At 50.4% G+C, this 52436-nt stretch overlaps 4 protein-coding genes across 4 annotated transcripts; 3 read left to right on the top strand and 1 right to left on the bottom strand.

Annotated features, from left to right (window-relative positions):
* The first annotated feature begins 2903 nt into the window (after positions 1 to 2903).
* Positions 2904 to 4511, top strand: LOC149744642 (metallothionein-1E-like). Its single transcript, XM_089902498.1, has 3 exons — positions 2904 to 2952; positions 3528 to 3593; positions 4305 to 4511. The coding sequence occupies exons 1-3, from the start codon at positions 2925 to 2927 to the stop codon at positions 4394 to 4396; spliced, it is 186 nt and encodes a 61-aa protein (XP_089758624.1). The 5' UTR covers positions 2904 to 2924; the 3' UTR covers positions 4397 to 4511.
* A 3740-nt stretch (positions 4512 to 8251) lies between these two features.
* Positions 8252 to 9859, top strand: LOC149744641 (metallothionein-1E-like). Its single transcript, XM_089902497.1, has 3 exons — positions 8252 to 8300; positions 8876 to 8941; positions 9653 to 9859. Exons 1-3 carry the CDS (start codon positions 8273 to 8275, stop codon positions 9742 to 9744), a joined length of 186 nt encoding a protein of 61 aa, XP_089758623.1. The 5' UTR covers positions 8252 to 8272; the 3' UTR covers positions 9745 to 9859.
* Positions 9860 to 13568: 3709 nt separating this feature from the next.
* On the top strand, positions 13569 to 15207 carry LOC149744640 (metallothionein-1E-like). Its single transcript, XM_089902496.1, has 3 exons — positions 13569 to 13648; positions 14224 to 14289; positions 15001 to 15207. The coding sequence occupies exons 1-3, from the start codon at positions 13621 to 13623 to the stop codon at positions 15090 to 15092; spliced, it is 186 nt and encodes a 61-aa protein (XP_089758622.1). The 5' UTR covers positions 13569 to 13620; the 3' UTR covers positions 15093 to 15207.
* Positions 15208 to 18539: 3332 nt separating this feature from the next.
* CES1 (carboxylesterase 1) lies at positions 18540 to 51345 on the bottom strand. The gene is made up of 15 exons (XM_089902474.1): positions 51319 to 51345; positions 50978 to 51134; positions 50127 to 50334; positions 39484 to 39628; positions 37037 to 37170; positions 34908 to 35061; positions 33322 to 33426; positions 31354 to 31458; positions 28655 to 28693; positions 28189 to 28329; positions 26010 to 26090; positions 25159 to 25306; positions 20847 to 20978; positions 19832 to 19904; positions 18540 to 19554 (listed from the first exon to the last, which is right to left on the bottom strand). The coding sequence occupies exons 1-15, from the start codon at positions 51343 to 51345 to the stop codon at positions 19371 to 19373; spliced, it is 1833 nt and encodes a 610-aa protein (XP_089758600.1). The 3' UTR covers positions 18540 to 19370.
* Between the last annotated feature and the right edge of the window lie 1091 nt (positions 51346 to 52436).

Genomic DNA, 52436 nt, shown 5'->3' with positions numbered 1-52436 from the left:
TCAGGCTGACATCTTCCCTTCCCTCAAAGTCCAGCCCGTGGCTACCCGACACCCCGAAGGAAAGTGATTTGGATTTGGTGGGAATTTCCCAGCTGTTTCCCTGAGACTTGGTTGCAGAAGAAGGACTCCATGTGTTCCTCGGCAGACTGATGGTGGTGCTGCAGTGCGGGGGGCCTGGTGGGGTTTATGAGCAACAAGTGTGTGCTGAGGGAACAGGTAGTGTATTTCAGGAGTTGCGCCCCCTGGCGGTCTGGGGAGGGAACTGCTATTTGATGGGCGCTCTGAGAGAAAGAGGAGACACGTGGCTCAGAAGCCAGGACCAAGATCGGCCACAGGTGCCCCGAGTGCAGAGGGCATTTCGGGAGCCGGCCCGTGCTGCGTGCGTGGGCGTTGGTGTCAGGCACTCAGGTTCACAGCCACCATGCCACTTCCTGACCTGGCAAGTCACCGCTACTCTCTGAGATCTCATTTCCTCCTTTCGATACAAAAGATTAATTTCAAGGAGGGGGAATAAGCGAGATAGTGGCCTGGCTCCTAGCTCGGGCTTCCCGAACGGTGTCCTGTATGATCGCTCTCTCCACACTGACATTTGCGCACAGAGAATCCTTGAGCTCCCCACAAGCTCCTGGAGAAAGGCTCCCTGGTGTGCAAGCAAGCCCATGGTGAGGGCAGAGGTGGATAGGAACCTTGCTTATCCAGTGCCAGAGGGCGTGGGGATGTCCTCCAACAAGCCCCGTGGAACGAGTCACCGCCACAGCATTTGGACAGACTCGGTGAACCTGCGTGGTCTGGAGCGATGGTGCCAATTCCACAGAGGTTAAGCAACCTACCCAAGGGCACACAGCCTATACTCAGAGGACTAAACCTACCCTGCAGCTGTCTCACCTCCCGGCCACAGGGTGCCGGTTATGACATCACTGGAGGCTGAATCCGGCCTCTCCTTTCTCAGGGCTGCAAGGGTCTTCGGAGGCAGTCCAGCTGCGCTCCTGGCTGCAGAGGTGGGCGGCTGAAGCCCAGAGAGGTCACAGAGCTGTGCGGAGGGTTCTGACTGCCGGCTCAGGGCTTTCCCACTGCTGCCTCTGTGCCAGGTGTTCAGTGTCCTCACCCTTCATGGGATGACGTGGTGTCCGGTTGGGCGCGGGGCTGCAGTCAGCCTGCAGGAGGGCCAGTCCCATCTGTGTCACATATAGCCATGTGACATAACCTGTCTGTGGCTCAGTCTCCTGGGCCCTAAAGGGCAAAATAATAGTGTCTGGCTCTCGGGATTAAAGAACTGAATACATGCAAAGAAGGTCAGAGTATACTGGGCACTCAGTGAGTAATCTACCACATCACCCATTCATTCATTTATCTATTTATTTATTTGCTATCATCAGCCTAGGAGACATTGTTCTCCTTCCAGACACGCAAGCAAGGACGGCGTGTTTAGCTCTGTGCTCTGGGCCGTCCCCATCCACCCTGTGAGCGTGGGACCAGTTCCCCCGACGGGGTTACCCTGCCTTCACGCAAAGAGCCGTTGACACTACAGATAGAAAGCCGTGAGGAACACAGTCCGTGCCCTCCTCACAGACACAGAAGGATCCTGCCATTTCTGCTGTCACCTGCATCAGGATTTCCTTACCATTTTCTTTTCAGTGATTTTCTGAAACACGTTATACCAAAAGAAACCTCTTGAGCACTACTGAAGGAGAGAGTCAGAAGGCAGCCACAGAATCATAAATACACTCCTACTGTGTCACCTTGGTCGCCCCCAGGACTGAGCTGGACATGGTGGAGACGGGCTGAGGACGCAGCTCTGGGCCAAAGGGGAGCTTTCTCACTGACTCCCTCTTTCAGCTGCGAAGCGACAAAAGCACAGAAGCAGGGCACCACTCCCCAGCACTGTGTGCCTGCCTCAGTAGCCTCCTTGTACTGTAGGTACTTTGGCCTTTGGGAAACGGGCTCCTGGCTGCTGTCTCCCTTCCCGGTTGGTGTGACAAGTCAAAGAGCAAAAGTGACTAACAAGGCTTGGCATGGACTCCACGGTGAGTAACTGTCAGGACCGCTCAAAGGGAACTATCCACTTGTCTCGCTTTGTTATTTAACGCCAGGTCTGCCCATCACCTACAACGATGCCGTCCCTGGGGAAGCGTCCCATGATTAGGGAACCTCCACCCTGGCGTGGGGGTGGACCGGCTACAGTGACGAGCGCCCCTGGAAAGTTTAGGCAAAGAAGCCCCCGGAGAAATGAGCCACGATCCCTCCAGGAAAGGAAAACACAAGTGGCGACTCGCGGCTGAAGCCAATGTTCACCGCGCTGCGGTTACAGGAGGCGGTACCGGAAAAATGCTTCCAAAGGACCGTGGTGGGGACCGGGGCTGGCAACGCCTGGGGACACATGGATGGGGTCGGCGAAACGGTGGTGAGGGTCACACCCGCCTGCGCTCTCTGACACCGCTCCCCGGCTCCAGCCAAGCCAGGGGACACGAGCGGGAGGCGGGGGCTGTTCTCAGGCTGCAGGAAACGGCGACCCGGAGGCCGGCGGCGCGGGGCCTGGGGCGGGGAAGGCCGGAGGACGCGGGAGCCGGATTCCTGCACAGCCCGCCAACACGGTGGCTGCTCCCGTCGGGCACATTGGGAAGGGGCGGCCAGGGGGCTGGGACAGCGCTTACCGCACGGCACCCGGTTCCTCCGCTCCAGCCGGCACCGAAGGGGAATCGTGCGCTCGGCCCCGCCTGTTGCTCACAGCCCGGCCCAGGGCGCGGCGGGCGGCGCGGGCGCCGATCCGCGGGGCGGGTGCAAGGCGGGGGCGGGGCCTCTGCGCCCGGGCCGCCTCCTCGGCCTATAACCGAGACCCCGGGCTCCTCGCTCCCACACGGCCCCCACCGGACCCGTGAAGCGGCTTCGCCCCTTGCTTTGGACCTCGGGCCTCACTTCTCCTCCAGATGGACCCCAAGTGCTCCTGCCCCACTGGTAAGGGAGCCCTGGCTTTGAGCCTTAGGATGCCCCCTTCCCAGGCACAGGACGAGAAGGGAGGGCTTTGAGTTTGAGCTCGGGAGGACTCCTGTCACGGGTCCAGGGCTTTCTTGGTAGCCAGGCTCCTGAGGGCACGTCAGTCTCCCTTTGCCTCTCTGTTGACACTGAGGGCACGGAGGCTCCAGGCTGTCCTTCTTGAGGTCACCCAGCAGGTCAGGGGATTGCTAGGCCGGGACCCAGTGTTTGCAGGAGGCCTCGGAGCTGCCAGGACTTGATGGGAGGAGCGGACGCTGCCTCTTTGGGGTTCAGGCCGTGGGCCCCGGCCCCCAGCCCCAGTCGGCCTGGGCTGGGTCTGGAGCCCGGGACCTTCCCTGTGGAGTCCCATCAGGAGGGGACCTACTCTCCTCGGACCAGAAGAGAGGAGCTGGGGCTTCTCTATCCGCCTGAGTGGACACGAGCTCCCAGGGCTGGGTCCTGACAGAGGAGGAGGGCTCAGGGAGGCATCGCTGACCGTCTGCTGTAGCTCCTGCATCCCTGTCCCTGCTCACTGCTGGCCTTTCCCTTCCCGGCAGGCGGCTCCTGCGGCTGCGCTGGCTCCTGCACCTGCAAAGCCTGCAGATGCACCTCCTGCAAGAAGAGTGAGTGTGCGGGGCCTTCTCTGGGAATGCGGGGTCTGGGCTGAGTGCGAGGAGGGAGCCCAGAGCTCAGCAGGCAGGCAGGAGCAGGACAGTGACCAAACTTCCCGGCGCCCCCCTCACCAGGAAGGGATTCACAATCAGAGCTGGAATCACCTTCGGCGTGACCGAGACCCAGGCGCGCACTAGAGAACAGGGAGGCTGAGGCCCAGACGGGTCACCAACAAACAACCTCAGACCTGTCACTAGAACTAGTCCTCCTGCCTCCTGAGTCACGCTTCTGAATCCTCTCAGGGACTGAAGCACTTTAGGGACATGAACCAGCGGCCGTGCGTGGCTTCTCGGGCCTTGGTGCAGCCCCTTCCTGTCGAAGCAGCCCAGAGCTTCCCTATCCCGAGCGGGAGCTGCTCTGTGAGGGCTTTGCCTCCGCTTTGATCCTGAGGACTTGGCTCACATCACCGGCGGTGCTGGGGGCTGGCTTTCTCTTGTCCCCAGAGGCCCTGCTCACTGTCTCCCCAAGGCGCTGTGCCCTGTCCTGGGCACAGATGGGCCGGGCAACCTGAACCTAGTGTCTGAGAGCAATTATCTCAGGACAGAGGACACCACCGTAAACCCAGGGTCTGGGCCTGAGGGCGGCTGGGGCCAGGCCTGCTGCTGGGAAGGGTGGTTCCGGACAACGCGTGGTCCGACTGCACGCTGCCCTTGCCTCCCCAGGCTGCTGCTCCTGCTGCCCCGTGGGCTGCGCCAAGTGTGCCCAGGCCTGCGTCTGCAAAGGGGCCTCGGACAAGTGCAGCTGCTGTGCCTGATGTCGCGGAGAGCCTGCCCCGGGTGTCAACGGAGCAAGCAGGACACACCTGCATGTTACCGTTTTTCACACAACCGGACCTGACGCTACATTCCTTTTTCTATGAAATATGTGAGTTGTAATAAAAGCTGTTGACTTTATTCTGGCTCTGTCTTCCTTGGTCTGTCTTGGACAGAGAGACTCCGTGCCCATCAGGGCTGGCGTGGGGAACTGGGCTGGACGTGCAGAGACCTCGGCTCTGGACCAAAGAGTACCCCCCCACACACACCCCACACCCCACACCCACAACACTCACACACACTGAGCGTCTTAGCCGCTTAGGTTAATTTGAGCTTCCGTGTCTCAGCTCCAAAGGATACCCTCGCCAGATGACATAGGGCATTGGACACACAGAGGACACACTCCCTCTACTGCCCTTAGGAGTATGGATTGCAGAGAAAGTTGTCCATTTCTCATTTTCCTTCTCTGGGGGCCCCTGCCAAACTCAGTCCTCGGTGATGAGAGCCTGGAAAGTACCCAGAGGGGATGGAATCCCACACCCCTCTTGTGTGACTTCTGCACGGGGCTTGCGTCTAAAACACCCTGGAGAGACCTCTTTGTATCTTCTGCCACAACTTTTAACCCTGGTCAGTAAAAAGGATCGCTAAGAAAACGTGTCAAAGGACACGATATGTGACACCCAGTTCTCCCTTCAACACGTAAACCCACCTTCACACGTGGAGGAGCAATTCTGAAAATCGGACGCTCTCCTATGTTGCACATACATTGAAAGTGTGCCCGAGTCCTGGGAACACCTCACAGATGCCCCACTGTGTGGACCACACACGCCTGGAGCAGCTCTGCCCCCTGCCTCCCCACAGGGAACATCAGCCTTGGCTTGCCCAGGGCTACGGACAGGACACTCGCCACCCGTGACAGCTCCCTGCGGGGGCTTGGCTCTGAATCTTCGCAAGTTCCTCCCTAGGTCAGGCTGACATCTTCCCTTCCCTCAAAGTCCAGCCCGTGGCTACCCGACACCCCGAAGGAAAGTGATTTGGATTTGGTGGGAATTTCCCAGCTGTTTCCCTGAGACTTGGTTGCAGAAGAAGGACTCCATGTGTTCCTCGGCAGACTGATGGTGGTGCTGCAGTGCGGGGGGCCTGGTGGGGTTTATGAGCAACAAGTGTGTGCTGAGGGAACAGGTAGTGTATTTCAGGAGTTGCGCCCCCTGGCGGTCTGGGGAGGGAACTGCTATTTGATGGGCGCTCTGAGAGAAAGAGGAGACACGTGGCTCAGAAGCCAGGACCAAGATCGGCCACAGGTGCCCCGAGTGCAGAGGGCATTTCGGGAGCCGGCCCGTGCTGCGTGCGTGGGCGTTGGTGTCAGGCACTCAGGTTCACAGCCACCATGCCACTTCCTGACCTGGCAAGTCACCGCTACTCTCTGAGATCTCATTTCCTCCTTTCGATACAAAAGATTAATTTCAAGGAGGGGGAATAAGCGAGATAGTGGCCTGGCTCCTAGCTCGGGCTTCCCGAACGGTGTCCTGTATGATCGCTCTCTCCACACTGACATTTGCGCACAGAGAATCCTTGAGCTCCCCACAAGCTCCTGGAGAAAGGCTCCCTGGTGTGCAAGCAAGCCCATGGTGAGGGCAGAGGTGGATAGGAACCTTGCTTATCCAGTGCCAGAGGGCGTGGGGATGTCCTCCAACAAGCCCCGTGGAACGAGTCACCGCCACAGCATTTGGACAGACTCGGTGAACCTGCGTGGTCTGGAGCGATGGTGCCAATTCCACAGAGGTTAAGCAACCTACCCAAGGGCACACAGCCTATACTCAGAGGACTAAACCTACCCTGCAGCTGTCTCACCTCCCGGCCACAGGGTGCCGGTTATGACATCACTGGAGGCTGAATCCGGCCTCTCCTTTCTCAGGGCTGCAAGGGTCTTCGGAGGCAGTCCAGCTGCGCTCCTGGCTGCAGAGGTGGGCGGCTGAAGCCCAGAGAGGTCACAGAGCTGTGCGGAGGGTTCTGACTGCCGGCTCAGGGCTTTCCCACTGCTGCCTCTGTGCCAGGTGTTCAGTGTCCTCACCCTTCATGGGATGACGTGGTGTCCGGTTGGGCGCGGGGCTGCAGTCAGCCTGCAGGAGGGCCAGTCCCATCTGTGTCACATATAGCCATGTGACATAACCTGTCTGTGGCTCAGTCTCCTGGGCCCTAAAGGGCAAAATAATAGTGTCTGGCTCTCGGGATTAAAGAACTGAATACATGCAAAGAAGGTCAGAGTATACTGGGCACTCAGTGAGTAATCTACCACATCACCCATTCATTCATTTATCTATTTATTTATTTGCTATCATCAGCCTAGGAGACATTGTTCTCCTTCCAGACACGCAAGCAAGGACGGCGTGTTTAGCTCTGTGCTCTGGGCCGTCCCCATCCACCCTGTGAGCGTGGGACCAGTTCCCCCGACGGGGTTACCCTGCCTTCACGCAAAGAGCCGTTGACACTACAGATAGAAAGCCGTGAGGAACACAGTCCGTGCCCTCCTCACAGACACAGAAGGATCCTGCCATTTCTGCTGTCACCTGCATCAGGATTTCCTTACCATTTTCTTTTCAGTGATTTTCTGAAACACGTTATACCAAAAGAAACCTCTTGAGCACTACTGAAGGAGAGAGTCAGAAGGCAGCCACAGAATCATAAATACACTCCTACTGTGTCACCTTGGTCGCCCCCAGGACTGAGCTGGACATGGTGGAGACGGGCTGAGGACGCAGCTCTGGGCCAAAGGGGAGCTTTCTCACTGACTCCCTCTTTCAGCTGCGAAGCGACAAAAGCACAGAAGCAGGGCACCACTCCCCAGCACTGTGTGCCTGCCTCAGTAGCCTCCTTGTACTGTAGGTACTTTGGCCTTTGGGAAACGGGCTCCTGGCTGCTGTCTCCCTTCCCGGTTGGTGTGACAAGTCAAAGAGCAAAAGTGACTAACAAGGCTTGGCATGGACTCCACGGTGAGTAACTGTCAGGACCGCTCAAAGGGAACTATCCACTTGTCTCGCTTTGTTATTTAACGCCAGGTCTGCCCATCACCTACAACGATGCCGTCCCTGGGGAAGCGTCCCATGATTAGGGAACCTCCACCCTGGCGTGGGGGTGGACCGGCTACAGTGACGAGCGCCCCTGGAAAGTTTAGGCAAAGAAGCCCCCGGAGAAATGAGCCACGATCCCTCCAGGAAAGGAAAACACAAGTGGCGACTCGCGGCTGAAGCCAATGTTCACCGCGCTGCGGTTACAGGAGGCGGTACCGGAAAAATGCTTCCGAAGGACCGTGGTGGGGACCGGGGCTGGCAACGCCTGGGGACACATGGATGGGGTCGGCGAAACGGTGGTGAGGGTCACACCCGCCTGCGCTCTCTGACACCGCTCCCCGGCTCCAGCCAAGCCAGGGGACACGAGCGGGAGGCGGGGGCTGTTCTCAGGCTGCAGGAAACGGCGACCCGGAGGCCGGCGGCGCGGGGAAGGCCGGAGGACGCGGGAGCCGGATTCCTGCACAGCCCGCCAACACGGTGGCTGCTCCCGTCGGGCACATTGGGAAGGGGCGGCCAGGGGGCTGGGACAGCGCTTACCGCACGGCACCCGGTTCCTCCGCTCCAGCCGGCACCGAAGGGGAATCGTGCGCTCGGCCCCGCCTGTTGCTCACAGCCCGGCCCAGGGCGCGGCGGGCGGCGCGGGCGCCGATCCGCGGGGCGGGTGCAAGGCGGGGGCGGGGCCTCTGCGCCCGGGCCGCCTCCTCGGCCTATAACCGAGACCCCGGGCTCCTCGCTCCCACACGGCCCCCACCGGACCCGTGAAGCGGCTTCGCCCCTTGCTTTGGACCTCGGGCCTCACTTCTCCTCCAGATGGACCCCAAGTGCTCCTGCCCCACTGGTAAGGGAGCCCTGGCTTTGAGCCTTAGGATGCCCCCTTCCCAGGCACAGGACGAGAAGGGAGGGCTTTGAGTTTGAGCTCGGGAGGACTCCTGTCACGGGTCCAGGGCTTTCTTGGTAGCCAGGCTCCTGAGGGCACGTCAGTCTCCCTTTGCCTCTCTGTTGACACTGAGGGCACGGAGGCTCCAGGCTGTCCTTCTTGAGGTCACCCAGCAGGTCAGGGGATTGCTAGGCCGGGACCCAGTGTTTGCAGGAGGCCTCGGAGCTGCCAGGACTTGATGGGAGGAGCGGACGCTGCCTCTTTGGGGTTCAGGCCGTGGGCCCCGGCCCCCAGCCCCAGTCGGCCTGGGCTGGGTCTGGAGCCCGGGACCTTCCCTGTGGAGTCCCATCAGGAGGGGACCTACTCTCCTCGGACCAGAAGAGAGGAGCTGGGGCTTCTCTATCCGCCTGAGTGGACACGAGCTCCCAGGGCTGGGTCCTGACAGAGGAGGAGGGCTCAGGGAGGCATCGCTGACCGTCTGCTGTAGCTCCTGCATCCCTGTCCCTGCTCACTGCTGGCCTTTCCCTTCCCGGCAGGCGGCTCCTGCGGCTGCGCTGGCTCCTGCACCTGCAAAGCCTGCAGATGCACCTCCTGCAAGAAGAGTGAGTGTGCGGGGCCTTCTCTGGGAATGCGGGGTCTGGGCTGAGTGCGAGGAGGGAGCCCAGAGCTCAGCAGGCAGGCAGGAGCAGGACAGTGACCAAACTTCCCGGCGCCCCCCTCACCAGGAAGGGATTCACAATCAGAGCTGGAATCACCTTCGGCGTGACCGAGACCCAGGCGCGCACTAGAGAACAGGGAGGCTGAGGCCCAGACGGGTCACCAACAAACAACCTCAGACCTGTCACTAGAACTAGTCCTCCTGCCTCCTGAGTCACGCTTCTGAATCCTCTCAGGGACTGAAGCACTTTAGGGACATGAACCAGCGGCCGTGCGTGGCTTCTCGGGCCTTGGTGCAGCCCCTTCCTGTCGAAGCAGCCCAGAGCTTCCCTATCCCGAGCGGGAGCTGCTCTGTGAGGGCTTTGCCTCCGCTTTGATCCTGAGGACTTGGCTCACATCACCGGCGGTGCTGGGGGCTGGCTTTCTCTTGTCCCCAGAGGCCCTGCTCACTGTCTCCCCAAGGCGCTGTGCCCTGTCCTGGGCACAGATGGGCCGGGCAACCTGAACCTAGTGTCTGAGAGCAATTATCTCAGGACAGAGGACACCACCGTAAACCCAGGGTCTGGGCCTGAGGGCGGCTGGGGCCAGGCCTGCTGCTGGGAAGGGTGGTTCCGGACAACGCGTGGTCCGACTGCACGCTGCCCTTGCCTCCCCAGGCTGCTGCTCCTGCTGCCCCGTGGGCTGCGCCAAGTGTGCCCAGGCCTGCGTCTGCAAAGGGGCCTCGGACAAGTGCAGCTGCTGTGCCTGATGTCGCGGAGAGCCTGCCCCGGGTGTCAACGGAGCAAGCAGGACACACCTGCATGTTACCGTTTTTCACACAACCGGACCTGACGCTACATTCCTTTTTCTATGAAATATGTGAGTTGTAATAAAAGCTGTTGACTTTATTCTGGCTCTGTCTTCCTTGGTCTGTCTTGGACAGAGAGACTCCGTGCCCATCAGGGCTGGCGTGGGGAACTGGGCTGGACGTGCAGAGACCTCGGCTCTGGACCAAAGAGTATCCCCCCCCCCACACCCCACACCCCACACCCCCAACACTCACACACACTGAGCGTCTTAGCCGCTTAGGTTAATTTGAGCTTCCGTGTCTCAGCTCCAAAGGATACCCTCACCAGATGACATAGGGCATTGGACACACAGAGGACACACTCCCTCTACTGCCCTTAGGAGTATGGATTGCAGAGAAAGTTGTCCATTTCTCATTTTCCTTCTCTGGGGGCCCCTGCCAAACTCAGTCCTCGGTGATGAGAGCCTGGAAAGTACCCAGAGGGGATGGAATCCCACACCCCTCTTGTGTGACTTCTGCACGGGGCTTGCGTCTAAAACACCCTGGAGAGACCTCTTTGTATCTTCTGCCACAACTTTTAACCCTGGTCAGTAAAAAGGATCGCTAAGAAAACGTGTCAAAGGACACGATATGTGACACCCAGTTCTCCCTTCAACACGTAAACCCACCTTCACACGTGGAGGAGCAATTCTGAAAATCGGACGCTCTCCTATGTTGCACATACATTGAAAGTGTGCCCGAGTCCTGGGAACACCTCACAGATGCCCCACTGTGTGGACCACACACGCCTGGAGCAGCTCTGCCCCCTGCCTCCCCACAGGGAACATCAGCCTTGGCTTGCCCAGGGCTACGGACAGGACACTCGCCACCCGTGACAGCTCCCTGCGGGGGCTTGGCTCTGAATCTTCGCAAGTTCCTCCCTAGGTCAGGCTGACATCTTCCCTTCCCTCAAAGTCCAGCCCGTGGCTACCCGACACCCCGAAGGAAAGTGATTTGGATTTGGTGGGAATTTCCCAGCTGTTTCCCTGAGACTTGGTTGCAGAAGAAGGACTCCATGTGTTCCTCGGCAGACTGATGGTGGTGCTGCAGTGCGGGGGGCCTGGTGGGGTTTATGAGCAACAAGTGTGTGCTGAGGGAACAGGTAGTGTATTTCAGGAGTTGCGCCCCCTGGCGGTCTGGGGAGGGAACTGCTATTTGATGGGCGCTCTGAGAGAAAGAGGAGACACGTGGCTCAGAAGCCAGGACCAAGATCGGCCACAGGTGCCCCGAGTGCAGAGGGCATTTCGGGAGCCGGCCCGTGCTGCGTGCGTGGGCGTTGGTGTCAGGCACTCAGGTTCACAGCCACCATGCCACTTCCTGACCTGGCAAGTCACCGCTACTCTCTGAGATCTCATTTCCTCCTTTCGATACAAAAGATTAATTTCAAGGAGGGGGAATAAGCGAGATAGTGGCCTGGCTCCTAGCTCGGGCTTCCCGAACGGTGTCCTGTATGATCGCTCTCTCCACACTGACATTTGCGCACAGAGAATCCTTGAGCTCCCCACAAGCTCCTGGAGAAAGGCTCCCTGGTGTGCAAGCAAGCCCATGGTGAGGGCAGAGGTGGATAGGAACCTTGCTTATCCAGTGCCAGAGGGCGTGGGGATGTCCTCCAACAAGCCCCGTGGAACGAGTCACCGCCACAGCATTTGGACAGACTCGGTGAACCTGCGTGGTCTGGAGCGATGGTGCCAATTCCACAGAGGTTAAGCAACCTACCCAAGGGCACACAGCCTATACTCAGAGGACTAAACCTACCCTGCAGCTGTCTCACCTCCCGGCCACAGGGTGCCGGTTATGACATCACTGGAGGCTGAATCCGGCCTCTCCTTTCTCAGGGCTGCAAGGGTCTTCGGAGGCAGTCCAGCTGCGCTCCTGGCTGCAGAGGTGGGCGGCTGAAGCCCAGAGAGGTCACAGAGCTGTGCGGAGGGTTCTGACTGCCGGCTCAGGGCTTTCCCACTGCTGCCTCTGTGCCAGGTGTTCAGTGTCCTCACCCTTCATGGGATGACGTGGTGTCCGGTTGGGCGCGGGGCTGCAGTCAGCCTGCAGGAGGGCCAGTCCCATCTGTGTCACATATAGCCATGTGACATAACCTGTCTGTGGCTCAGTCTCCTGGGCCCTAAAGGGCAAAATAATAGTGTCTGGCTCTCGGGATTAAAGAACTGAATACATGCAAAGAAGGTCAGAGTATACTGGGCACTCAGTGAGTAATCTACCACATCACCCATTCATTCATTTATCTATTTATTTATTTGCTATCATCAGCCTAGGAGACATTGTTCTCCTTCCAGACACGCAAGCAAGGACGGCGTGTTTAGCTCTGTGCTCTGGGCCGTCCCCATCCACCCTGTGAGCGTGGGACCAGTTCCCCCGACGGGGTTACCCTGCCTTCACGCAAAGAGCCGTTGACACTACAGATAGAAAGCCGTGAGGAACACAGTCCGTGCCCTCCTCACAGACACAGAAGGATCCTGCCATTTCTGCTGTCACCTGCATCAGGATTTCCTTACCATTTTCTTTTCAGTGATTTTCTGAAACACGTTATACCAAAAGAAACCTCTTGAGCACTACTGAAGGAGAGAGTCAGAAGGCAGCCACAGAATCATAAATACACTCCTACTGTGTCACCTTGGTCGCCCCCAGGACTGAGCTGGACATGGTGGAGACGGGCTGAGGACGCAGCTCTGGGCCAAAGGGGAGCTTTCTCACTGACTCCCTCTTTCAGCTGCGAAGCGACAAAAGCACAGAAGCAGGGCACCACTCCCCAGCACTGTGTGCCTGCCTCAGTAGCCTCCTTGTACTGTAGGTACTTTGGCCTTTGGGAAACGGGCTCCTGGCTGCTGTCTCCCTTCCCGGTTGGTGTGACAAGTCAAAGAGCAAAAGTGACTAACAAGGCTTGGCATGGACTCCACGGTGAGTAACTGTCAGGACCGCTCAAAGGGAACTATCCACTTGTCTCGCTTTGTTATTTAACGCCAGGTCTGCCCATCACCTACAACGATGCCGTCCCTGGGGAAGCGTCCCATGATTAGGGAACCTCCACCCTGGCGTGGGGGTGGACCGGCTACAGTGACGAGCGCCCCTGGAAAGTTTAGGCAAAGAAGCCCCCGGAGAAATGAGCCACGATCCCTCCAGGAAAGGAAAACACAAGTGGCGACTCGCGGCTGAAGCCAATGTTCACCGCGCTGCGGTTACAGGAGGCGGTACCGGAAAAATGCTTCCAAAGGACCGTGGTGGGGACCGGGGCTGGCAACGCCTGGGGACACATGGATGGGGTCGGCGAAACGGTGGTGAGGGTCACACCCGCCTGCGCTCTCTGACACCGCTCCCCGGCTCCAGCCAAGCCAGGGGACACGAGCGGGAGGCGGGGGCTGTTCTCAGGCTGCAGGAAACGGCGACCCGGAGGCCGGCGGCGCGGGGAAGGCCGGAGGACGCGGGAGCCGGATTCCTGCACAGCCCGCCAACACGGTGGCTGCTCCCGTCGGGCACATTGGGAAGGGGCGGCCAGGGGGCTGGGACAGCGCTTACCGCACGGCACCCGGTTCCTCCGCTCCAGCCGGCACCGAAGGGGAATCGTGCGCTCGGCCCCGCCTGTTGCTCACAGCCCGGCCCAGGGCGCGGCGGGCGGCGCGGGCGCCGATCCGCAAGGCGGGTGCAAGGCGGGGGCGGGGCCTCTGCGCCCGGGCCGCCTCCTCGGCCTATAACCGAGCCCCCGGGCTCCTCGCTCCCACACGGCCCCCACCGGACCCGTGAAGCGGCTTCGCCCCTTGCTTTGGACCTCGGGCCTCACTTCTCCTCCAGATGGACCCCAAGTGCTCCTGCCCCACTGGTAAGGGAGCCCCGGCTTTGAGCCTTAGGATGCCCCCTTCCCAGGCACAGGACGAGAAGGGAGGGCTTTGAGTTTGAGCTCGGGAGGACTCCTGTCACGGGTCCAGGGCTTTCTTGGTAGCCAGGCTCCTGAGGGCACGTCAGTCTCCCTTTGCCTCTCTGTTGACACTGAGGGCACGGAGGCTCCAGGCTGTCCTTCTTGAGGTCACCCAGCAGGTCAGGGGATTGCTAGGCCGGGACCCAGTGTTTGCAGGAGGCCTCGGAGCTGCCAGGACTTGATGGGAGGAGCGGACGCTGCCTCTTTGGGGTTCAGGCCGTGGGCCCCGGCCCCCAGCCCCAGTCGGCCTGGGCTGGGTCTGGAGCCCGGGACCTTCCCTGTGGAGTCCCATCAGGAGGGGACCTACTCTCCTCGGACCAGAAGAGAGGAGCTGGGGCTTCTCTATCCGCCTGAGTGGACACGAGCTCCCAGGGCTGGGTCCTGACAGAGGAGGAGGGCTCAGGGAGGCATCGCTGACCGTCTGCTGTAGCTCCTGCATCCCTGTCCCTGCTCACTGCTGGCCTTTCCCTTCCCGGCAGGCGGCTCCTGCGGCTGCGCTGGCTCCTGCACCTGCAAAGCCTGCAGATGCACCTCCTGCAAGAAGAGTGAGTGTGCGGGGCCTTCTCTGGGAATGCGGGGTCTGGGCTGAGTGCGAGGAGGGAGCCCAGAGCTCAGCAGGCAGGCAGGAGCAGGACAGTGACCAAACTTCCCGGCGCCCCCCTCACCAGGAAGGGATTCACAATCAGAGCTGGAATCACCTTCGGCGTGACCGAGACCCAGGCGCGCACTAGAGAACAGGGAGGCTGAGGCCCAGACGGGTCACCAACAAACAACCTCAGACCTGTCACTAGAACTAGTCCTCCTGCCTCCTGAGTCACGCTTCTGAATCCTCTCAGGGACTGAAGCACTTTAGGGACATGAACCAGCGGCCGTGCGTGGCTTCTCGGGCCTTGGTGCAGCCCCTTCCTGTCGAAGCAGCCCAGAGCTTCCCTATCCCGAGCGGGAGCTGCTCTGTGAGGGCTTTGCCTCCGCTTTGATCCTGAGGACTTGGCTCACATCACCGGCGGTGCTGGGGGCTGGCTTTCTCTTGTCCCCAGAGGCCCTGCTCACTGTCTCCCCAAGGCGCTGTGCCCTGTCCTGGGCACAGATGGGCCGGGCAACCTGAACCTAGTGTCTGAGAGCAATTATCTCAGGACAGAGGACACCACCGTAAACCCAGGGTCTGGGCCTGAGGGCGGCTGGGGCCAGGCCTGCTGCTGGGAAGGGTGGTTCCGGACAACGCGTGGTCCGACTGCACGCTGCCCTTGCCTCCCCAGGCTGCTGCTCCTGCTGCCCCGTGGGCTGCGCCAAGTGTGCCCAGGCCTGCGTCTGCAAAGGGGCCTCGGACAAGTGCAGCTGCTGTGCCTGATGTCGCGGAGAGCCTGCCCCGGGTGTCAACGGAGCAAGCAGGACACACCTGCATGTTACCGTTTTTCACACAACCGGACCTGACGCTACATTCCTTTTTCTATGAAATATGTGAGTTGTAATAAAAGCTGTTGACTTTATTCTGGCTCTGTCTTCCTTGGTCTGTCTTGGACAGAGAGACTCCGTGCCCATCAGGGCTGGCGTGGGGAACTGGGCTGGACGTGCAGAGACCTCGGCTCTGGACCAAAGAGTACCCCCCCCCCCACACCCCACACCCCACACCCCCAACACTCACACACACTGAGCGTCTTAGCCGCTTAGGTTAATTTGAGCTTCCGTGTCTCAGCTCCAAAGGATACCCTCGCCAGATGACATAGGGCATTGGACACACAGAGGACACACTCCCTCTACTGCCCTTAGGAGTATGGATTGCAGAGAAAGTTGTCCATTTCTCATTTTCCTTCTCTGGGGGCCCCTGCCAAACTCAGTCCTCGGTGATGAGAGCCTGGAAAGTACCCAGAGGGGATGGAATCCCACACCCCTCTTGTGTGACTTCTGCACGGGGCTTGCGTCTAAAACACCCTGGAGAGACCTCTTTGTATCTTCTGCCACAACTTTTAACCCTGGTCAGTAAAAAGGATCGCTAAGAAAACGTGTCAAAGGACACGATATGTGACACCCAGTTCTCCCTTCAACACGTAAACCCACCTTCACACGTGGAGGAGCAATTCTGAAAATCGGACGCTCTCCTATGTTGCACATACATTGAAAGTGTGCCCGAGTCCTGGGAACACCTCACAGATGCCCCACTGTGTGGACCACACACGCCTGGAGCAGCTCTGCCCCCTGCCTCCCCACAGGGAACATCAGCCTTGGCTTGCCCAGGGCTACGGACAGGACACTCGCCACCCGTGACAGCTCCCTGCGGGGGCTTGGCTCTGAATCTTCGCAAGTTCCTCCCTAGGTCAGGCTGACATCTTCCCTTCCCTCAAAGTCCAGCCCGTGGCTACCCGACACCCCGAAGGAAAGTGATTTGGATTTGGTGGGAATTTCCCAGCTTTTTCCCTGAGACTTGGTTGCAGAAGAAGGACTCCATGTGTTCCTCGGCAGACTGATGGTGGTGCTGCAGTGCGGGGGGCCTGGTGGGGTTTATGAGCAACAAGTGTGTGCTGAGGGAACAGGTAGTGTATTTCAGGAGTTGCGCCCCCTGGCGGTCTGGGGAGGGAACTGCTATTTGATGGGCGCTCTGAGAGAAAGAGGAGACACGTGGCTCAGAAGCCAGGACCAAGATCGGCCACAGGTGCCCCGAGTGCAGAGGGCATTTCGGGAGCCGGCCCGTGCTGCGTGCGTGGGCGTTGGTGTCAGGCACTCAGGTTCACAGCCACCATGCCACTTCCTGACCTGGCAAGTCACCGCTACTCTCTGAGATCTCATTTCCTCCTTTCGATACAAAAGATTAATTTCAAGGAGGGGGAATAAGCGAGATAGTGGCCTGGCTCCTAGCTCGGGCTTCCCGAACGGTGTCCTGTATGATCGCTCTCTCCACACTGACATTTGCGCACAGAGAATCCTTGAGCTCCCCACAAGCTCCTGGAGAAAGGCTCCCTGGTGTGCAAGCAAGCTCATGGTGAGGGCAGAGGTGGATAGGAACCTTGCTTATCCAGTGCCAGAGGGCGTGGGGATGTCCTCCAACAAGCCCCGTGGAACGAGTCACCGCCACAGCATTTGGACAGACTCGGTGAACCTGCGTGGTCTGGAGCGATGGTGCCAATTCCACAGAGGTTAAGCAACCTACCCAAGGGCACACAGCCTATACTCAGAGGACTAAGCCTACCCTGCAGCTGTCTCACCTCCCGGCCACAGGGTGCCGGTTATGACATCACTGGAGGCTGAATCCGGCCTCTCCTTTCTCAGGGCTGCAAGGGTCTTCGGAGACAGTCCAGCTGCGCTCCTGGCTGCAGAGGTGGGCGGCTGAAGCCCAGAGAGGTCACAGAGCTGTGCGGAGGGTTCTGACTGCCGGCTCAGGGCTTTCCCACTGCTGCCTCTGTGCCAGGTGTTCAGCGTCCTCACCCTTCATGGGATGACGTGGTGTCCGGTTCGGTTGGCGGCTGCAGTCAGCCTGCAGGAGGTCCAGTCCCACATGTGTTCATTACTGACAGGTGACATAACCTCTCTGGTCATTCTCCTCTGCTACAAAAGTGTAAAATAATAGCGCCTGATTATTTAAAAATTTATCTATGCAACAAATTAGGATGTCAGAATTTAATAGGATTTAAGAATTTAATAGATGCAACAATATTAGTTTTAAGCCTGGCACACAGTAAGTAACCAAAGTATTAGCTATTACTTTATTATTATCAGTCATATTTTAGGCGATATTTTCCTACTTACAAACCAGTAAGGCAGGGCTGCTGTGCATAGCTGTGTGTTTTGTGTCGTCCTCATCAATCACGTGAGCATGTGCCAATTCGCAGAAAGGGTTATCATCTTTCCCAGAAAATAGGAGTTGGCACTTGAGATATAAAGCCATGAGCAAGCCTGTCCCTGTCCTTCAAAAAGTTGCAGGAGGATGCCTACCATTTCTGCTGTCACCTGCACTAGGATTTTACTTAACATTTTGTTTTTCTTTTTAAAATAAATTTATTTATTTTTATTTATTTTTGACTGCAGTGGGTCTTCGTTGCTGCACACGGGCTTTCTTTAGTTGCGGCGAGCGGGGGCTCCTCTTCGTTGTGGTGCACGGGCTTCTCACTGTGGTGGCTTCTCTAGTTGCGGAGCATGGCCTCTAGGCACTTGGCCTTCCGTACTTGCGGTGTGTGGGCTCAGTTGTGGTGCACGGGCTTAGTTGCTCCACAGCATGTGGGATCTTCTTGGACCAGGGCTCGAACCCGTTTCGCCTGCATTGGCAGGCGAATTCTTAACCACTGCGCCACCAGAGAAGCCCAGGATTTCCTATATGTATATAAAGTTCTAAAATTTTCCTTTTCCTCAGCCACAATAGGTCTTTCCCAGGGCCCCAAGGGAAGTGGGTTTGCTGACCTTTCTTCAGTGGTTTGGGGATTTTATTTTTTCATAGAGAAGTGTCTGAGCAGAGCTTGAAGCCTGCACCCTTGAGGCAGGTTTTCTCTCGTCTTACTACCTGTTCCCAGTATTTCTCACGGGTCCCTGATAGAGGTCCATGGAGAGGGGCCTGTAACAAGTGTAAATTCCCTGTGGGTGTGTGGTTTTTAGGATTTCATACTCTCATACTTGCCCACATTTGGCCTTTAGCCCTTGATTCGAATTTTAAGAGTAATTGTACTCACACATATGGTGACTCCATCTTCCACCTGTCTCCAGATGGTAAGCCAGTATTCACTTCCCATCTCTCCTCCAAAGTTCCAGTCTTCCCCGAGATTTCAGGGTAATTGTTTACCTTGCAACCTCTTTGAATGAGTCAGAGAAAGTCATGATTTTGAGGATAATCCACTTTTTTCTTTCTGTTAAGGTGGGAGTGGCATTCCTTAGAGCTTTCTATATCCCGGGAGCCAGAAGTCACCCCAGGGATTCTGAAAGAGTCAGTTTTCACGTGACACTTCAGGGACTCACTTCAAGGTGGTCACTGCTTGGACCTGATGTGGTCCAGGCTGCAGAAAGGGTTCAGAGGAACTGCTGGAAGAGACGGCCTCAGGGAGGGGCCTGGGAGGATACTGTGTAAGTTGAAGAAAGAATTGTAGACCTGTGGGAGAGTCAGTAAGGGCCACACAACAGTCCCACAGTGTCACCATGGCAAGTCCCCCTCCTTCCCACTCCAGGTACATCCTCGGTCTGTGCCCCCTCCATGTCTACAGGCGGCTCCACATGGAGGAGAGGGACACTGCACTCTGGTTCCCTCACATCCACTTACTGGAGTTGTTGACGGCCCAGAGACATGGAGCAGATGCAGTATCCCCCTCAGCCCCTCCCAGGGCCCAGCCTACTGGACTCTTCCTGTCCAGAGGCCAAGCCAGAGCTGCCCGAGTCACCTTCCTGCCAGTGGTGCCCTCTCTCATCCTTCTCTTGCTAATAAGGATGACTTACTTCCAGCCCAAGACAAAGACACTGACTTGGTCTTCAAAAGAACATTTATTTCCAAAATTGAGGCCACAGAAACAGAAATTCCCCCTCTCTGACCTCTGCTACTCCCATCAGATAATTCCCCAGCCTCCACAATAAGATGCCTCTTTGGCCCACAAACACCTTCTATAGAATACCCCTGTCTGGGGTCCCACAAGCCCCCAAGGCCAGCTGAGCCTCCCGTTCACAGCTCAGCATGTTTTAACTGGGGTGGCTTCTTTGCTGCCTCCTTGGACAGGAGCTCGTTCCAGAAAGCCACTTCCTTGTCTTTCAGCTTCTCGGCTGCCTGGGTGGTGACGCCAATCTGAAGGTACCCTTCTTTCTGGTCATATACTGGCCAAGGGGGAAGCCCCTCCCCGTTGGGATTCCTGGGAACAGAATCACATAGAAATTCCCCAAAGCTACTGTGTGGCCCCAACAACCCTCAGAGATTGTCAGGGACCCCCTGGCTTCATCTCTGCCAAAGGCTCATACGCCTCCAGAGACAGGAGGCTGACCATCTCCTGGGCAGCCTGTCCACTGAGGGAGCTCTCATGTCAGGGGCCACAGGGCGGGGAGTTTACCCAGCACACGTTGAATCTCCTCCCACCCAGCAGACACGCCCTGCCCCTTCCCAACCCTGCATCGTCTGTGCCACCAGCTCACCCGTTCCGAGCAAAGTTGGCCCAAAATTTCATCACCATCTTGCTGAGATTGGTCTCCTCTTCTGAGGCACCATCTGTGGGGAGGAGACAAAGCCATTGCTACTCAAAGTGTGGCTCAGGGGCAGCAGCAGCCCTTGAGAACTTGTTAGAAATTCAGAAACGGAGCCCTTACTCCAGACCTACTGAGTCAAAACCGCATTTTAAGAAGATCTTGGGTAATTCAAGTGCACTTTAAGCTTGACAGTTACTGACCTAGTTCAGGCTCAGTGAAGGGCTGTAGTCAATCCATAAACTGCCTGGGTCACAGGGCCACACCCCAAGGTTTCTGCTACAGTAACCCCACCTCCCAGGATACTCTCCTTTGGGTCTTTTTTCAATCTCCTACACCCACACACATTTTCATAGAATCTGAAAAATAACCAAGCTGCAAGGTCCCCAAAGAGTCACCCAACCAGAAAGTGCCCAGAGGCACTGGGTGTCATGTACAGCCCTGGGTTGTGTCACACACAAGTTGTAACTGCTGAGGGTTAAGACATTGAAGACATCTGTGAAAAGTTTTCTTTAAAATATTATACTCTTAAGTGTATTAAAATATTAAAAGATATGAGTTTTAGATAGATAGATGGTTGGATAGACAGACACATATTAGTCCTGATTCAAGGTTAAGAGCAATTCTAACCTTACTCTCACGTACCTTCTGATACGCTCTTGTGAGTGCAAAGTGAGTGGTGGCATTCTAGCCCTGAGCAGGGCCCTGCAGGTGACCCACCTCCTGTCTTACTGATGCCCAGGTCTGGATTCTTAGAGTGACCATGGATGAGGGCGCAAGGATACACATTCTCCACCATGCACATTAGAGCAAGAGAAAGGTTAGGACCCTTTGTCCTTCAACCCTGTTGTGGTGAATTCAGGAAACTAAGACCTGGAGAGAAGGAGGAACTTGCCCAAGGCCACCAAACCAAGGCTTGAACCCAGATCCCCTAACTCCAAGTCTGTAGTCACCAAAGGGCCATCACCTTTCAAAAATGGAGCCCCGAAGACCGAGAAGAGCTCATCCCCATGGTCCCCTATCACCGTCTTGGGTTTCATCTCTGATGAGAAGCTTGGGCGATACTGGAACTCATACATGTAAGTGGGGGCTCCGGCATCTGGAAGACATGGATTCATGCACAGTTCACTTCAGCAGATGCACACCTGGATGGTATCAAGGGCTCCAGAGGTGGGTGGGAGGGGCGCTGTGAGCCATCAGGAAATTGGGGGCATGCCTGGTCCTGAGTGAACAACAATATTAACAGCAGCTGCCCGTTGTGAGAACCAACTGTGTGCCAGACCCTGTGTGTCCCTGCAGGAAGCCCCTGGTTATCAGCATAACAGAGAAAAACAGTTTGGGAAAAGTTCTATGACTTGCTTCAGAGTGTACTGGTGGTGGAGGTGGAACTTGATTTGAGCCAGCTATTGAATGAATGAATGTTGAAACTTTGGGGAAATTGATTCAAAATAACTATCATTATAGAGGCATTGGGTCAATACATATAAACCTCTTTGCCTATTGATGCATTCACACAGCAGAACATCTAGATACATAGTTTACGTACACAGAAATACCACGACATTTCATTGCTAACAGGTTAGTGTTCATTCCCTTGGAGAATACCTGCAGCCTGACAGGTGCCTTCTATTATGCGCATTTTTGAGCGTTTCTGGTGGTTTTCACACGTATTCCAAGAAGAGTGAAGTAAATCCAAGTTGCTAGTCTGAAAGTGCAGGTATTTAAATACAAGCCTATGCAGAAAGGGGACAGTCTATTCCTTGTGTCTCAGGAAACCACAATTCAGCATTTCCTTTTTCTCTGTCATCATACAGGTCTTGCTTCCTGCTTGGCCCGGGGAGTGTTAAGGTGGTGGCAGAAGGAAGAAGGGGCCGAGAAAGGGTACAGTTCCTCCCTCCTCCTCTCCCCTGCCCCTACGCTCACCACCCCCTCTCTAAGCCCCAGGAAGATGTCAGTTTTCCCGCTGATGCTTCAGCAGCGTTGCCCATCTTGCTCCTTCAGGGCTAAATCACGGGCCACCCGCCCGGGGAGCTCTGTGCCTTGCATTGATCATTATGCCCAGAGCGAGTGACTCTACCCGGGAAGGGTCAGGCCCCAAGTCAGACTGGCGGGGAAATATCACACTTTTTCCCTTCCTGGGGACAGAATCACATTTGGAAAATGCAGAAAAAAGGAATAAGAACAAAATGATCACATCTAATCCCACTGCTCAGAGAAACCTCTGTTAATATTTTAGCACTTATCTCACTTATGTATATAAAATAAGGATACTATTGGATGTGTAGTTTTGTAATGACTATAATAATTTCTTCATATCATTAAATGTTTGTCCACTACATAGTGTAACAATATATGCCATCCTGACAGGAGGATGTAGAATAACTTATTTAATTGCCTCCCTTCCCCCCTCTCACTGCACTCTTGGTTTTGGAAGAAGCAATCCGTCTGTGGTTCCATAATCCAATTGGTAAACAGCTGCTTCAGGGTCAAGCAGAACTCACGGAAAGGAGGGTGTTTACCCTTTGCCTCTGCTACTCAGAAGTGTTAGAACAGAACTGAGAACCCAACCATACAAAGAAAGACCTAGTGTGAATGAGAGAACTTAATTATGGCAGCATGCTGCCCAAAAGATATTCTTTTCATTCCTCTTCTTCTTCTTCTTCTTTTTTTTTCAGTGTTTTGCCTTAAACCACTGAGATTTATAAAAAAAATTCCTACGGGGGTACTTTTCTGGTGGTCCGGTGGTTAAGACTCCATGCTCCCAGTGCAGGCGGCCCGGGTTCAATCCCTGATCAGGGAACTAGATCCCGCATGCCGCAACTAAAGATCCCGCATGCCGTAACTAAAGATCCCGCATGCCATAACTGAAGATCCTGTGTGCCACAACTAAGACCCGGCTTAGCCAAATAAATAAATATTTTTTAAAAATTCCTACAATCACAACACACGTCTTCAAAGGAAACTAGGGCAGAGATTTCAATAATAACAATTAGGAGCAACAAGAGAAGCAGGGGGAAGGAGAGAGCTAGTAATAAAAATATGCAAATTAAAACAGTGCGATGTTCTTTTTTTTGTGAGGTAGGACTTATATAAAATTGGCAGCATTATTTTTATTCTTTTAATCTGACTATCCCAAGTGAGAAAGCTAAGAAATCCACACTCTCATACACTAGAAAGCAATTTCACAAAATGTATCAAGAACTTTAAAATTCTACTACAGCCCAGCTTAATAATTTCACTTCTAGAAACCAACTCTAAGAAAATTGTTTGAGACTTGGTTAAAGATTTACGTACATAAGGCTGAGTATGATGTTTTCTGTAGCATCAAAATGAGCAGCCAGGCTAAATACCCAATAGGACAGGAATACTAAAGTAAATTTTAATCCATCATACCATGAAATAATTGCTATTTTCCATGAATTTATATTGACATTGAGGAAATGCCTACAATATAGTTGTCTATGAACATAAAATTAATTTAAAAATTATGTGTAAGACATGGAAAGGCTAATAGAAAAAAAAAAGTCAAAACTTTATAGATGGGGCTTCCCTGGTGGTGCAGTGGTTGAGAGTCCGCCTGCCGATGCAGGGGACACAGGTTTGTGCCCCGGTCCGGGAAGATCCCACATGCTGCGGAGCGGCTGGGCCCGTGGCTGCTGAGCCTGTGCGTCCGGAGTCTGTGCTCCGCAACGGGAGAGGCCACAAGAGTGAGAGGCCCGCGTACCGCAAAAAAAACAAAAAACCAAAACTTTATAGCTGATACTTCTAGATGAAGGAATTATGAGTAATATATAATTGCTTCTTTAATATGTTCCCATATTTTCAAAACTTTCTACAATGGTAAGATTAATTTTATACTCAGAAAACTATCAAAAACAGATTGAGAGAAATACGACAATGAAAAAATAACATTGATAAACTCTGGGAAGTGCTGGCAATAAGACCCTGAATTCAAAGTCACGGGATGTCAGATAAAAAACTCAAGTCCAGTATGGCTGGGAGCAGCATGGATGCTGAAGGGGATACTACAAATCAAGACACGCAGCAAGAGGCAAGACCAAATTTATGAAAGAACAGATTTGACCCCAGGCAGTCCCTGGCTGGTCATCAGGACCCTAGGGAGGAAGAAATGGTAACTAGTACCTCCAAATTACTGTACTGAGTGCTCGGGGATAGAGTAAGTCAGCCACAGCTACGTTTTATTATGCTTATAAAGTCTCAAAGTTTAAAACCCTTCTAGCACCGTTAGGCAGAGAGGTCTGGACCCCAGGACCATCTCCTGGCTTGCAGACTAGGTGAATGAGGTCTCCAAGTAATGAAGGGTCCTGTGAGTAACTCAAAAGGCACCCAAAAGGGACACCTCCTCTCCAGGTAAGCTCATCCATCCCTGACCTCACACCCTACACACAGTCTTGGGTCAATGTTGGAAGGTCCTGTGGTGGACCAGCCACAGATATTGACATTCTCTAGGCCACGTGGCCCCACTCTTCCAATACTCACTCCTTTCAGCTTTCTTGGTCCCAGACAACACTCCTGATCCTGTGCTTGGCCTCCCTCTACCCCCAGCTCCACTGGTTAACAAACTAGTTTGCAGATAGCTCTGACCTTGGAAACCTTCCAAGACCTATCTTCCAAGATTTCCCCTCCAGCCCCACAGACCACCACAATTCAGGTGAGGAGCCCTGTGGCAGACGCTGTCGGTGCCTCCCCATATCCCCTGCTTCCGGGCACGCTAGCCTGAGTTCCAGCTCCTGCATCCGTAGCTCTTTGTCTTTGGCAGCCACAGACCACTCTGCCCATGTGTGCAACAGGTCAAAGCACCAGGGAATTAACTGCCCTTGGGAACAGCCTTCAACCAATGACTCGTCAAAGTTGGAGGATAAATACCCCAGCTCTCTTGCCACTCACTAGGGATAACCCTGAGACATGTGTTCTGCTGGTTTCCCAGAGCTCCCCAGGTCCAGGTGTCCACAGTGGATGCTTTCTTGACAGTGCAGGGTGGACTGGCTTCCTCTCCATTCATGTCACTTCTCCACTCTTCTACTGGTGTTTTCTGGGATCACCCCCCCAAATAAACTCTTTGCATTTGGATCCTTTTCTCGGAGTCTGCTTCTGGTGGAAACCAAAACAGGACAGTGCCCCACCCCAGGCCAAATGCAATCAGCCTTGGATGTACGACCCTCAGCAATTCCACATATGTTTGTGCTGAGGGCTGGGCAGGACAGTCAGTGAAGCTGGAGAGGTCAGTGTCCCTCTCCCGTCCAATGTCTGGGACTCACCTCTGTGGTGACGGGCCACATTCACAGATGGGACACCAAACATCCCATCTGCAATCAAGTCCAGGAACAGGTCTTTCTTTCTGGCAGGGTCATCTGTTCCTCCTAAATACTTGTCAGCGGCCACCGTGGTCAGTTCCTCAGGGATGCTCTGAAATAGATCCAGTGAAAGTGACCACTGTTAAAGTTAAATATAAAATGGAGACCAGACTTACGAATTATCTGTGCAGAAAAAACCATTTAAGCCATGTAAGCAAAACTAACTCTAGCTTATTTCATGCACATAAGCAAAACCTAACTCAGGTTATTTTTTGTAAATCCCTCTGACAATCACAAAATAAACTAAGTCATCTCCCTAAAATAGTATGAGATAATCACTTTTAACCAATCCCTTGCCACCTGAAAACCTCTATTGTAATAAGCAATCACTGAAAATGTTAACAACTTCCTCATTTTCACTTTATAAGCCATCCTGTAACTTCATGCCCCTGAGCTTCCTACCAGCCTTTGAAGTTGGAAGCCCCCAGGGTGTGAACTATTTTTTATGTACCATAAACTCTTACTAAATACTCTTCATTCATTTGGTGGTTTAAATTTTGCTATTTCTGGATTTTTGACTTCACCACCCCTGGTGAGTGACACAGTTTCTCTTCTTGTGTTAATGGTGAACTTTTTGAGCCCAGTGCAAACTTTCCCCCTCCCCCAACCCTGGGTAGTGATAAGAAAAGCAGAAAAAGTGGGGCAGAACCCCCCCAGCCCCAGTCTTCATTCTGCCATTAGTTGCTCTGTAACTGGGAACAAGCCTCTTCCCCTCTTTAGGGCTCAGCCAGTTCCTGTGATCCCTAGACTCTTACAAGGATGGGGTAGGACTTCCACACGAAGGATGTGGCCGTCTTCTGGTCCAGCTTGCCTTCAGAGAATGAGTAGCCCATGAACTGTTAAAACAAAGGTTAAGCAATTGTGAATCACCCGGTAATGACAGGAAAAACCGAAGTGACCAACAAACCAAACCAATGCAGGCTGAAGGTCACTGTCATGTCTTGATGGGCATGGGTCTATTTTTTTTTCTTTTTGAGTCTTTTATTGTTTATTTATTTATTTATTTAACATCTTTAGTGGAGTATAATTGCTTTACAATGGTGTGTTAGTTTCTGCTTTATAACAAAGTGAATCAGTTATACGTATACATATACATATGTTCCCATATCTCTTCCCTCTTCCCACCCTCCCTATCCCACCCTTCTAGGTGGTCACAAAGCACCGAGCTGATCTCCCTGTGCTATGTGGCTGCTTCTCACTAGCTATTTTACATTTGGTAGTGTATATATGTCCATGCCACCCTCTTTGTCCCAGCTTACCCTTCCCCCTCCCCATATCCTCAAGTCCATTCTCTAGTAGGTCTGCATCTTTATTCCCATCTTGCTCCTAGGTTCTTCATGACCATTTTTCTGTTTGTTTTTTAGATTCCATATATATGTGTTAGCATACGATATTTGTTTTTCTCTTTCTGACTTACTTCACTCTGTAGGGCATGGGTCTTTGATGAGTTGGGCAAAATCAATGAATCAAATGGACTTTTATATCTAGAAATCAAGGAATGCAAAGAAGATAAAGTAATTGTTAAGGGAAGCTGTCCCAGTCTTTGTGTGTGTGTGTGTATGTGTATGTATATATATGTGTGTGTGTGTGTGTGTGTATGCGTGCATATATATGTGTGCATATATATATATATTTAGGCTAGAGTCTCCACAGTGGTCATCAAGACAGAGAGGGAAGGTTTCAGCCAGCCAAGTGTTGAAGTAGAGGGCTCTGGGGCAGAAGACACAGACCTCACAAATACCCCGCCTGTGTTAGATAACTGAGAAAGCCCCAAATCCTGCCATTATGGTTTTGGTCCTTTGGTATAACCTCTGAAATCATTCTGAAGAACTGCAGAACTCTGCACATAACAACTGCATCAAAACTCTGCACTAAGTGACTTCACCAAACTCTAGCACGGCCACAAGCAGCTTAAGGCCCTGTCCCCAGGCCCCCTTATAAAGCTGTGTGCTGCCAGGAACATTTACCGTTTGCTCTAGAGCCAAAACCTGGTGATGGGCAGGTAGGTCCCTGAACCCATTCTTAGTGCAGTTACTTTAAAACCTTGTTATTATAAGTCCTTTTTCTGCCCTTTGGGATGTAAAAACACTGCTCCAACCTGTTTTCTCAAGGACCTGAGAGCCATCTCTATGAAAAGCAAACATTCAGGGGGTAATTCTTGCTCTCTCCCCCAGTCCCTGTGGAAAGATAAAGGCCTAACTTCAGTGGGAGCCTTGCTTCTACTTACACCACGGCCTCCTGTCATAAAGACAGAAGCTTGTTTCTTCTCCAGATAAATGCCAGCTAACAAATCCAGGTGGCCCAGTTACACGGATAATCCTCCCCGAGCCCCGGCCTTGGGTTCAGTTCACAATTGATCTTTTCCCTACAGCAAGGGTGTATCTGAATCAAATCTGTTACCACTTCAACTAGTGTCCGGCTTTGTTTATCTTTGGCAGAAGGGAAAGTACTTCCTAACTTTTAGAAGTCAATTTTAACTCAGGAGGAAGCAGGCTCCTTTGAATGTTTCCAGTTAGATGAATGAGAGTGTGAGGTGTGGGTGGGTGGAATTTATGGAGAAACTATGAAAGCACCAAGCCCAGGGGAGAGGCTGCAGGTCCCAGGGCCTCACTCTCCTTAACTCCCAAGCCCCTTCCCCTTTCCAGGCCTTGGGTTTCTCATCTGCCCAATGATTATCTCTACCAGCCCTCCTGGCACTGACATTTCAGGATTCTTGGATGGGAGGACAAGCAGAGAGTGTGTGGGGATGTGGGTCCCCAGGGCCGCACCACCCAGGTGACAGCTGGGCCATCATGGAGAAGGTTTCCACGGAAATGTCAAGGTGTATGAAGGTCCCAGAGGGGGGTGCGCAGAAGGAGGGGTCCTGTGACCAGAGATGGGAGGGGTGATGTGACGGGCAGGGGAGGCGAGTCTAAGAGGCCTGCACTTTCTCACCATCGGCAGAATCCAGCCACACTCCTGCTTGTTGATTCCCACGACGTAGGGAACGGGGTGGAAATTCTTTTCAGCCAGAATCTCTTCGGGCATCTTTGGCAGCAGCACTCCGTCAAGCACGGTGGGCAGGAAAGGAGAGCTCTGGGGAAGAGGGCAGCGTCGCGTCTGTGCTTCCCCTTCGAGGTCACACCCGTGTCCCCCTCTCCACCTGCCTGAGCTCACAGCCGGCATCGCAGACCTGCGTGCCCATGGGCGGTGGCCACACACTCAGGGTCCTAACAAAGGGGGCTAAGTCTGTGGACCCCAGAGGGCAGAACTCTGACCAGGGCCAACAGTGGTTAGGTGATGCGGGCAGATCTTCACTCAAGTTGGTATAAACTATATAACATAATGTGTATTTAATTTGAAGGGTGTGTATATCTATATGCATCTCTCCATCTACAGTCAGTTCTTGTAAGCATCTTACCTCTCTGGGGTCTCCGTGTAAATCAAGAGTGAAAAATTTCTGTGAAGACAAAGGCAGAGGCTGTGGGTGAGAAGGCTTCCTGAGAGCAAAGCTGATCCTGTGAGCTGTGCGTCAAAGGTATCAAGTCCTCCCTCCTGGTGCCACCCTGGCTGGGCTGAAAGGAAGTGGGCAGGGCACCAGCTCCCCTGGGCATGAGCACAGGGTGCAGGTATGGGATGGGCGAGGGGAGCTCTGGAGAGGACTGCTGCTTGTGCCTGCCCTGCCCTGCACCCATTTCCTCTTCTTGTTCCTCCAGGCAAAAACATCCCAATTTTCCTTTGGGGGACTCCCTCTTCCCCAGTCTCACTCCATGATTCCAGGCATCTATATGTGACCTGAGGTGCACCATCTCCCTGAAGACAGGGATTACTTCAGGGATGGACATGTGCCCATGTGAGTTCAATAGAGTTTACCTAAAACTTTTGCTGGAATTATTGGGAAAGAGGGTTTCTAAGCAGATAGGATGTAAGTCTAGAATACTGTTGTTGTCTAACCTCCCCAGGGGACAAATCTGCCTGAGAGTAAAGCCAACACAGAGAGGTAAAAAGCTGAGGGATAGAGACAGAGTCTTGATGATATCATATGTGCATCTGGATCCGGACATGCCTGAAGCCATCAACTCCTGGACTTTTCAGTTAGTTACCTGAAGATTCTGTTACAACATACACCTTTCTCTTCTCAAGTCACTTCGAGATGAGTTTTCTCCTCCTGCATTAGAAAATCCTGACTCATACAAGCTCACTGAAATTCACCCCACCCCATGCTTCTCTTTGTTGTGAGTTCACCAAGATTGTGCTGATTTTATTGTGACACTGCAGCTAACAGTCCTGACCAGTATGCAGGAAGTCCCAGTAAGGGTCCCTCCGTTATGGGTTGTAGCCCCGCAATCCAGGTGTGTGTGTGTGCGCGTGCACACCCACGTGTGTTATTGGGGAGAGAGGATAATCATGGAAACACTTCCACGTGATCTCAGAAGATCTCAGAAGGATAACATGGGCTCTTAGGTTCTCTGGATTCTCCCAAAGTCACCGACTCTCCCCTTATAAGCGGATCTCTTGTGCCACATGGAGAATTGCTGAAATAAATTTACCTCTTTCCAGGCATCAGAAAACAGTTGTGTTTTTATCTTTGAGCACATTGGTCACCTTATTTGAGCCTGAGAAGCCAGGATCCAAGGCTACCTTGGACTTAACCCATGGAAACAGAGCAGACTCCAGTGCTGGAGGCTGGCCGCTGGGGGTCCAGAAGCATCCTCAGGGGTCCAGGGTCCAGACTCTCCCCTTATAAGCGGATCTTATAAGTGGTGATCTCTGGGTATCTGTTGTGCTGTAGCTTCCTGTGATGACCCACTACCATAGCCATCCACCAATCCTGAAATGTCACCTTCTCTGTGAAGCATCCCTGCTTTTACTATAATGAATGCGTCCCCTCTCTGTATTCCCACCACACTTAATCCACTAAGTATAGGGGCGTGTTTCTCCTTGAATAGTTCCTTATGAGCAGGGACTATATCCAGTTATGTCTGCATCACCCACGCTGTTACCTCCCCGCATACACTTAGCAAAGACAGATGGATGGGTGGAGGGAATTAGTCAATACTTGGAGTATTGAGTTGGGGGGATAAGTGGATAGATGGATGATAGCTAGCAGACTAGGTGATGGACGGGTCACTGATTTTAGAGAGATGGATGATGAAATACAGATATATGAATGATTGATAACAGATGAATGAATGTTATAGATGAGTTGACATTAGATTTTCATCAAAGATACTGATGAATTGGATTCACTGGTGGATGGACAGATGTATAATAAGATGATGAATGAATGGATGGATGAATAGGTGGATGGATGGTTGGGTGGATGAATGGGTAGATATACGATTATGTGAGAATCACTACTGAGGCAGACGTGCAGAAAATCTAGAAAATTGGGCCACCACTGGATGATAATTGAGGTGGTTTCTAAATTAACCAAGACAATTGTGACAACCTTTCTGAAAAGCTTTGTTCTGAATAACCCCATTCCCCAAAATTCAGGATGGTAATCACCTCTGAGAATGTGTAATGTTTAATTTCTTAAAAATCTATCAGATTCCACTTATATGAATGAATCTAGGATGGGCAAATTCATAGACAGAAAGTAGATTAGAGGTTTCCAGAGACTGGGGGGAAGGGGAGAAGACAGAGTAACTGTTTAAAGAGGTAGGGATTTTTTGTTTGGGATGATGAAAAGTTTTGGAAATAGTGGTGATGGTTGCACAGTACTGAGTGTAATTAATGCCATTGAATTGTACACTTAAAATGATTAAAATGGTAAATTGTATGTGACACATATATATTTACAATAAAGAAAATAGTCACATATAAAAAAATCTATCAGAAAAACAAGATTGGAAAAAGTAAGTTTTGATAGATATGAGGAGTTATTACGCAGTTGTTCATTATGTTATTTTTTGTCTTTGCTAACATCTGAGTTATTCCATAATAAAAAAGAAAGAAGGAAATTCCCCATTCAGATCCAGTCTGACACTGCTCTTGAGAGGTGAGAAACTGTCCCAGGTAGTTTTTCCAGGGCAAGGGGATAGGTGAAATGACGAAGCCTGGGGCCATGTTCACAGGACGGGGAGCTTGTGTGGCTATGAGAGTGGATGCACTCACCATCTTCAGCGTTACCTCCAAGAGCTCGTCCTCTGTCTTCTGGCGCAGGCAGTGAACAAGGACAGCTGAGGTGGTGCTTTTACACCCAGCAAAGACAGCAATTTTCTGCAGAGATCACAGGTGACAGCAGAATTCAAAAGCCCTGTCTCTTCCCTCCATCAATAAAGAGATGTTCTGTTCCAACCTCAATTTCTGAAGTCAACACATGGTAGCGAAGATACTCTAGACCAGTATGTCCTGGATCCCAGACGTGCCAATTATACTCCTCAGCCTCTGCTGCCTTATCTCTGTTCAAGTGGACACAATGACCTCAAAGCTGAACATCTAAAGAGAGGCAGCGCGGGGTGGGGCTTGAGAGCATGGAATCCAGAATCCCACTAATTTCAAATCTCAGCTCATCCAGTTAATAGCCTTTTGGCCTCAGGCTAGACACTTGCAAAGTGCAGCCAGAGGGGAAGATGCAGAAGGAGAGAAATCAGGCTCCATGATGGCGGGACCATGGAGAGTGCACATGGGCTGCCCAGAGCCTGGTCCAGTGTCTGACATACAATCAATGCTCAGTATGTATTTGGTGAAAAATTAAATAAAAAGGGACATGAAGAAGTAGAGCGGAGAGAGAGAGAGAGAGAGAGAGAGAGAGAGAGAGAGAGGACAAGAATATGAGTCTTGGATTCTTCATTCTGCCAATTTCTGGTCCTGTGTGACAGCAAAATCCAGTACCATTTCTGCCACCTTTGTTTCCTTTAAATAAACTCCCCCTTCTTGACTTAAGCCTGATCAATGGGCTTCTGCTGTTAATAGCCAAAGAATTCTGAAAAACAGTCTCAACAATTTTTAAAATTCTTGGTGTCTTATCTCCTCCCCTCCTGCTTACCAGTCAGTCCCTTTAGGTCTGGCTGCTGCCCCCACCCGTCCACCTAACCAGCTCTCACAGCCCGACGGAATCGCTCCACATCAGTGACTCCAGCGCACACTCCTCAGCAGAGCCTCCCTGTTGCTCACCCTTCCTTGGCTTCCTAACACTCTCCAAATAAGACAAAGTCCTCACCAGGTCCTCTGCAGCATGGCCCTGCCGATGGCTCCATCCCCACTTCACTCCAGGTTCCGTCTGCTCTTTCTGCTCTGGCCACAGCAGCATTTCTCGCTCTCTCTCAGTTGAGATACCTGCTCCTGCCACAGGACATTTGCACAGGCTGCTCCCTCTTCCTGGATATTCTTTTCTTACCAAGTAATTTACTGCTCATCCTTCTCATCTCAACACGTTGATCATTTTTTTTCATGAAGCCTTTCCTGAAAACCTCCCCCTGTCCACTGGACTAAGTGCTCCTTTTGGATTCTGTTATGACATCAGGTATCTCTCCTCTATTGCTCTAGTCACAGTTGACATTTTGTAAGTTGTGCAATTATATAATTATTAATCTGTCTCCTCAATTATAACAGAAGCTTCATGAGGTTGCGAGGTGTCAGATTATATCAAAACTATTTGTTGAGTGAACGAATGAATCAATGAATGAATTCTTCAGGAACCCACTCCAGGCACAAGCCCCCAAGGAGAATCCACTCCAGGCCCACATGGTGCCAATGAGTTCATCAGATTTCAGACCCTGAGCGAGGCAAGATAGGGTGACAGTTCACTGACCACTGTCCAGGCCAGCACCCCACCTGGAACACTTTGGGAAGCGTGTTCAGTGGACCGTGCATGGGGGCTGGCAGTCCAGAGTCATGAGCCTGAGTCTGGCTCTGCTCTGATCACTTGCTGACCCTAGCAAGTGCTTCTGCTCTCTGCCCCAGTTTGCTCAGCAGTAGAAGGTGGAGGTGGGATGAGGTGTATCCTTGCCCTCCCTCCTCAGCCACCCTCACTTCTGTGATTCTTTGAGGATGTCAACTGGCTCCCACAGCAAGAAAGACCCCTGACAACTCCAGGAGAGCAGAGCAAAGGGTGTGGGGACAGTCCAGTGTGAGACCTACCTTAGCTGTGGCCTTCATGTCCTTCTTGACCAGGACAGAAGTGAGGGCCACACCACTCTCAGAGATGGCCCGGTGGAAGAGATTCTTGGACAGGGGAGATAACACCTGGGAGAAGGGTGGCGAGAAAGGGAGTTTATGCTCATGGGGAGGGGTCTTCAAGAGCTACCCCCATCCACAGCCCTGTCCTGGGCTGTTCCCCTGGAGACCATGGGGCCTGGCTTCTGCAAGAAAACCTCAGCTGGAAGGAGCCAGGAGCAGAGTGAAGGACAAAACAGGAAGTGTGTGGCACACACTGATTATAACAATCAAAGTATCTGAAAGGCAGCTCAGCAATTCCTAGCAACACTTTAAAGGCACAGTTCTGATTCCCCATTTGCATTACTTAGGATTTATTTTAAGGAAAATGATCATGGAGGCACACAAAAATCTCTAAAATGTTCATGTTATTTATAACAGTAAAAACTGGAAATAACACAAGGTTCTAATATATGACATTGGGTAAATAAGGTATTTTTCATTCTTACAATGAAATACTATACTATACTCGACTATACACACAAAAAATATGAAAGAATAGCTAATGGTGAGGGAAATATTTGTGTTATAATATTAAGGAAGTTTTTTTGTTTAAAAATTCATAGATACAGGTAGATAGGTAGATAGATCATAGATGATAGATACATAGATAGATAGATAGATTCATGGAAAAAAGACTAGAAAAATAAAACTGTCCATGGTGACAATCCCTGGCTAATAGGATTGTGGATGAATTTTTATTTGGGGAGAGTTATCCATGCTTTTCTTTTTTCTCCATTTTATAAAATAAAAATATTTTCCTCTGAAGATTCAACTATGAATCCAACATATGTTTTAAAAATACAGTAATAGTGTTAACCCTCTGCTCAACTGTGAGGCAGCTGGAGGGTTTCTAACAGCTCCCAGCGCCTTCTAATCTGGTTTTCCACCTTTGCTTCCCTCGGTGTCTCCCAACTGCCATTCCCACATCAGGCTCCCAGGTCGTGTCTGTGTTCCGTTTCCCGGGTCCCATGCCCCCTTCCATCCTCCTTCCTCTCTCTACCCCTCCTCCCCCAGCCCAGCTCCATCCTCAGCCCCAGAGGCTGCTGCCCTCCTTCCTGAGCATGAACAAGCCATCAGACCTCCCCAGAGGAGGCCTCTGACCTGTTCTTAGTGTTCGTGTCCCCTTGAATTGTAGATCTGGCTTCAAGCCAAATAATGACATTGCACCCAACTTCATGGTTGCCTCCTCTTATCCAGAATTTACACCCACCCCTACTACCCAAGAGGAGTGAGGTGAGTACTAATAGTAAAATGATTAGGAAGGAGAGTAAGAGCTCAACCAACACAGGACAGGAGGAATGTCTCCGTTGCAGCCGTGGCTGGAGATATGGCCCCAGGATGCTAAGCTGAGCTCTGAGCTTCCTGCGGTCCAAGGAGAGTTTGGCCATAACTTTCCACCATCTGATGCTGCACAGAGTAGGGTCAGCCTTGAATCCAGGTCCCATGACTAGACTGGCTGGTCTGCAAGGGGTCCCATCGGTAGCCACATCAGGGCCAGAAACACTTACAAGAATAGAGACACTTTCCCCTCCTGCTGACTCTCCAAAGATGGTCACAGAGCCTGGATCCCCTCCGAAGTTGGCAATGTTCTCCTGGACCCAGTGCAGTGCGGCCAACTGGTCCAAGTGACCCCAGTTCCCCCGGCTGTGTTCATCCCCTGTGCTGTAAGAGAACAGGGTGGCGTTGAGAGCAGACATGTCACAGCAGGGCTCTCAGGACCACAGATGGGGCTGGGGGTCTGGGTGAGCCTTCTGCAAGAGACTGGGCTTCCAGAGCCCTGACACTGGGGTCTTCACCTGCCTCCCATCCTGCAGCATTGTTCCGCTGTAGCGCTCTATACATCCATCCCACATCTATTTATGGAGCATCTACTATTCTACAATTCCAAAGGGAATTCCAGGCAGAAGAAACAGCACATGCAAAGGCCCCGGCATCCAGTGAACAAAAGTGTGAGCCTAGGACCTACAGCTACAGAGGGCCCTGAGGGCCTCGGTAAGGATGTCAATGTCATCTTGAGTAAGTTAGGAAGCCATTGCAGGGATGACATGATTCCACTTATGTCTTAAATGATCACTTTGGCTACTGTGAGGATCAGACACGGTGTAAAATAGCAGGGTTATAGAAGTAGGTGTTATTACAACAATCCAGGGGAGAGGCACAGAGTGCTTTGAACAGGGCGACTACAAGGGCGGAGGTGAGAAGTGGCTGGATTCTGAACATATTGTAAAAGTGGAGCCAAGAGGATTTGCTGGTGACTGGATGTGGGGTGTGAGAAAAAGAAAAGAATCCAAGTGGCCCCAGGCTTTTATCCTGAGTAACTGGAAGGGTGGAGCTGCCTGCAGCTGAGCAGGAGGCCCTGTGGAGAAAGGAGGAGGGTTTGGGGCAGGGGCATCGGGAGTCAAGGGTTAAGTTTGTCCGTGGAAGGGAGAGGTGCCCTCAGGTGTCCCGTGGGGATGGCAGGAGGTAGTTAATGATGTACCTGCGGGTTTCAAAGGAGAAATGGGCTAAAAATAGGGAGCCTGGAAGTGCCCCCTGAGGTCACTCAGGGAACCAGTGGGACAGAGAAGAAGATGCACACAGAGGCTGAGATGGGGAGGGGAGGGTCCAGGAGGGGCCGAGAAGGAGCTGCCATGAGGGAGGAGGTGGCCAGGAGCCAAGAGAAGGAAATTTTTCAAAAAGGTTTGAGGGGTGACGTGCGGTTGCTGCCAAGGCTGGGCCGCTGGTGACCTGGACCAGAGCAGTGTGGTGTCTGGTGGGGTGAAACCCTGACTGACGTGGTAGAGGAGAGCCTGGGGGAGAGGGAGGGGGGAGTGTATGCAGTTATACTGTAACTGGGAGCAGCCGTGGGCCACGGGGGAAGGACATGAGGAGTCTCAGTGAAGATGACACATCCCGGGACGCGACTCGCCTGGGACAGCCCTCCTCCAGCTCATAGGTCTTTCCAGTGAGATGACCACCCCTCCCCCAGCCCACCCACCAGCCATCTGAGGGTAAGAGGTCCTGGGGCTGGTGCATTCAGAAAAGGCTCAGTAACTGTGCCTGCAGGAAGTCCAGTTCCTGTCCCCACGGACACTCCATGGAGGAGACTCGAGCCTTCGCTCATGCATGTGCCAAACTCCACGAAGGAAATGGGGTGAGTGGGCCCTACGCTCCTCTCAGTAGACGTGTCCACTAGAGTCAGGTGCTCGTTACAGCCTCCAAGTTCCAGCCACCCGTTCCTCCACCTACAAGACTTTACGGAGCTCCCACGTGAGTCTGCTCCTTCCTTCCTTCCCCATGAGGTAAGATGTATACGCCTCTAACTGCTGCGCTGCATGTTAACTGTCACCTTATAGGTATGCAACATGCTGGGCAGCACAGGTGAAAAAGAGATGAGCATTTCAGACGAGGTAACATTTGGGTTGGGTTTTGCAGGAATAACAGGAGTTTGTCAGGCAGATTAGGCATTTTACATGCAGGTAAGTGGACCAGGGTGGCTGGGGAAGGAGAAGGTAGGTAGAGCCCAATTATGAGGGGACTTGCATGTCTTAGTAGGGAACCTAGCAAAGATCCCTTTGAGGGCTTGCATGACCAGAGTGGGGTCCTAGCACTCCCACACTGAGGGTCAATGTGCCGTGAGGAGAGTCCAGTGTCTTACCTGAAGAATCCCCAGATGCCCAGGCGGTACTGAACGGTCACCACCACCACGTTTTCATGGGCAGAGAGGGCCAGCCCATCATAGGTTGATGCTCCGCCCAACATCAGACCTCCTCCATGGATCCACACCATCACCTGGATGCGGAGGAAGCAACCATACAGGGCATAGGAAGCAGAGCTGGGAAAGACCTCAAGAGGCTGTCTGGTTTGGTCATCTACCCGTTCTCCCAGCTGTGGCCCAGGCCACCACCCCACTCAGTGCACCCTGGCTGCCCCTGCCTGTCTCCCCTGCCTCAGTGCCACCTCCTGCCAGTGCTCTTCATGCTGAGAACATCATCATGGGAACAGCCAAGGCTAAGAGCGCCATCTTCTCCCCAACACTCCCACAGTCCTCACTCCCGGACCCTTCACGCAGCTCAGCACACTCTGCACGCAACAGCCCTCGGTTAGAAGCTTATTTCAGCTTCACCTTAGTTACCTTTTGTGTGGTGAAATAAACTTCTCATGTGAATGATGACCATGTCAAGAAGCACACGCCCTGGGTGGTACCTCTTCTTAATAGGCCTTTCCACTGCCTCCTCTGCTCCCCAAATCTCACCCATCCTCCAAAGCCCAGCCTAAAAGCCACCTCCTCTAAGAAGTCTTCAATCATCTGACGAATATGATTTGAAAACCTACCAGGGACTGTGGTAAGAATTAAGGATGAGAGTGGACATGACAATTCATAATGCATGGCCCTGAATTTAAAGAGTTCACATAGCAAGAAAGTGAGAATGGCTAAAATAATAGTATAATGATTTTGTTAATAAAAAAATCAAAGAACTCATACATGAACTATGTGTCAAGTACTGCTCTAAGCATTTAAAAATAAACCATCCACAAGATAGGGACTACTATTGTCCCATTTCACAGACAGGAAAACTGAGGCACTTAACCACCCTGAGGTCACGCAGCTAACAGGTGGTGGAGGCAGGACTTGAACCCAGGCAGTCTGGCTCCAGAGTCCACATGTTGAGCTGCCCAGCACATGGCAGCCAATGGCCACGGTGCAGTAGGCTGGCTGTTGGGGCAGGAGGAATTTCTTCCCTTCAACTCTAACTAATGCATCAGCAAGACTTGCCTCGTGTGCTGTGTCAGACACTGACATAAATCTTGATATTCATCATTGAACACTTGTGTGTGATTATCCCTGATTTGAGGAAACAGAGCCAGGTCTCTCAGCTAGTAAAAGGCAGGACCAGGATTTACACCCAGACCCTGCAGTTCCAGAGCCTGTGTCCATAGTAGAGGTTCTCCAGCTTCAGGTTCCTGGAGCCCCTGCTCCTCCTACATCTCTGACCCCTGCCTACCTCCGGGCAGAGGGACTGAGTGTGCAGTCACCTCTGAGTCCAGGCTGAGCCAAGGGCTGGCCAGCAGTGATTTGCTGAAGGAGCCAGCTCTGTGCAACCCTGTGCTAAGATCCTCGAAGGCAGGGGATGTGTGGTCATGGTTTTATGTTCCTCCTTTCTCTTAACCCCCAATTCTAGCCATGCATATGGGGGCGCTGAGTATGTACTAGGCGAATGAATGAATGCATGAATGAATGAATTAACAATTGTCCCCACCTCTTTGAGCCCAGTATATGCAGGGCCACCTTCTAGTCACAAGTTCACAGATGCCCTCCTCCACATCTGGGCACCATGCCAGAAGTGTTCCTGGGAGATGGCTGGGTGCTCACACCCCGCCTGTCTCTACCCCACTGACCCCTCCTTTCCCAGCAGACCAGCCCCACCCTCCAGCCTCAGTCTGGAAGGCTGCCCCATCTCTGGGCTTCCATTTATTCTGGAAATGCTGATTCCCTGGGTCATCAGCTTGTGCGAAAGACAATTAGGAAGTAAAATTATCTACAATAAAATCTTGATAGTTGGCAAAGGCAAAGGAAAGTGCTTCTCTGTTGCTCCAGGCTCTGCGCCCTCCACCTGTGACACTGAGACACTGAAAGTTTGTCAGAGAAGGTCTCTGTGTGCTGAGGAAAGGCCACCCACAGGCTCCACTTGCTAGTGTGTGTGTGTCAAAGAGCGTGACTTGAGATCAGGAGACCCGTGCTCTAGTCCTGCCAACCCTACTGTGACCTCGCCTTCCCCTCACTGGGCTTCAGTTTCTCTATCTGTAACAGAACGGTTGGGTTGTTGGCTTATCTCCAAGATTCCTTCCAGCTCTGACTTTATTGGAAATTATGTCTTAGCCACCCTGGGTATCAGATTCCAAACTCCCCCAGAGGCCCTATGTCTGTCACTATGGGAAACTGAGGTGTGGAAAACCTGTGTTTCCTGACGTCAGGTTTGGCTGTGGTGGTAAAGAAAGCCCTGGGGTCCCTGGAACAGCCTTGGTCCAAGGCGCCCCAACCCAACACTGCCTTCATCCCCCTCCAGTCTACACCAGCCTTGACCATTTGTTCCCACTGCTTACCGGCAGCCTGCTTCTCTTCCTCAAGTCAGCAGGAGTGTAAATATTTAGGTAAAGACAGTCTTCGGAAAACCTGAGATTAATGTTCTCCTTTCTGTTGGTAAAGAGCTCTGAGATCACTTGCCCCGCCACTGGGTCTTGGGAGCACCTGGGAGAGGCAAGGAGAGAAATGAATTCTTGAAGTTCAATCAGAGCTGACCAAGGAGATGTCTCCTGTGGTCAGGCCAGGTCTTGGACTGGCAGGTTTAGGGCAGTAAATAGAGTTGTTCTCACCAGACTCAAGACACTGGGTTAGGTAGGAGGCTACTAGGGGCATCTGATGGGGGCTTCTCAGGCTCACCAAGGTCTCCCAGGACCAGGTATGGTGAGGCCTGACCCTCTTCCCTTCCTGGGGCCTTTGGGATGCCCTGAGTCAAGGAAGGAGGCTGCCTATATGCTGCTGGGCCTGGGAAAGGACCATTTCCTGCAGGCCCTGGGTCCAGACCAGCTCTCCGCTGGGCGCTGTATGATGCCCGCTATAGGGTGACCATATTCTGCCAACAGGGAAACATGTTCTAGTCCACAGGAGACTTCCATAAACCAGGAGAAATCACCCAAACGTCAGTTATTTACGGCCTACAACAGGTCAGAGGTGAAATATTTGTGGGGCAGCTTTAGGGGAACTACGCTCTAGTCCTGCCTCAGCTTAATTTTTTTTTTTTGCGGTACGCGGGCCTCTCACTGTTGTGGCCTCTCCCGTTGCGGAGCACAGGCTCCGGACGCGCAGGCTCAGAGGCCATGGCTCACGGACCCAGCCACCCCGCGGCATGTGGGATCTTCCCGGACCAGGGCACGAACCCGTGCCCCCTGCGTCGGCAGGCGGACTCTCAACCACTGCGCCACCAGGGAAGCCCATGACTCAGCCTAATTTGCTGGGTTTCCTTAGGTGAATTCTTTGCCTGCTCTGGGCCCCAGTCTGCTCCTCTGTGTAAATGAGGGGAGTGATTTCCATAAGGGTCCTGCAGCACTGACATGCTAAAATTCTATCATCAACCCATCACAGGCAAGAACTATTGGTTGCCCTAATAGGAGATTTTTTTTTATCATTTAAATTTTATTTATTTATACAGCAGGTTCTAATTAGTTATCTATTTTATACATATTAGTGTATATATGTCAATCCCAATCCCCCAATTTGTCACACCACCACTCCCCAGTGTGCTTTCCCCGCTTGGTGTCCATACGTTTGTTCTCCATATCTTTGTCTCTATTTCTGCCCTGCAAACCGGTTCATCTGTACCATTTTTCTAGATTCCACATATATCTGTTAATATACGATATTTGTTTTTCTGTTTCTGACTTACTTCACTCTGTATGACAGTCTCTAGATCCATCCACGTCTCAACAAATGACCCAGTTTCATTCCTTTTTATGGCTGAGTAATATTCCATTGTATATATGTACCACAACTTCTTTATCCATTCATCTGTTGATGGGCATTTAGGTTGCTTCCATGACCTGGCTATTGTAAATAGTGCTGCAATGAACATTGGGGTGCATGTGTCTTATTGAGTTATGGTTTTCTCAGGGTATATGCCCAGTAGTGGGATTGCTGGGTCGTATGGTAGTTCTATTCTTAGTTTTATAAGGAACCTCCATACTGTTCTCCATAGTGGCTGCATCAATTTACATTCCCACCAACAGTGCAAGAGGGTTCCCTTTTCTCCACATCGTCTCCAGCATTCGTTGTCTGTAGATTCTTTGATGATGCCCATTCTAACTGGTGTGAGGTGATACCTCATTGTAGTTTTGATTTGCATTTCTCTAATGATTAATGACGTTGAGCATCCTTTCATGTGTTTGTTGGCAATCTGTATACCTTCTTTGGAGAAATGTCTATTTAGGTCTTCTGCCCATTTTTGGATTGGGTTGTTTGTTTTTGATATTGACCGGCATGAGCTGCTTGTAAATTCTGGAGATTAATCCTTTGTCAGTTGCTTCATTTGCAAATATTTTCTCCCATTATGAGGTTTGTCTTTTTGTCTTGCTTGTGGCTTCCTTTGCTGTGCAAAAGCTTTTAAGTTTCACTAGGTCCCATGTGTTTATTTTTCTTTTTATTTCCATTACTCTAGGAGGTGGGTCAAAAAAGATCTTGCTGTGATTTTTGTCAAAGAGTGTTCTTCCTATGTTTTCCTCTAAGAATTTTATAGTGTCCGCTCTTACATTTAGGTCTTTAATCCATTTTGAGTTTATCTTTGTGTATGGTGTTAGGGAGTGTTCTAATTTCATTCTTTTACATGTAGCTGTCCAGTTTTCCCAGCACCACTTTTTGAAGAGATTGTCTTTTCTCCATTGTATATCCTTGCCTCCTTTGTCAGAGATTAGTTGACCATAGGTGCGTGGGTTTATCTCTGGGCTTTCTATCCTGTTCCATTGATCTATATTTCTGTTTTTGTGCCAGTACCATATTGTCTTGATTACTGTAGTTTTGTAGTATAGTCTGAAGTCAGGGAGTCTGATTCCTCCAGCTCCGTGTTTTACCCCTCAAGATTGCTTTGGCTATTCGGGGTCTTTTGTGTCTACATACACATTTTAAGATTTTTTGCTCTAGTTCTATAAAAAATGCCATTGGTAATTTGATAGGGATTGCATTGAATCTGTAGGTTGCTTTGGGTAGTAGAGTCATTTTCACAATATTGATTCTTCCAATCCAAGAACATGGAATATCTCTCCATCTGATTGTGTCATCTTTGATTTCTTTCATTAGTGTCTTACAATTTTCTGAGTACAGGGCTTTTACCTCCTTAGGTGGTTTATTTCTAGGTATTTTATTCTTTTTGTTGCAATGGTGAATGGGATTGTTTCCTTAATTTCTCTTTCTGATCTTTCACTGTTAGTGTATAGGAATGCAAGAGATTTCTGTGCATTAATTTTGTATCCTGCAACTTTACCAAATTCATCGATTAGCTCCCGTAGTTCTCTGGTAGCATCTTTAGGATTATCTCTGTATGGTATCATGTCATCTGCAAACAGTGACAGTTTTACTTCTTCTTTTCCAATTTGTATTCCTTTCATTTCTTTTTCTTCTCTGACTTCTGTGGCTAGGACTTCCAAAACTTTGTGGAATAATAGTGGTGAGAGTGGACATCCTTGTCTTGTTCCTGTTCTTAGAGGAAATCCTTTCAGTTTTTCACCATTGAGAATGATGTTGGCTGTGGGTTTGTCATATATGGCCTTTATTATGTTGAGGTAGGTTCCTTCTATGCTCACTTTCTGGAGAGTTTTTATCATAAATCAGTGTTGAATTTTGCCAAAAGCTTTTTCTGCAACTATTGAGATGATCATATGGTTTTTATCCTTCAGTTTGTTAATATGGTGTATCACACTGATTGGTTTGCACATACTGAAGAATCCTTTTGTCCCTGGGATAGATCCCAGTTGGTCATGCTGTATGATCCTTTTAATGTGTTGTTGGATTCTGATTGCTAGTATTCTGTTGAGGATTTTTGCGGCTATATTCATCAGTGATATCGGTCTGTAATTTTCTTTTTTTGTAGTATCTTTATTTGGTTTTGGTATCAGGGTGATGGTGGCCTCGTAGAATGAGTTTGGGAGTGTTTCTTCCTTTGCAGTTTTTTGGAAGAGTTTGACAAGGATGGGCGTTAGCTCTTCTCTAAATGTTTCATAGACTTCACCTGTGAAGCCATCTGGTCCTGGGCTTTTGTTTGTTGGAAGATTTTTAATTACAGTTTCAATTTCATTACTTGTGATTGGTCTGTTCATATTTTCTGTTTCTTCCTGGTTCAGTCTTGGAAGTTTATACCTTTCTCAGAGTTTGTCCATTTCTTCCAGGTTGTCCATTTTATTGGCATAGAGTTGCTTGTAGTAGTCTCTTAGGATGCTTTGTATTTCTGCGGTGTCTGTTGTAACTTCTCCTTTTTAATCTAATTTTATTGATTTGAGTCTTTCCCTCTTTTTCTTGATGAGTCTGGCTAAAGGTTTATCAATTTTGTTTATCTTCTCAAAGAAGCATCTTCTAGTTTTATTGGTCTTTGCTACTGTTTTGTTCCTATTTCATTTACTTCTGCTCTGGTCTTTATGATTTCTTTACTTCTATTAACTCTGGGTTTTGTTTGTTCTTCTTTCTCTAGTTCCTTTAGGTGAAAGTTTAGATTGTTTATTTGAGACTTTTCTTGTTTCTTGAGGTAGCATTGTATTGCTACAAGCTTCCCTCTTAGAACTCCTTTTGCAGCATCCCCTGTGTTTTGGATCATCATGTTTTCATTGTCATTTGTCTATAGGTATTTTTTGATTTCCTCTTTGATTTCTTCAGTGATCTCTTGGTTATTTAGTAATGTATTGTTTATCCTCCACGTGTTTGTGTTTTTTACGTTTTTTTCCCTGTAATTGATTTCTAATCTCATAGTGCTGTGGTCAGAAAAGATGCTTGATATGATTTCAATTTTCTTAAATTTACTGAGGCTTGATTTGTGACACAAGATGTAATCTATCCTAGAGAATGTTCCACGTGCACTTGAGAAGAAAGTGTAAATCTGCCATTTTTGGATGGAATATCCTATAAATATCAATTAAATCTATCTGGTCTATTGTGTCATTTAAAGCTTCTGTTTCCTTATGAATTTTCTGTTTGGATGATCTGTCCATTGGTGTAAGTGAGGTGTTAAAGTCCCCCACTATTATTGTGTTACTGTCGATTTCCTCTTTTATAGCTGTTAGCATTTGCCTTACGTATTGAGGTCCTCCTATGTTGGGTGCATATATATTTATAATTGTTATATCTTCTTCTTAGATTGATCCCTTGATCATTATGTAGTCTCCTTCCTTCTCTCTTGTAACATTCTTTATTTTAAAGTCTATTTTATCTGATATGAGTATTGCTACTCCAGCTTTCTTTTGCTTTCCATTTGCAGGGAATATCTTTTTCCATCCCCTCAATTTCAGTCTGTATGTGTCCGTAGGTCTGAAGTGGGTCTCCTGTAGACAGCATATATACAGGTCTTGTTTTTGTATCCATTCAGCGAGCCTGTGTCTTTTGGTTGGAGCATTTAATCCATTCACATTTAAGGGAATTATCAATATGTATGTTCCTATTACCATTTTCTTAATTGTTATGGGTTTGTTTTTGTAGGTCCTTTTCTTCTCTTGTGTTTCCCACTTAGAGAAGTTCCTTTAGCACTTGTTGCAGAGCTGGTTTGGTGGTGCTGAATTCTCTTAGCCTTTGCTTGTCTGTAAAGCTTTTGATTTCTCCATCGAATCTGAATGAGATCTTTGCCGGGTAGAGTAACCTTGGTTGTAGGTTCTTCCCTTTCATCACTTTAAATATATTGTGTCACTCCCTTCTGGCTTGTAGAGTTTCTGCTGAGAAATCAGCTCTTAACCTTATGGGAGTTCCCTTGTATGTTATTTGTCATTTTTCCCTTGTTGCTTTTAATAGTTTTTCTTTGTCTTTAATATTTGTCCATTCGATTACTATATGTCTCAGCGTGTTTCTCCTTGGGTTTATCCTGTCTGGGACTCTCTGCGTTTCCTGGACTTGGGTGGCTATTTCCTCTCCCATGTTAGAGAAGTTTTCGACTATAATCTCTTCAAATATTTTCTGGGGTCCTTTTTCTCTCTCTTCTCCTTCTGGGGCTCCTATAATGCGAATGTTGGTGCGTTTAATGTTGTCCCAGAGATCTCTTAGGCTGTCTTCATTTCTTTTCATTCTATTTTCTTTATTCTGTTCCGTGGCAGTGAATTCCACCATTCTGTCTTCCAGGTCACTTATCCGTTCTTCTGCCTCAGTTATTCTGCTATTGATTCCTTCCAGTGTATTTTTCATTTCAGTCATTGTATTGTTCATCTCTGTTTTTTCTTTAATTCTTCTAGGTCTTTGTTAAACATTTCTTGCATCTTCTCAATCTTTGCCTCCATTCTTTTTCTTAGGTCCTGGATCATCTTCGCTATCATTATTCTGAATTCTTTTTCTGGAAGACTGCCTATCTGCACTTCATTTAGTTGTTTTTCTGGGGTTTTATCTTGTTCCTTCATCTGGTACATAGCCGTCTGCCTTTTCATCTTGTCTATCTTTCTGTGAATGTGGTTTTTGTTCCACAGGCTGCAGGACTGTAGTTCTTTTTGCTTCTGCTGTCTGCCCTCTGGTGGATGAGGCTATCTAAGACTTAGTCTTGTACAAGCTTCCTGATGGGAGGGACTGGTGGTGGGTAGAGCTGACTGTTGCTCTGGTGGACAGACCTCAGTAAAACTTTAATCTGCTTGTCTGCTGATGGGTGGGGCTGGGTTCCCTCCCTGTTGGTTGTTTGGCCTGAGGCAACCCAACACTGGAGCCTACCTGGGCTCTTTGGTGGGGCTAATGGCCGACTCTGGGAGGGCTCACGCCAAGGAGTACTTCCCAGAACTTCTGCTGCCAGTGTTCTTGTCCCCGTGGTGAGCCACAGCCGCCCCCAACCTCTGCAGGAGACCCTCCAACACTAGAAGGTAGGTCTGGTTCCGTTTCCTATGGGGTCACTGTTCCTTCCCCCTGGGTTCTCATACGCACACTGCTTTGTGTGTGCCCTCCAAGAGTGGAGTCTCTGTTTCCCCCAGTCGTGTCCAAGTCCTGCAGTCAAATCCCACTGGCCTTCAAAGTCTGATTCTCTAGGAATTCCTTCTCCCGTTGCCGGCCTCCCAGGTTGGGAAGTCTGACATGGGTCTCAGAACCTTCCCTCCAGTGAGTGGACTTCTGTGGTATAAGTGTTCTCCAGTTTGTGAGTCACCCACCCAGCAGTTATGGGATTTGATTTTATTGTGATTGAGCCCCTCCTCCCGTCTCATTGTGGCTTCTCCTTTGTCTTTGGATGTGGGGTATATTTTTGGTGAGTTCCAGTGTCTTCCTGTCGATGATTGTTCAGCAGTTAGTTGTGATTCCGGTGCTCTCTCACCAACTGTTGTTTTAAATACTCCTTATATATTAACTCATTTAATCTTCACATCAGCCCCATGATTTAGGTTCTATTATTATCCACATTTTACAGTTGAGAAACTGAGGCACAGAGATGTTAGAGAATTTGCCCAAGGTCACACAGCCAGAAAGAACCATACTATGTAGTGCTTATGTTTCCAAGGACATTATAAGCTGCATTTCCAGATCTCAGTGTCCCCACAAAACAGCACGACTGCCTCCAGTATGTCGATGTGGTAACTGAAGCACTGAGGTGCTTGGATGACACAGCTATCAATTGGCAGAGTCAGAGCTCCAAAGATAAACTCTTGATTTCCATCCCGGGGGAACTTTCCCCAGATCACCAAAGCAAGGGGCGTAATATTCATAAAAGAAGACAATCAAAAGTTTAAAAAGAGAAAAATAAGTCAATGTCACTAGTATTCAGATAAATGTAGAATAAAGAGAATAATCATATATATAATGACAAGATAATAAAAATTATCATTATTTTGCCTATTCAATAGCCCAAAATCATTTCTAATAACCCAAAACATTGTTTAAAATTCAGTTAATGGAGGTTTTCATATATTAAATAAAGGGGTGCAGTTGGAGTATTTCTGAAGGGAAATTTTAAAAATACTCTTACTCGGAAATGTTATTTCTTAGAACTTATCCAAAAATATTTATGAACATGCATGAAGATTTAGCTACAGGATATTCATCACAGTGCTACTTATATTATCAAAATCATCAAGAACAATTAATAATCCCAAATAAAAGGTGCGGTAAATAAATTATGATTCAATATGCAACATAATGCAGCTATTAAATGTCGGGGTGTGATATTTAATGACATAGAATGATGTTCATGATATACGTTCATGAGCAAAACAGGCATCTAAAGTATCTGTCTTGGGGTTTCCCTGGTGGCGCAGTGGTGAAGAATCCGCCTGCCAATGCAGGGGACATGGGTTCCAGCCCTGGTCCGGGAAGATCCCACATGCCGTGGAGCACCTAAGCCTGTGAGCCACAACTACTGAGCCCATGTGCCACAGCTACTGAAGCCCGCGTGCCTAGAGCCTGTGCTCCATAACAGGAGAAGCCACCGCAATGAGAAGCCCGCGCACCACAACGAAGAGTAGCCCCCGCTGGCCGCAACTACAGAAAGCACGCATGCAGCAACGAAGACCCAGCTCAGCCAAAAATAAATAAATTAAAATAAATAAATAAAATAAAGTATCTGTATCATGTAATATGATATTGTGATATAAGAAGAAATATGTATTTGATCTTTGCCCAGTTTCTGCTGAGGAGCTCTTTTTTTTTTTTTTTTTTTTTGCCATACGCAGGCCTCTCACTGTTGTGGCCTCTCCCGTTGCGGAACACAGGCTCCGGACGCGCAGGCTCAGCGGCCATGGCTCACGGGCCCAGCCGCTCCATGGCATGTGGGATCTTCCCGGACCGGGGCACGAACCCACGTCCCCTGCATCGGCAGGCGGACTCTCAACCACTGCGCCACCAGGGAAGCCCTGAAGAGCTCTTAAAAGCCTTGAAATCTCCTGAGTGGTGTAGACTGTTGGGTTAATGAGGTCACTTTTGGACTTCATCTCAGAGCAGGAACTGGTTGCCAGAGGAACAATCATGTGATTAGAGGGTTGGAACTTTGCGCCACAGCCCCCTGCCCTCTGGAAAGGGGAGATGGGCTGGAGAGGAATCAATCACCAGTGACCAATGCTTTCAATTATCCTGTCCATGTAATGAGGGTTCCATAAAACCCAAAAGGACAGGGTTCAGAGGGCGTCCTGGTTGGTGAACCAGAACTCTTCTAAGTGCCACCGTGCTGGGTCCCAAACTCCAGAAGGATGGATGGATGCTCCTTTGTTAGGGACCTCACCTTACGGATATCTTCATCTGGCTAGTGGCTTGTATCCTTTAATATCCTTCATAATAAACTGGTAATCTAGTGAGAAAATTAATTTCCTGAGTTCTGTGAGCTGCTACGGCAAATTAATAGAACCTAAGGAGGGGGTCACAGGAACCTCTAATCTATAGCCAGTTGGTCAGAAGCATAGGTGACGACTTGGACTTGGCACTGGCATCGAAGCAGAGGGAGTTATTGTGGAGCTGAGCCCTTAATCTGTGGAATCTGATGCTATCTCTAGGAAGAGAGCGTTAGAATTAGCTAAATTGTTGGACACACATATGGTGTGTGAGAATTGCTTTTTGGTGCGGGGGAAAAAACACACACATTAGAATTGGGTACAGAAAATTATGTGATTACATTTTAAGGAGAAATTATGCAACAGATAAAAGACTGGAAAAATAGAATCTAAAATATGAACAACAGTTCTTGCTCGGTGGTGTACAATTTTCATTTTCTTACCTTTACTTACCTATATTTTCTCACTTTTATGTAATAAGTATGTATTACTTGCAATCAGGAAATTAAATGTATACTTGCAATAAAAATAAATAAAACATATTAACTGCAATCAGGAAATAAAAAGAATGAATATTATTTTAAAAGAATGGAAGAAGTAAGGAAGGAAGGGAGTAAGGAGAGAAAAGAAGAAAAGAAAATTCAGCAAGAGGCAGGACCCTGGAAATTATTAGAAATCTCTTGCTGAGACAAATACGGTCTGAATCAATGCTTGTAGACATCTAAGGTGCCTTGGGGGACAGTTGTGAGTCTTCTTGCCCAACTTGACCAGCTAACTAGAACACATCAACCATTGTTCTGCTTGTGACTAGGTAGCCAGACACATTTGGGAGTTGAGAAGTTGCCCAGTCAACACCCCAAAGCACTACCCATCGACACATCTCCTGGCCCACCTCACTTCCCACTATGGTAAAGTTCAAGAAGGAAAATGAATAGAACTGTGAAAATTAATAAAGAGAACCCTCACTAAAATGGAATCTGGAGGTGAGGAGGGGGAGATCTCAGGAAGATATCACTCCACCTCAATACAGATCCCCCTAGGAAGAGACATACTGTGCACCTCTGACCAGAAGTGACACGACTTTACCACAAGAAAGATTTCCTCCTTGCCTGGCAACAGCTCAGCCAATCAGAGACTATCATTACTCAGCCAATTAAAAGCCACTACATAACAAACTCCCAGTTTCCTCCAATGGACTTTTTGTTTATAACAGTGCCTTCTAACTTCCCCTTTGCCTCTATAAAAGAGTTTCCTTTCCTTTTACCAGACTTGCATGTGGTTTGCCATAGTTGCATGTCCCCAATTGTGATTCTTTGCTGCTCCCAAATAAATCTCTGGTTTTGCTGGTAAAATATCTGGTTGTTTTATTGTTTTAGGTTAACAGAATCATTACTTTTGAAACCCCTCACCTGCTCAACTTTCTATTTTTTTCCACAGCACTTATCATATTCTAACATACTGTATAGTCTATGTACTAATTTGCATATTGTTTACTATCTATCTGCCCCTGCTAGAATGCAAGCTCCATGAAGGTGGGATCTTTGTTCTGTTCACTAATAGATTCCAGGAAACTAGAAAATGCCTGGCAAAGTTGCTCAATAAATATTAGTTGAATAAAGGGCTCTAGAATGCTGTGAGAGTTCTGAAATGTTTGTAAGGATCTACAATATCTTAGGATTCCAGAACAAAGTATGAGCCACTCAGAGGATCGCCTTGGCTCCTTCCTGCGTCCCTTTGAGGCTAACATCCCCACTGGAAGATGCCAGAGTCACACCTTGACTTACATGGGAGGGTAAGAGGTGGTATTCTTCACGAAGATCCATGGTTCTGCAGGCTGTGGTGGAGCAAACCTCAAGGATCCAAGAGGGGGCCTGGCAAAAGGGACTCCCAGGAAAACAGCCACAGGCTGTGCAAAACCTTCTAAGCTGACATATTTCCCCAGGACTCTGCCCTGCGCGGTGTCCACAACAGGCGGTGAGGGTGGTTGCCCTGCTGGACATTGAGAGGAAATGAGAACATGTCAGTGGTGAAGGTGTGAACTGGATTCTGGGTGAATTTTGTTACTTTTGCCATGTGATCTTGAATGTCCCCTCAACTCTCTAAGCCTCAGTTTCTTCTTATGTAAGAGAGAGTGAAGCTAACTGTCCTTCCTAACTCACAGTGCTATCTGAAGGAGCGAATTGGAATTGGAGGTATAACAGCATCAAATAAGACATAAATGCAAAAAGAAGAGCCACTGGGAATGAAGAAGGCATTCAGTTTCCACACTGAGGAGCATCTAGAAACAACCACTGGATGCTGGTGCCGAGCTGCACGCTGGATGAGAGGATGAACAAGAGCAGGCTGCTCTTCTCAGAAATCTGGCCTTATGTGGAGGATGAGCCACATACATACCTGACCCTACTGCTGGGAAGAAAGTGGTCTGTGTCCTGAGAGAGGTACCAAGTAAGGTGCCATAGGAGACAGAAGAGGGAGCGAGGCCTTCTGACTGGTGGCTTCATGGAGGCAGTGACCTTGGAGCTGGGACTTGCAGTAGTGGAAGGAGTGACAAGGGGAGGTGGAAGAGGGTGCTTAAAGGTATAAACAGAGATGAGATTGTGCAGAGGTGAGGCTCTGCGACAGCAAAGTGCAAGACCTGCTTGAGGAAGAGCGATTGGCCCATTTGGGTCAGGAAGAGTAATGGGGGAGGAACATAACCCTGGATGAGACAGGTTCATGTCTGGGAGGGTCTCAAACGCCAGGCCAGTGATCCGGGCTTTATTTAGTGGGTAAATGAGCAGCAGTGAACCGTCCTGGAGTAAAAGAGAGTGACACAATCAGCTTGAAGAGGCCCCTTCTGCTGGCTCTGAGCACGGTCATGCAGAGGGAGCGAGACGGGCTCAGATTCCATCTGTCCCCTTCTCGTGGAGCAGACAGTTCTTTCTCATTGAGCTGAAATGCATCTCCCTGAAGCTGCCACATCAGTCCTGGTCCTACCTGCTCTGGGACATCCTGCACCTTCATGTGACAGGCAGCCTTAGTGACCCATGTTCATACCCATCCCTCAAGTCTTCTCTTGTCCGTCCTCAACAGCTTCAGTTTGTTTAAGCATCCTAACAGGAAATGATTTCCAGCCTCTCATCCTCCCAGTTGTTCACCTTTAGATATAGACACAAGGTCAACCTCTCTCTCAAAGTATGTGGCCAGAACAGAAAAGAATAACCCAGATTTGGTCTTACAGACAAATCCGATGATAACCCTCAAGAGAGATGAAGTGGACAGATGTCCAAATGGCAAGGGTGAAAAAGTGGGCGATTGGCTGAGAGGTATAGGCAATACTGGTAACAGCAGCAGTTACCACTTGTGTTATACGTAATGTTTGTATACTGAGCACTTACTATGTGCTACATGGGCATTCCAGTTCCTTTAAACTAATCTTCACAAAAGCCTTGCTAGGTAGACATCAATATGCCCATCTTTCAGATGAAGTAACTGAGGAAATGGAGGCAGCCAGTATGGACTTTCTTTTTTAAAAAATTTTTGGCTGTGTTGGGTCTTGGTTTCTGTGCGTGGGCTTTCTCTAGTTGCGGTGAGCGGGGGCTACTCTTCATTGCAGTGCATGGGCTTCTCATTGGGTGATTTCTCTTGTTGCAGAGCATGGGCTCAAGGCACGTGGCTTCAGTAGTTGCAGCGTATGGGCTCAGTAGTTGTGGCATGCGGGCTCTAGAGTGCAGGCTCAGCAGTTGGGGCGCACGCGCTTAGTTTCCACAGCATGTGGGATCTTCCCAGACCAGGGCTCAAACCCGTGTCCCCTGCATTGGCAGGCGTATTCTTAACCACTGTGCCACCAGGGAAGTTCCCAGTATGGACTTTCTAAAGGTGGAAGTGGCATGGCCCTGCCAGGGGGTAAACAGCAGGAAGGGAATAATCTGCCCCTAATTTGGTTCTTACTCTGCTCTTACCCTCAGTTCCAGGCCTCTCACAGTGTCATAGGCCCAGGAAGAAGAGAAAACCCAGTGGAGCCTGGGCTGTCAGTGCACTGACAGCCAGAGCACTGGCTCTGGACTCAGGAGTTAGAGATAGAATTCAGAGCATGATTTTCCGGTTGACCTTGG

Source organism: Delphinapterus leucas, chromosome 20 (assembly GCF_059928025.1).
Source record: "Delphinapterus leucas isolate spDelLeu-1000000601 "Yukka" chromosome 20, BTC_Dleu_Yukka2, whole genome shotgun sequence".
NCBI classification, from domain to species: domain Eukaryota; kingdom Metazoa; phylum Chordata; class Mammalia; order Artiodactyla; family Monodontidae; genus Delphinapterus; species Delphinapterus leucas.
The sequence above is the reverse complement of the archived record's forward strand: the minus strand, read 5'-3'. Positions and strand labels throughout refer to the sequence as shown.

What these genes read in the sequence shown, in the direction of transcription:
- LOC149744642 (XM_089902498.1), top strand. Translation starts at nt 2,925, where the DNA reads ATGGACCCCAAGTGCTCCTGCCCCACTG. An exon ending in CAAGTGCTCCTGCCCCACTG is followed by an intron (nt 2,953 to 3,527) that starts GTAAGGGAGCCC and finishes CCTTCCCGGCAG; the next exon opens with GCGGCTCCTGCGGCTGCGCT. An exon ending in ATGCACCTCCTGCAAGAAGA is followed by an intron (nt 3,594 to 4,304) that starts GTGAGTGTGCGG and finishes TTGCCTCCCCAG; the next exon opens with GCTGCTGCTCCTGCTGCCCC.
- CES1 (XM_089902474.1), bottom strand. Translation starts at nt 51,345, where the DNA reads ATGAAGGTGCAGGATGTCCCAGAGCAG. An exon ending in TGGAGGTAACGCTGAAGATG is followed by an intron (nt 28,694 to 31,353) that starts GTGAGTGCATCC and finishes TTGTCTTCACAG; the next exon opens with AAATTTTTCACTCTTGATTT. An exon ending in GCCAACTTTGCTCGGAACGG is followed by an intron (nt 19,555 to 19,831) that starts GTGAGCTGGTGG and finishes TTCTGTTCCCAG; the next exon opens with GAATCCCAACGGGGAGGGGC.
- LOC149744641 (XM_089902497.1), top strand. Translation starts at nt 8,273, where the DNA reads ATGGACCCCAAGTGCTCCTGCCCCACTG. An exon ending in CAAGTGCTCCTGCCCCACTG is followed by an intron (nt 8,301 to 8,875) that starts GTAAGGGAGCCC and finishes CCTTCCCGGCAG; the next exon opens with GCGGCTCCTGCGGCTGCGCT. An exon ending in ATGCACCTCCTGCAAGAAGA is followed by an intron (nt 8,942 to 9,652) that starts GTGAGTGTGCGG and finishes TTGCCTCCCCAG; the next exon opens with GCTGCTGCTCCTGCTGCCCC.
- LOC149744640 (XM_089902496.1), top strand. Translation starts at nt 13,621, where the DNA reads ATGGACCCCAAGTGCTCCTGCCCCACTG. An exon ending in CAAGTGCTCCTGCCCCACTG is followed by an intron (nt 13,649 to 14,223) that starts GTAAGGGAGCCC and finishes CCTTCCCGGCAG; the next exon opens with GCGGCTCCTGCGGCTGCGCT. An exon ending in ATGCACCTCCTGCAAGAAGA is followed by an intron (nt 14,290 to 15,000) that starts GTGAGTGTGCGG and finishes TTGCCTCCCCAG; the next exon opens with GCTGCTGCTCCTGCTGCCCC.